The 72,089-nt window shown below is 42.1% G+C and overlaps 2 protein-coding genes across 2 annotated transcripts; one reads left to right on the forward strand and one right to left on the reverse strand.

Annotated features, from left to right (window-relative positions):
* Positions 1 to 1,215: 1,215 nt before the first annotated feature.
* On the forward strand, positions 1,216 to 26,843 carry rad23b (RAD23 homolog B, nucleotide excision repair protein). Its single transcript, XM_080742576.1, has 10 exons — positions 1,216 to 1,418; positions 5,911 to 5,992; positions 7,432 to 7,511; positions 11,857 to 12,017; positions 13,026 to 13,081; positions 16,067 to 16,194; positions 16,912 to 17,050; positions 18,443 to 18,570; positions 23,430 to 23,597; positions 24,985 to 26,843. Exons 1-10 carry the CDS (start codon positions 1,350 to 1,352, stop codon positions 25,093 to 25,095), a joined length of 1,122 nt encoding a protein of 373 aa, XP_080598702.1. The 5' UTR covers positions 1,216 to 1,349; the 3' UTR covers positions 25,096 to 26,843.
* Positions 26,844 to 39,499: 12,656 nt separating this feature from the next.
* On the reverse strand, positions 39,500 to 48,877 carry klf4 (Kruppel like factor 4; the record flags this gene model as incomplete). Its single annotated transcript, XM_080743214.1, has 4 exons — positions 39,500 to 39,675; positions 40,976 to 41,146; positions 45,125 to 46,016; positions 48,788 to 48,877. 4 exons carry the CDS (start codon positions 48,875 to 48,877, stop codon positions 39,500 to 39,502), a joined length of 1,329 nt encoding a protein of 442 aa, XP_080599340.1.
* Positions 48,878 to 72,089: the final 23,212 nt, after the last annotated feature.

Here is a 72,089-nt window from a genome sequence, read left to right on the forward strand (position 1 = left end):
ACATGTTCTGAAAATGCATGTGGCCCAGTCACCTCTGACCATTTAACACGGCAGCCGATAGGTGGTCAGAATGATGGGTACGTGGGCCACGAACCGTTACGCTTTTGAGATTTTCAAGTGGGCCCTGATCCAGAATAGGTTGAGAACCGCTGGTTTAAAAGGTTAGCTTAGTTTGATTAGAGAAGTTTTGACATGAGAACATGATTGAGCCTTTTGTTTTGTTCGTTGAGTCATTTGTTCTTGACAAGGGGTCATCAATATGTCTGTACACGGAAAAATGTGTCCGTGGCAAAGACTTGACTTTATCCATGGCACATTTTCAGTTTTTCTTTTAATCATTCCCAATTACTGAATGTCAAGTTTCCAGGTTTTCTTTAGAATATATATGAAACTGATTTACCAGGACTCTACTGCACTAGTATTAGTGGTTCTCAAATGTTTTATTTGCAAGGACCCTCATAACTCTGAGAGTGTACAAATGTAACCAAATGGACCCATAATTGTCCATTTGGTTATTTGTACACTCTCAGAGTTACAGACCTGTTATGGTCATTCAGGGCTATCTCTTTGTCAAATTGAATTTTGACGAAATTGTCCACCACAAGGCAACATGGCGATGACCCCTGTTCTTGACTCACAGGACGACTTCACTCATTTTCTTCACATATTGGTCCTCAGAAAGAACATTCTACTCATCATGTGTCTCACACATTCATTGTATTATTAGTGAGGTTGCCTATTGTGGTAACCAGACTATTTTTTATCGTCCAGCTTTATTATTTCATCTAGACTAACCCTTTTTCTGTAACCCCAAAAGTCCATTGAGTTCAATGGACTTTTTCTGTAACCTTTTCTGATTTCTGACAACATAATATCAGATTTTTGACAACATAATCAGACAGGATCGGTCAAACTTCAAGTGACAACCACACTTGCAATTTCCCAGTATTGCACCTTTCTGGTTATTATAATTTTATTATCATTATCTAATATATTTTTAGCTTCAATATACTATCATGTTAGACTGTAGCACATTATGCTGCCTTTGTACCAAATACAACAATAAAACAGTCTTGATTCTCGAGTCTTGGAAATAAACAACCAGTAGAGGTCGCCATTGTCACCCAACCATTTCCTCCTCGTAGAAAGAGAGACAGCGAGTCGAGCGAGAGAGAGACAGAGAGAGAGAGAGAGAGAGAGAGAGAGAGAGAAGAGAAGAAGAAATCAAAACAAGCACAATGGCGGTTGGTTGTCAGCAGCAGCTCACCATGAAGCAGTGAAAACAACCACACTTCAACTTGTGTTTTGAAGGGACCAGAGAGGCCGAGAGCAACTCCACACCGAGAGCAATGATGCAGATCACACTGAAAACACTGCAGCAGCAGACGTTCAAAATAGACATAGACGGAGAGGAGACGGTGAGTGTTTGAATTAATGCATGTCATTTTACAGTGTGTGTGTGTGTGTGTGTGTGTGTGTGTGTGTGTGTGAGTGGGGGTCGGTGGCGACTACTTCCTGGAACGGAATATTAACTTATTGCAAGTTGTATTGGCTTTCAAGGGGGTTCTGGTTAGTACATGATACGTATTTGTTTAAATTCATTTTTTGGTCTAGTTTTTCTGTGTGGGCGAAACTTAACATTGTTTCCCAGGTGGGTCAGACAGTCATTATTGCTGTGTTGTGTGTTAAACTTGTCAGGTAAATGAATTAGCCAGGTCCACAAGTCCAGCATGTAGACGTGTCCCATATAGAAGATGGAAACCAATGATGATGACTAAGTTGAAAAATGGGAACAGGAAAAGTGGGCACCAAAGGAAGATTCAAGAGTGGGCACCTCGATGTTAAATTGACTAGTTTTCGCCCCAAAATGTAAAAAGGGAAAGAAAAATTAACTATTTGGAAATTGGTCTCAAGTAATGTAAACTGTTTAGTACATGATTTAATCAGACTTAAATATACCCATCAACTTCTCGTTTTATGCCCAAAATGGCTGGATATAACAGGGTTTGTAGCTATTTGTTGCAATTGTAGAAATGTTAGGTCCTATCTGTCGAATGTTAAAGCATGTTCTAATCATTTGTACTTCACATTACTTAAGTATCATTTTCCAAATATTCTATATTAAAGAATATTTTAACATTGAGGTGCCCACTCTTCCTGTTACCCATGCAGATATACTTTATAGAGAATGACGTTGAGGAAGAAAATATTGAAGTAGAGCAGAGAAAAATATGTGACATTCAACAAAGTCAAATATGACTTTTTAAGGATTTAAACCATACGAGAGACAGGGAAGGGGTCTTTTAAGTCAGTCTGTCTGCCTGGCTGTCTGCCTGCATGTAAACCCCTCAAAAAGATTGGAAATATGTGTTTGATCATGACCTTGTGCGTTTAATTTACAGCTGCTATTTTTGGAAAAGAGGATAACAATTTCAAAGCAAACATTTTTAACAAAAATCTTTGCTTACAGTTTACAGTTTAGGCATTTAGCAGACGCTTTTAATCCAAAGCGACTTACAATAAGCAGATAACATCACAATAATAAACAAGATAATGTGTCAGTACATCATCAACAATATAACAATTGCAAATGGATATCTATCTAGAAAAAACACAATATAATCAAAGTTCTAAAAACCTAAAAACGCTAACTAGCTTCATGTATGGTCATTGATTTTTCTGTAGTGCTAAGGGTTTAGGTGTTTAGGTGGAGTCTGAAAAGGTGCTTCTGGGGGCCCCTCCCTGGAACAAACTGTTTTGAGATGGGGGGGGGGGGGGGGGGGGGGTCTGCACCAAATACATATCATTTTGGGGGTCGTTGTTGTCAAGTTGGAGCACCACTGATATAGCAACAGAGGTTTTCAGGGAACTGTTAGGATTTTGAAGACATTTGTAGAATCTCGTTTAATTTTTTTATTTCATATATATTTTTGGGTCTTTTTCTGCCCTTATTGATACAGTAGCTGTACAGTAGGCTGACAGGAAACGGGGAGAGGGGGGGGGGGGGGGGGGGGGACACACAGCAAAGGTCGTCAGGATCGGGACTCGAACCTGCGATGCTGCAAGGGCTGGATTACCAGCCTAGGTGCCTGGACCACTACCCTGTGGCCCAGGCCGGCCTTGGCTTTTAATGTGTTGAATAGATGTGCCCTTGTGTAATGTACTGTACATGCATTTGTGGGATGAGCAACTCGTGCTGATTATGTGGGTGGGTCCCCAGTGAAATTCGCCCACTTTGCCATTATCTGTGCACAACAGAACAGCCAACTCAGACAGGACACATTGGCAAATTGATGCTGTACTCTTTGAACAAACAACGGCAGGCTCGTCACGATTCTTACATAATCGCCTCATTGCAATTATTTGAGATAATCGCTCTGTGAGTTTGTAAATCTGCTATTTAGAAGAGCATCGCTCCAAAAAATGGCAATGGTGACTAGAGTTGGGTCGGCTTACGGTTAGAGATGTGCCGATTGATCGGTGAGTGATCGCGATCGGCCGATAATGCCTCTATCGATATGCCTTCAGTGATGTTAATAGGTTTTTAATGTAATGAGTCCCCAGGACCCACGAAGGGTCTTTCGGATGAGTCCCAGGGATATTTTATGGGTCCCACAAAAATTCAACGCGTCATGTCATTTTTGACAAAGTGCAGCATTTAACTTGAATTGGTTATTATATGGTTATGTTCATGTTACGTAGAAATGTGTCTGAAAGAAATGAACCACAATTCCAAATCTTACAATTTTAATACTTCCAAATAGTCATGTGACGGTTTGATCTTTTTTATACCGAACCGGTAATATCGGATGTTGACCACTTGGGGGCGCAGATAGAAGCTTTTACCGAGTCTTCATAATCAACAGCCACCTGTTATTTTATATACATCGATAATATATGGATCTTCTCAGTGAGATGATGTCTCCTGTTTGTACTGTTACTGCTTCTATGGAATGGCGTGCTTGTGTTTGCTCTGCTGTACAGAGAACCAGTGGACTGGGTCAAAAACAGTGGATTGGGTTGCTTGTAGATCGGCTACTTTTGTTTTGAACGGTTGATCCTAGAGGGACGTGCCACCCCTCTATGGATGCGGGAGGGCAAGGCACAGGCGGCCGCGGTGGTACGCTGCCCCGGCGGACCACCAAATGGACGGCGCTGCCACGAAAACGCTATAATCAATCAAACAGTTAGACAGCCTAGGCTACATACATAGACTGTCTCAGATAGCATACATGCTAGGCTAGCTTGCTTCCTCCGTGTTGTAGTTGAGCCAATAAAGGTTATTTGACCATGTTCACCACAACGTTAATCGTCGCTATTGTTGTAAAGACGCAATGAAGACCTGTGTGGCTTCTAACACGTTGTCCAATGTCCACCACATCTATAAACAATAGCGCGTGTACTGTATATCCAGTTGTTATTGAATGAAGGGGAAAGGAGGCGGGTCGCTGTCTGAGCAGTGAGCTGCAGTGTAGAGACGTGACGTCACGTTTCTGCGCCGTGCTACACGTTCTGTGGGGGAACCCTTTTCGGTGTATCACCTAACACGCTGTGCCACTATGGTCAGAGAGCGGCCCGGTGCTACGCTAAAACTCAGGCACCCATTGAATTCTGTGACCAAGCGCAGTCGCACAAAATGGCGTCGTGGATTCAAAACACACACAGTCTTAGTTCTATCGTCTGTTTTAAGACTTTCTACGCGGATTTCATTTGTGTTAACGTAGGGTCAAGTAGCATGCCTTCACCCATGAACAATGGTGGCGTCTGTGGACTTTTTAAAATATTATTTTTTTCGCGACGTGGTAAATTATTTTAACGTGGACACCAATGGTCCATGGAGGCGATGCGTCCGTGGGACCCCAGAACAATGACGTGAATGCGTCTCTAGGCAACGTGAATGCGTCAGAGACGCGGGACGCGCACGTATTGACGTCACTGTGCCTTGATCTACAAACTAGATTATCTATTTTCACAATATTTATCTGTGGGACTAAATGTGACCTCAGCTTCAACTCCTACAAGTTGAATTGGATACTACAGGACCTCAGCCTGCAATCTCCTAATGTTTATACTTAATATACATTACAATGTCAATGTTTTCTAAGAAGAATCATTAAATATATAAATGCTGCTGCAGTAACACAATAAATAGAAGAATTTATGGATTTGACGCTGTGATCGGGAATATCTGTATCGGCAGATACTGATTCCAGTTGATCGGTGATTGGGATCGGCCCCAAAAATCGCAATCGGAGCATCTCTACTTACGCTTCCGTTTACTGACAGACAGTATATGTAATTTATGAAATGTGCTGGCAAGTGAAAAGTAGCCTACAACAGCAACCTACACTATGCCGACGACATCACCTCTACTTACCGACCGTGCTAAATCCGTCTTGTATTGCATTAGTAATAAGCAATATGACAACCTGATTAACAACATTATTAATTCACAAATGGAGCTGTGTGTGCAGTCGGCCCGAGCATAGTTGGGAATAGATCATGTCGGTAGCGCTGCACTGTGGACAGTTCTGTAGGCGACCCGGACGTTTTGGCAGTGCAACAGTCATGTATTACAGCAGCTTGTGACTCATTCGATATACACATTGACCATAAAAACATGGAAAATGGAGCGATCAAACGGAAGGGATCAACTGCTGAGCCACCGGCAACATGGAGGGGGATCAGATTTCACTGACGCTCGTACAGCGTGCTGTTTACAATGCATGAGCTATCAAAAAGTTTGACCCCCAACCGCTGCAAGGTTGATCTGATACAGTGTCCATAAAATGAAAACCAGCCTGGTGTTCACCCCAGATACATGAAATGATAAATTAAGTGGGCACTGGGCAGAAACATGTACTGTAACATTTAAGAGGGTACTTTACATGTATTCATTTGTTTCCACAGGTCAAGACATTGAAAGAAAGGATTGAACATGAGAAGGGGAAGGACGGTTTTCCAGTCGATGGACAGAAACTGATATATGCTGGTATGTTACACTGATGCATTCCTGCTCATATCACTGCAGTAATGCATGTTCAACATAAAATGTAGTGTTTGATTGTAGTAAGTCTACAATCAAACACTCCGTTTTAGTTTGAACGTGCCTTCATTATATGTTCAAAACAAATAGATACAGGGTCACTCCCAGAGTCTCCCACTCACATAGGGTGCACTTTTTTAAGGACACCCAGTATTGTACTGTCACATGACAGACGGAGAATTGCAAATCGTTGTTGTCGGTCAGAACAATGCCAAAGTCAAAAACGGTTACTTTTTTTAACTACCTTTATTTTATTTTGAATTGAGTGCAAAATCCATCTAACATGAACGCCTGCTTGGGAGCTCTCACCATATCGTAATGCAACACATTGTGATCTAGTAGGTTCACTATCTTTTAAATGGCGAGTGCACCCTTTGATGAGAGGCATAATTCTTCCTCTATTCTAAATGTTTGTGATTTGTGCTTGAAAATGCGAGGCCTTTGCTTTAACACTTGAGATAAGATTGGAACCAGAATCGCTTGCTAGCATAATGAAATGGCCCTATACATTATTTACCCACTCAAAAAAATACATTGCTTTTTTATGGCCACTTTGAGGAAAAATCATTTTCAGGTAAAATTGATTAATGTTCAAACTATTACGACACAAATCTATAGCTATAGTTAACAACAGTACAAGTTGTTAGTACCGTACGTTATTTAACCCATTTAGAACGGGTACACATTATTGTGTATCATTATTTTATGCTTTAACTATTGAAAAATAACACATATACAAGCTCACAGCATGTAGATCTGCTATTTTTGAAAAATCGTGAAAATTAGAATTTTGACCCGATTCTATAAGTGTCTTTTGAATCCTTCTAAGACTTTTTGAAAAACCTATGTTTCTATGTCAGCAATCTGGCAATAGCCATCGTCAAAGAAAAGGTCCTTTTCACTTAACTGGAGCTCAGTTAGTCTGTTCTTGAGAGACTACTGTGTCAGTGGTTCTCAAACCTTTTCATGTGAAGGACCCCCAAAATTACATGTATTTGGCCACGGACCCCCATCTCAAAATATTTAGTTCCTGGGACCCCCCCAGAAGCAAAATTTGAGTTACAAACGTTCGCTTTGAAAATACATATAGTCAAAGATTTGCACACATTTTCACGACTTTTTCAAAAATGGCAGATGTACAAGCTCGCAGCACGGCACCTAAATGGGTTAAGCTATGCCATAAAAATCATTATATGTTCCTACTGTAATTGGTCACTTAGGAAAATGCCTGTCTAACAAATGTGTGGAGGATGGCGCCCTAGCAAAACGTCTTGAAACAACTTTAAAAACGGCTTAATCGATCTCTCTAACAGTTCTTTTGCGTTCCTTTTTCTAAAGGATTCCATGGTTATTATTGAACACTTATTTGTGTTTTCTCCTCCTAGGTAAAATCCTGAGTGATGACACGGCGCTCAAGGAGTACAAAATAGACGAGAAGAACTTTGTGGTCGTCATGGTTGCAAAGGTAGGCGAGTGTCTGAGAAATAAATTAAGTATTGTTATTTTTGTCCCTTATGAACGTTGGAACTGTTTGATGATAGCCCTCTTTCTCTGGCTGGGCTGAGAGGATCTTGCAAGTGGGCCCCCAAATAATTGGCAAAACAGTTAAGATTTTGATGATAATATAACCTTAATATATTTTTTGTAATGATGTAAAATGAAAATCATCATATTTTTTTCTTTAAAGGGGTGGTGCCATAGTTTTGTACTTTTTCTGGTTTTCATGTGTCTAGGAGGTTGACAGTACTTCATTAGACCCCCTGGTGTGGTTGTTATGAGCAATTATGCATTCTCTTTTTATTTGGGTTTTTAGCTGGAGGATGCCACCTGCTGGGTCAGACGTGCCGTTCCAAAACACCCATACTTATAAGTTATTACATCATAGAATCAACCCCTCCCCTAATTACCATTCACCCAACACACGTGGGTGTGGCTAACTTCAGCTGGGTCACGCATACCAATGAACTGGTGGGTGTGGCCACATAAAAACACAATTTTAACTCTTTCTGCTCTTTCTTTTGGAAAAATTCTTCCTCCTAGTATATAATCATATTAGTAGATAATCAATATTTTATAGGGGGGAAAATCATGGCACCCCATCTTTAAAACATTGAAAATAAATGTGTTTTCATTGTGGTACCAATACATTTAATTATACTATGTTAGTTCCACCGATTCAATCCAGAACACGATCGATTGATCAATAAAATAAACATGTCCTGAAAAAAATGCCTGCTGCCCATCTGATTAACTCATTAACTGCCAAAAACGTGAATCCCTTAAAAATCCCGTTGTCCCACCCTGCCACGCCCGTGAATCCCGTGAATAAAAAAAAAAAAAAAAAAAAAAAATTTTTTTTTTTTTTTTTTTTTTTTTTCAAAAAAATTTTTTTGGACCCCAAAAACGTTAGTAGGCATGATAGCGATCGCGAAATTGCTTGTTTAACCCCCATACAACCCCCATACAACTCAGGTAGCAGACCTCCAAGCTCACAACAGTGTAAAACATAATGGCTGCTATCTCATGAATGCCTGAACGGATTTCCATTCGGATTTTTTTGTTTGAAAGCTGTGAGCAATGTGGACACACGTGGTGCATTATCTAGGCATGGGTGTGCATGATCCGTGCACTATGAATTACATGGAAGTCTATGGAGACGAATGGCAGTTAAAGAGTACGAAGGTATTGTTAAATGGCAGCATATGAGTTAAGTGACTGCTTTTGAGATTTTAAAGTACTGTAGGCCCTGATCCAGAAAAGGAGAACCACTGGTTTATGAAACCACCTCTCCATCATTAGTTAGTGTGGTTGCCCCTAGTACTTGTCCGACTTTAATCCATCTTCCATCGTCTCCGAAGTAAACTTTATTTTTCCGCGCTACTCCTCCCACAGTTTTGGGCCATATGTCAAACCAACTGGCTTCATCGGGACACGCATGCTAAGAGATACGTTATATAGTTTAATTTACATAAATGTATTCCTGAATAAATATTCTCATTGACTTTAAATTAAACATTTTACTTTTCCCAAATATGGAGATGGCTGACATCATAGATGTCTGACATCATCGACCACATGAGACTGACACAGTATGTCCATATATGGGCTTTCCAAGATATGCGATTAATATTGATGACATTAGAGATCTCCATATATGGGCATAAAAGGGACAAGGACTGACAGAGAGATCTCCATATATGGCCATTAATTTATTAGCGAATACATTTTCCCCGTTGACTTGAATGGGGAAAATTCAAATGGTAAGACGAAAATTAATTTGCCAAATTCGCGTCACGGCAACCACACTTTCTAGTTTGTCCTGGAAAGCCCTTGGTGGAAGCAGCAGACGGTTAAAAATGTCATCATGACTGGCCATGAAACGACATTTTAAACCATGGCCTTGTATGTTCAACCATGCATGTGTGTCTGACTGTAAGAGGCCCTGTTCAGCCCACACTGGGACCACCACCGACCACGGCAGATGGTTAATTAACTTTCCATGTCATTGGTGCAAGGTGCGTCACGAGCATTGTGGAGGGAGATGGAGAATAGCGCTTGTTTATTTGGCCTTTTTGTGAGTGTATTGGGAGCGTTCTTAAACAACTAGGCAAATGTCATTTCACTTGTCAAATGTCATTTCACCTCCCTGTCTCTCACTCAACCCATTTAGGCCTAGAGTTATTGAATGCTTTAGCTATTGAAAAATAGCAGATATACAAGCTCGCACCGCGCCGCGAGCTTGAAGATCTGCTATTTTTGAAAAATCGTGAAAGTGTGTGCAAATTTTTCAATATATATTTTTCAAAGCAAACTTTTGTAACTCAAATCTCTGCCTCTGGTGGGTCCCTGGAACAATATATTTTGAGATGGGGGGTCTGCGGCCAAATAAATGTAATTTTGGGGGTCCAGCTTATTTAGAGGAAGGATTTAGAAGTCGGGTCAAAGATCGGGTCAAAGATATTCAAAGACTTGCACACATTTTCATTTGTTTCACAATTTTTCAAAAATAGCAGATCTACAAGCTCGCAGCACGGCACTCGGTGCCGCGCTGCGAGCTTGTATATCTGCTATTTTTCAATAGTTAAAAAAGTGGTTAAAAATCGAACTCTGGCGCGTTCCAGATCTTTGGGGGTTAAATGTCTTTACCTGTTTGATTGTGCTCTTCCCGTACATATCACAGCTATGACCATGGTCATAACTCTTGACCAGCAGAGCAATAGTGTTGTGCATATTTTTATATACTAGCCTCTTGCCTGTATGCTGGACAGGTCTGAGTTTGTGACACATTGGAGTGATATGAAGGGGTGGGGAAATATGTTTTTGTGTCATTGAAAAAAGTCATTTTTTCCAGATATTGAGATATTTAAACACAATATTACTTAATTATTAGTATCTCTTGTGTGCCCAATACCAGCAGTGATATTGTTGTTCTGGCCTGGGCAGTGGGCATACATTGTGAAAAGCAAATGTTTACTTGATCCTGTAGCCCAGTGGGTTGTTCTAAATGAAAAGAAAAATTGGTGTCTGCCAACAACCATGTAGAATGGGATTTGATTCCTCCACGCCACGGTGCTTTTGGTTTGGCTGTGCACCATGACGTCATGTGTATCGGAGGAGACACATGGTTGTCTACACCAGGGGTTTTCAAAGTGGGTGATGGGGCACCTTGGGGTGCCGTGACACTTGAAAACATATTTAGCATCATTTTAAACTTGAAGTACAAAGTTATTTTCAGTCAGTTCTAACCAAAATGGCTATTATCGCAACGTTTTCCTCGCAACATAATCACTAAAATATCGTCACTGTCGGGCAGAAAGCTTGTATTTCCAAGTTACAAGACCGCCGCACAAAACTAATGAAAGCAGCCGATCTGCTGTTTTCGCTAGTTTAGTTTTAGATGATAAATACAAAACGAACGGTTTCCATCCGACAACGACGATATGCTATAAATATAAGGTCCTGGGAGTGAAAATTATAATGTTGGGGTGCCTCGGATTAAAAAAAATATTTATGGGGTGCCCTGAGACAAAAAGGTTTGGGAACCCCTGGTCTACACACCCCACCTGACCAAAAAGTTGCTTGGCAGTGACGGGGAGAAAAAAAAAGAAAAGGAAAAAAGGATGATCATCAGGACAATGTCATGTATGTCATTTTACAGTAAATATAATTGTATCCGTGGAAAAAACAGACTGTGACTGAGTGCCTCAAAAAGCTGACCTTTGACTTAAAAGTAATTTAAAGACATAAAGCTTGATAGAAGGAATATAATGGAGAAATAATGAGAGAGGCCTAAAGGCATCGACTACAGGTCAGGATGTAATTTTATGCTTTTCATTGAATTCATCAGGGGTATGGTATTGCGTAATAACATGTTATACTCTTGACAACACGTGGGACTTTAACCCCAGGGTAAGGTGTTGTTTACACTTAAACTCATCTAGATTACAACCCTGACAGGCGAAGCACCGCCTCTGTTCAGTACAATGGGGATTACATTCATTGCTAACTTGTTTTCTTTTAATAACATGATAAATGGAAAATGGTGCATTTATATTGCGCCTTTATGCAAGGCGCTTAACAAGGATTGTGCATTACATTCAGCCATTCAAACACACATTCATACTCTGACGGCGGAGGAAACCATGCAAGGCACCAACCTGCTCACCGGGAGCAACTAGGGGTTCAGAGTCTTGCTCAAGGACATTTCAACACTAACTCTGGGGGAGCCCGGAATCGAACTGGGAACCTTCTGGAATCTGTTATATTTTCTCTGACGTAGTAAAAGCATATTCTCTCTTCTCTTCTTGCAGCCTAAACCAGCCCCAGCAGCTGCACCCACAGGTCCTGTCCCTACATCATCCCCAGCTCCAGCTGTCTCAGCGTCGGGCTCCGACACCCCACCAGAAGATGCACCTAAAGACGACAAGACAGAGGACGCTCCGCCCACGACTGCCGCACCTACAGTTACAGGGTATTCACCTTATTCCTGGTCCTCTCCAGCACAGAGATAAAAAGCTAGATACCTCATCCGCTGCTGAAGTTCATTGGCGCGACTGGTAAATCAGGACTGGCGGAAGTGCGTAACTGTGGAACTGTGGAAGGCACTCTGCCCCCTGCAGTGGGAAAGGGAGAGTCCCGCCTACTGACAATCCCATTCTGTGACGCACAAGGAAGCGTCCTTCAGAATTCCGGAAGCTTGCCAGTTCTCTTTTACCAATGGCCCAGAGCTGGAGGAAGCTTCTACCTTTTTATGTCAATGCTCTCCAGGGCGCCGCCATTGCCTTTTACAGGGGGTGCCATTGAGTTATTCTCTGTGTGCTGCTTCATCCAATATCTTTTCACTTCCTTCCTAGTAAGGAAGTGAATGGGTAATCAGTCTGTTGCCAGATTTTGCAAAATAAACAAGTGACCAGGTCTAGGGAAACAAGCCCAAAAGAAGTACTGTAAATATGCTTATATATATTTGAAATATTTTACTTTTTTTACATACCTAGCTTATCCCACAGGGGAACTTCAGTTTCAGCTTAACCCAGCTGAGTGCTGCCCACAGAGGAGAGTGGAGGGAGGAGCAATTAGGGGTCTTGCTCAGGGATACTTCGACAAATTGCTGGCCTTGCATCGTACCTGCGACAATCAGGGGCCGGGCAGGCACTAACCACTCAGCTATGGCCGCCCCCAAAATAGCAGATCACTTTATTTTTATTTTTATTATCTCCTATTTTCATAGTGGCATTTACAGTTACAAGATCAGTCATGCTGTCAGGACATCCACTATGCTGCTTAATGTTGAGTACTGTACATAGGATAAAGGCTAAAATTAAAACCTAACATGGTTAAATCAGTTTCTGAGTTTTCTCAGTTAATTATTGTCAAATTCTTTAACAATTGATTCACAGACACATCCTCTTCTACATGAAAAATGTTCCAAAGTTTTTATTATTATTAATTCTTACATGTTTTGTTTATTGTTCTCTTGCAGGACCACTGAAGAGGGAACAAATCCTGATTTAATCGATGAAGCACTTTCAGCTCTCGGTAAGACCTTACTAACGTCAACAATTTTGTTTTGAATTATTGATTTGAATACATGTACCATTATGAGCTTTAACCCATTTAGAACGGGTACACATTATTGTGTATCATTATTTCATGCTTTAACTATTGAAAAACAGCAGATACACAAGCTCTGCGAGCTTGTAGATCTGCTATTTTTGAAAAATCGTGAAAATTAGAATTTTGACCCGATTCTATAAGTGTCTTTTTAATCCTTCTAAGGTTTTTTGAAAAACCTGTGTTTCTATGTCAGCAATCTGGCCAGCCATCGTCAAAGAAAAGGTCCTTTTCACTTAACTGTAGCTCAGTTAGTCTGTCCTTGACTACTATGTCAGAGACTACTATGTCAGTGGTTCTCAAACTTCTTCATGTGAAGGACCCCAAACTGATATTTATTTGGCCACGGACCTGCATCTCAAAATATCTAGTTCCAGGAACCACCCAGAAGCAAAATTTGAGTTACAAACGTTCGCTTTAAAATACATATATTCAAAGATTTGCACACATTTTCACAACTTTTTCAAAAATAGCAGATCTACAAGCTCGCAGCGCGGCACTCGGTGCCACGCTGTGAGCTTGTATATCTGCTATTTTTCTATAGCTAAAGCATTCAATAATTCTAGGCCTAAATGGGTTAAGTTATAATCCAGCAATATGCTGGATTCCGTTGATAATTAACTTTTGTGTTGGGGAAAAATTAATACAGTAAATCTAAGGTCACTATCAAGGCCAAAATAAAAAATTGGAAGGAATGATCATTAGGCTGTCACGACAATATGTCAATTCTGACAGTTAAATTGTTTGCAGAGATATGCACTCTACTGAGTGCAAGCTATCTAGTTTGAACTATGTCGTATGTATGTATTACTGTTTATATTAGGGCTGCGAATCTTTGGGTATCCCACGATTCGATTCAGAATCGATTCTTGGGGTTGCGATTCACGATTTTGTTCGATTCTTTCAAATCCAAACGATTCGAATTCAGAAACGATTATTTTCCAATTTAAAAACTATTCTCGATTCAAAACGATTATCTATTCAAAACTATTCTCTATTCAATTCATATATCAGGATCTACTCTAGTCTGCTGGCATGAAAGCAGAGTACATTTACGTAGCTTTTATAATTGTAAAGGTTTTATCAACTTATTGCAATAATGTAAACACACAAGTAGGCCTGGGGCGGTATCGACATTTTGTTACCGCGATTACCGTCTTCCCATTTACCGACGGTACTGCGGTAATTACCGCACCCCCGTATCTATTAATTAAGGTTCGGCGATAAGCCAAAATATTGCAATCATCTTCCCTAAAGTCGCCTCTCCACAGTGGAGAGGCGACACAGCCTGACCGCCCGAGTTATACTTCTCCGTACAGCAGATCTACAAGCTCACAACACATTGCATCCGCGACGCGTTCTGAGCTTTTAGATCTGCACTGTCGGGTTACCATAGTAACGTAGGCTAGCTAGTAGGCTTTTCAGACACAAACAGCTGTGTGAACAAACCAGAAGAGGACGGGTAGTCAGATCGTGTACAGTGATTCTGTAAACTCACGTCACGTCTCAACTCTCAAATCCCAGTGATTGAGTGCTGCTATATACAGGTTTTAGTTACTTGACAGAAAAGGCTTGACAGAAAAGGTTATAAAATCTCCGACGCGCCGCCGAACGGGCACAACGTGCGACGCGATGGAAAAAGTAAAATAGTTTCATTTTCGGTTAGTCCACGCGGCCCGTGCTCCGCCAGTAATCCGTATGAATAAAAAAAGATATGCCACAACACAAGGTATGTATTAACATCCTTGTGTCGTGTGGATTACAAAGAAAGTTTACGCTGCTCTGTACTCCTCTACGCAGGCAGCAGCAGTGACTGTCTGTCTCTGAGAGTGAGAGTGACGTATGTGGCTTCCAAACTGTGGTACACGGCCCAGAGCAGAGCGGCATGGAGCGCATGCGGTCCTCGCTTCTCCCCTGTTTTAAAACTCGCTTGTTTTCCAATAAAAAATAGACTTTTTTTTGTCTTTTTTTACCGCGGTAAGCACACTGACACCGCGGTAGACCTCGGTTTACCGCGGTACGGCGGTACGGCGGTTACCGTGTCCAACCCTACACACAAGGTAAATCCAAGACGTGTCTGATTTACCATGCTTACACACATTCTTTTAACTTGTGCAAACACAACATAGTATCTAATACATTATCGTAAAAAAAAAAATCGTAATAAAAATCATAAAATAAAAATCATAATATCTAATCGATTTTTGGAAAATGAGATCGATTCTGAATCTTACCATGTTAGAAACACGATTCGAATTCGAATAGATTTTTTCCTGCACTAGTTTATATCAGAACAGAGGGTTTTAATGAAGCTGAAAGTGAGTAGTAGTCGCGTCACGTCATTGTTCTCTACCACCGGACACATCTCTTGTCTGGCGATGATGCAGGCCTGTGAAATTTGAACATTTGACATTGTTTGTGACGGCAATGAATACAAACTTTATTGTTCTCCAAGGGCACTGGTGTTGTTGGCAGCAGCAAAACAAAACAAGGGGAATAAAAAAATAAATCAAATTGTTGTCGACAACAGTTTTACAGTGTCTGAGGTCCCGTGATGGGCAAATGTGGGGACAATACTTCACCAATGATTTGTTGTCTTTGAACAGTTGATAAAACATTACAGTTAAAAGGTTAAATCAACCACTTCCACTGAAATGACTTATAATGCCTGATATATACTTGGATATGTGGTGGTTTCACGCACCGAAATGAGACTACAAGCTCACAGGGCAACCCGTTGTGAGCTTGTAGATCCGCTTCATGGTTAGGCTTAAAGACGGCACAGAATAAAATAAAATAAAAAGCATTCATAAAATCTTAGTCTTCAAATATTTGTCCTCACGTGTGTGTGTGTGTGTGTGTGTGTGTGTGTGTGTGTGTGCGCGTGCGCGTTCGTGTTCGTGTTCTCAGTGACGGGCCAGTCGTATGAGTCCATGGTGGTGGAGATGATGCTGATGGGGTACGAGAGGGAGCAGGTGGTGGCCGCTCTCAGAGCCAGCTTCAACAACCCAGACAGAGCTGTGGAGTATCTGCTCTCGGTAAGACGACCTGCACTGCACCTACGTATGGAGCAGTGGTTCTCTAAGTGGATTTCAGGGACTCTCTAGGTTCCTTTATGGGGGTCTAAATTGACCCTTACAAGTCTGTAACTCTGACAGTGTACAAATGGAACCAGGTTCCATTTGTACACTGTCAGAGTTAAGGGGAGACCTTGAAATGTTTGAGAAACACTGGTATAGAGTACTCACATCTACTTCATCTAATATGAACTCATACCGCACTACACCTCATTTATACTCATTCTACATTACACCTGATATGTAAAGCACAAGCATACAGTAAGCACACACACGGACGCCGTTTTTGTTACCGAACGCAGTCGTTCTCACTTGCAGTGCATGGCTTTGAAATGGCATTGTATTTACGATGATGTTGTGCGCACAATAAAGTGCATGTGCGGTGCTTTTTCGGTGGGTTCGAAGCATCATGCTGCTCTAGCAGTGTGTTGTTTTCAAGTGGCAAAAGTGTTGTATCGTCACTTTAAACCTTGTACAGCAAATGTCCCAATGTCTCTGTGAGACACGAATGACCCAATGTCCCAATGATTATACCAATCACTACCCATCTGACCCCATTCCATGTGGCTTGGGGAAAGATTATAGCTTGATCTCAACGAGGGTTCTGTCATTCACACAGTTGGGTTATTGCTCCTAAACATCTATTTATTTTGGATATTAATTGATGATGTTGTCCAGGGCATCCCAGCCAGGGAGGAGCGCAGCACAGGAGGGGGAGGAGCCGACCCTGTGGCCCTGCCTTCAGGAGGAGGAGCCATTTCCACAGCAGGTCTGAGTCTGCCCTCCTCAACCGGCTCCTCACAGGGGGACAGTGGAGGTGGGTGCAACAGTTATTCAAAATAACCAATTTAATGGAATGTTTTTTTGTTTTGTTATTTTCTGTCGCAAGTTGATGATGTCATAAATGTTATGTGTGGTCTAATTTATGGCATGCATGTGCAAAATAAACCACAAACACATTTGAAATATTGATTTGATGCTCATATTAACCATAGGAAGTATTACGTTTGTTTTTATTTGCACATGCATTCCATAAATTCCATAGGGATAGATCACAAATTACATTTATGACATCATCAACTTGCGACAGGCATTTCCCCTATTGAGTGAAAGATTAGCTATTTCTAGAAGAAATAAAATATTTAAGGTGTTTTTAATTTTACATTGTAATTATAGAGGACAATTATAATGTATTAAGGCATATTTGTCGTATTAGTCAGGGATCACTTTAATAAAATCCTTGATTAACACATATGGTGCCAACCCCGAGTTTCCCGAGTTTGTATTGGTACTAGTGCTGTGCCAACCCCGAGTTTCCCGAGTTTGGGCCGTTTTTGAAAAAAAAAAAAAAAAAAAGAAATTTTCAAATTTTTTTTTTCAAAAACGTTTTTTGGACCTCCAGAAATGTATTAGGCATGATCGCGATCGCGAAATTGCATGTTTAACCCCCATACCAACCCATTCTTTCAAACATGGCAGCCATGTTTGTTTACATCTGTAGAAAACATAATGGCTGATAAATCATGAATGCCTGAACGAATTTCCAAGCGGATTTTTTTGTTTGAAAGCTGTGAACAGCATCTACACACGTGGTGCATCATCTAGGCATGGGCGTGCACTTTTTACACACTTGCACAATTACATGGAAGTCTATGGTAACCATGGCAACGCGAGACATTGAAGAGAAAAAATCATTGCAACATAAGTGTTAATAACTGATTGCTGTTTTGGGAATGTCATTAACATAGCAGGGGTGGGAAACTTTGATGATAGAGAGGGCCACAATAGCCGATCTACAAGCTCAAAACGCATCGCAGGGCGGCGCTTGTAGATCTGCTATTTTTGCTATTTTTGAATTGGAATCCTGAAAAGTAACTTTTTCTTTTTCTTCTTTTGTTTTAAAGTTTCAAATGCATTTTTATGTTCTTATGTTAACTTTATGAACTTAAATACAAATACATTGGACATAAAAAAATACAATAACATTTTAATAATACTAGTCATTTGGCTAATAATATGGACTGAAGTAATTAAAGCCGGTCATTTTCTCCATGTTTGGAATTGTAACAGCTGAAATCAATAATATATCAGTACTCCAATATTAACCTGCGGGCCGCATTAAGTGAAGGTGGGGGCCGCATGTGGCCCCTGGGCCGCCAGTTGCCCATGTATGACATAGACCTATTTTTATCTTGCTGCTGTTCTCCAGGCAACCCCCTGAGCTACCTGGCCAGCCAGCCCCAGTTCCACACCATGAGGCAGCTGATCCAGCAGAACGCCTCCCTGCTACCAGCCCTGCTGCAGGAGATAGGCAGAGAGAACCCAGAGCTCCTGCAGGTACACCACACTACACTACACCCACCTTACTGGAACCATAGACCAGGGTTCCTCAATTAGTTTTCCCCAAGGGCCGAATCATGTCGAGGGTACCAAGCCGAGGGCCACAACATTGCAGGGGGCGACGGTGGCGTTCCCACTACACCAGCGACAGTTTTCGTCGTCGTCGGGTGAAAATCTTGTATGTCCAAAACCGTTCGTTTTGAATTTATCATTTTAAAAATGATTTAAACTAGTGAAAACAGCCGATCTACAAGCACACAACGCCTCGCGGTGCGAGGCGTTTTGTGCTTGTAGATCTGCTGTTTTCACTACTTTTGTGCGACGGCCTTGTATGATTTGCGAAGGAACGTGCACATTTGGAGATACGAGATTTCCAGCCGACAACGACGATATACTAGTGTTGTTGCTGCTCTTATACCACCATTATTACTGGGGTTGGTGTGGGCCAGACAGTAGCCCCCCGCAGGCCGCAAATGGCCCGCGGGCCGCCTATTGGGGAACCCTGCCATAGACTGTAAAAAAAAAATGGACGGTGCGAAGCCATTGGTTTCTATGCGGCGAAAATGACGCTTTTTTTGTCCCTTGTATGGGTGTCGCCATCATTGTTTGAATGGTACCCCAGGAATCATAAGGAATGCTATTGGCTGCCAACGGTCACGTGCAACCGCAGGGATATATGGGAGAATGTGGTCTGAGCCTCCCGAAATACAGCACACGAAGAAGAACACAGCCGGCTGGTATCAGTTTAGTTTAGTTGGCCATGCCCCCCGCAACTTTATCATCAATTTTAACATAAATGGGACCAAATTTGCACAAAACGCATATGGTAATTGAAAAGCAGTTTTTCACTAGTGACAGGAACCATAAAGTATTTATGACGATGTTTATTAAGGTTAGAAAATCAAAGAGGAAAATGAATGGGGTCCAGTGCAGAAAAAATCTTTTTGGTACCTCGCGGGGGGATAACAGCGCAACTAGCGTCCAATTATGGGATCTTTCTCTTCCGGGAAAGCTTCATGAATAATCCAGCCAACAACACCCCTGACTGGAACAGCTGCCATTTCATCCTCTTGGGCCCAAATTTGGCCATTTAGGATGGCTGTTGACACCCCTATACATACTGTAAATATAGGTTATCTGCAACTATTGTTGTATAATTTAAGCCAGTGGTTCTCAACCTGTGGGTCCCCAGTTGACAATAAAGATAACATTTTAGGACTTCATTTTAATACCTCACCTCAAAAAAAGAAAGAAAAGAAAAAGACCATTACTGCATCAAAAGTAATCAACAAACTATACTATAAAAACTGGGTCAAGCATTGGCCAAATGGTCTAATAATATAAGAAAGGGGCATACATTTTGAAAATAGCCGATCTGAAAGGTTGAGAACCACTGGTCTCGTGATCCTGTTATTATTTCAGATTTTGTATTCGAAAGCATGTCTCTCACAACCAAAGGGGTGATGGTTGCCAACCCAGCAAAAAGCATGTGTGTCCGGGTAGCTCAGTCGGCAGAGCTCTGCCTGTGGACTACAAGGTCATGGGTTCGATCCTGGGCACCGCCACGTCGGTGTATGAGTAGCACGGCTTGGGTGTGGCAATTCGTGCGGCAAGTTGTGGAAGCTGGTGGTAGGTGTGGCGCTCTACCTCAGCAATCCATCTCCTAGCCTAGCGCATTGTAACAGGAACAGACTGCCGTGTTATCGGCTAGCCTCTCCCGACCTAGTTATCAGGACGAGACAAGTCTGTCTACAGATAGTGTCACTACAGCAGGAATGGAGATGACGTTTAGCAGCTTTCCTATGGTTCAGTGCATATGGGTTCTTGAGCACTAACGTTTGCATTACGTTGGTTAAACCCATTCAGAACGGGTACCGGTACACATTATTGTGTATCATTATTTTATGCTTTAATTATTGAAAAATAGCAGATATACAAACTCACAGCGCGGCACCGAGTGCCGCGCTGCGAGCTTGTAGATCTGCTATTTTTGAAAAATTGTGAAAATTTGAGATTGGACCCGATTTTATAAGTGTCTTTTGAATCCTTCTAAGATTTTTCGAAAAACCTATGTTTCTATGTCAGCAATCTGGCCAAAGAAAAGATCTTTTCAGTTTCACTTAACTGGAGCTCAGTTAGTCTGTTCTTGAGAGACTACTATGTCAGTGGTTCTCAAACCTTTTCATGTGAAGGACCCCCAAAATGATATTTATTTGGCCACGGACCCCCATTCAACATATTTAGTTCCAGGGACCACCCAGAAGCAAAATTTGAGTTACAAACGTTTGCTTTGAAAATACATATATTCAAAGATTTGCACACATTTTCACAACTTTTTCAAAAATAGCAGATATACAAGCTGTGAGCTTGTATATCTGCTATTTTTCACTGGTTAAAGCATTCAATAATTCTAGGCCTAAATGGGTTAAACATTTAGCTGATGAAAAGCAAGTTCTTGCAGTGCTGTCTCTCTTTCTCCGCAGCAGCAGTTTGGGATCAATACCGGGGCTTTACTGTCTGCTGAGAGGCCAAACTATGTGCATCGTTCATTTTTATGGGTTCTCTCTTAAATTAACAGCAACAAAAAAAAAACATTGATGAAGGATTGTACACAGAGGAAGATTACTTTGAATTATACTTTGAATTGGTTGAGGAACCCATTTAGAACGGGTACACATTATAGTGTATCATTATTTTATGCTTTAACTATTGAAAAATAGCAGATATACAAGCTCACAGCGCGGCACTCTGTGCCGCGCTGCGAGCTTGTAGATCTGCTATTTTTGAAAATTAGAATTTTGACCCGATTCTTTAAGTGTCTTTGAATCTTTCTAAAACAAAACCTATGTTTCTATGTCAGCAATCTGGCTAGCCATCGTCAAAGAAAAGGTCCTTTTCACTTAACTGGTGCTCAGTTAGTCTGTTCTCGAGAGACTGCTATGTCAGTGGTTCTCAAACCTTTTCATGTGAAGGACCCCCAAACTGATATTTATTTGGCCACGGACCCGCATCTCAAAATATCTAGTTCCAGGGACCACCCAGAAGCAAAATTTGAGTCACAAACGTTCGCTTTGAAAATACATACCTGTATATTCAAAGATTTGCACAAATTTTTACGACTTTTTCAAAAATAGCAGAGCTGTGAGCTTGTATATCTGCTATTTTTTACTGGTTAAAGCATTCAATAATTCTAGGCTTAATAGTACTTTTACATTTACATTTCAACAGTCACCAGCTGGTCATTCCAACCAGTCACAATATTATTACGTGACATTTTTCTACCGAAAAAGGGAACCCATCGTCAACAATTATCCTCGGGGGGGCACCGTCCGCTTCCATTTGTAGAGACCTGATGTCAACCGTTCCTTTAGCTCTCCTTTAGCGCTCCACTTCTGGTCGCACGTGTCTTTGTTTACATCCCTAACATTCACAACTCTACTCAACTCAAGTTGTAACCAGAGTTGCAAACAGATTCTGCTGCGGAGCTCTGAATCTGTCTTGAGAGATTAATAATAGGCAGACATGGTGATGGAAACACTGGTGACACTTGTAGCTTTTTGCAGAGGGATGTGTGTGTGTGTGTGTGTGTGTGTGTGTGTTAGAGCTGGGATCGGGCCCATTTTTTCTGTCCGTTCCGAAACGTGTCCGACAGTTTTTTGTCCGCCCCGAATCGACGTCCGAGCATTAATCATTAAAATGTGTCCGACCCGTGCTGAGGCCCGACCCTTAGATTTCACTGCTTTTTCCCCTCATTTATTTTCCTTGAGGAAGCCACTGATTTACACTCATTAGTAAACTTGTTCTAATGTGCAGTGCATGCAGCGTGCCTGCTTGTTACCCTTAATAATATTAAGCCACATTGTGGCTTGTGAAACTGTTTTAGATAGTTTGTTGATTTATTAAATAATATAACGTGCACTGCGCATCTGGTCTGACTGAAGTGACGTCCGAATTATGAAAATGCGTCTGCCCCGAGCTCGACGGGCCCCACGGGTTTTCGGTTTGGGTATCCCAGCTCTAGTGTGTGTGTGTGTGTGTGTGTGTGAGTGAGACACTCGGGATTTGAACCCAGATTTCCTGTGTGGGAGTCTAATTAACTCATTGAGTGCCTATCCCGAACTAGTTCGGGATTATTATCGCATCCCAGAGTGCCTATCCCGAACTAGTTCGGGATATAAAAAAAAAAAAAAAAAAAAATTGGAATTTTTTTTTTTTTGAATTTTTTTTTTTGGACCCCATCAAATCTAGTGAACATGATTTCAATCGCGATTTTGCATGTTCCACCCCCATACAACCCCATCTAACATACAGGGCAGCCATTTTTGTTTACATAACATGTAAAACATAATGGCTATTATCTCAAGAATGCCTGAACGGATTTCCAATCGGATTTCTTTGTTTGAAAGCTGTGAACAAACTGCACAAATCCACTCCAATGCAATCCAGGATTGCATTGGATTTTTTAGAGCTCATTCTTCTCTGTTTTTTTCCCATGCATGAGGTGTGCAAGGTTTAATCGTGGCTAAATTGCCGAAAATAGATCTTCTAAAATGCTTGGTAGCCAATAGCTAACTTCAAGCTAACTTCATTCTCTTCCTGTACATGCACAAAGGAAAGTGTTCTGGCAAGTCATGGCTCCAGGGCTTGGGCATGCATTACCAGCATATCTCTATTATTCTATGGCCACTGGGCGCCCTCTAGTGGTGATAGGGTGGCACTAAATGAGTTAATATCTTAACCACTATACCAAAGGGATATCCCTATGGAGATGTAAGGCCATCGGGCTGAGGCTGTGAGCCACTCTGCTACTGTACAATAGATGTATATGTAAACACAGTTCCTTCTGTCTCCCGTAGGAGATCAGCAGCCATCAGGAACAGTTCATCCAGATGTTGAACGAGCCCAACCCAGAGGGGGTGCAGGACAGCAGCAGCAGCAGGGCAGGTGGAGCAGGGGACGCCGCCGGTGGAAACCCCATGAACTACATCCAAGTCACACCGCAGGAGAAAGAGGCCATTGAAAGGGTGAGGCGTATCAGATACACCAGTGGTTCTCAAACCTTTACATTTCAAGGTCTTCCCTTAACTCTGACAGTATACAAATGGAACCAAATGGACCCATCAGGGTCCATTTGGTTCCATGTGTATACTGTCAGAGTTACATGCTTGTAACGGTCAATTTAGACTCCCCTAAAGGAACCCAGAGAGTCCCTGGAATCCACTTTGAGAACCACTGAGACAGACCACCTGTGAATTATGTTTAAGTTCTACTCCGTCGCACTATGGTTGCACGCCGAAAGTAGCCTGATATACAAGCCCCCAACGTGCCATGATGCGATACGTTGTGAGTTTGTAGTTCGGTTTGTTTGCTGTCAAAATTAACACTGGTATTTAAGCTGCTATGCAGTGTTCATTTTGATGACTAAGACAAAAGATACTTTGATATTAAGTCGACTAAGACTAATCAATTTCAGATGGCTAAAACTAAATGGTGTGTTATTCACCAGTAAGGCTCCCTAATCGGGAGATAAGCGACCGTAGGTCACTTATCTCCACAAATAGGGCAAAAATGTGTTTTGCCAAAATCTTCCTGATCCATGTTGATGACATGAGTGTAGACATACTGTGTAGTGATTTTCGTGATTTTAGGGCAAAATCTGTAGGAGCAGTGTCCAAAAATGTGTTTTTAAAAATCGGCCTGGAGGTGGCGCTATATGGGACAGATTCATGTTGATGGGATGAGTGTAGACATACTGTGTACCGATTTGCGTGATTTTAGGGCGAAAATTGTAGGAGCAGTGTCCAAAAAATGTGTTTTGCAAGAATCGGCCTCATGGTGGCGCTAGAAGAGGGCCATGTGAGAAATGAGGGGTGGGGTCTCCGCGCCGGCAAGGCGGACGAATAGGTACCGGCCCCGGCTGTCCCGGTCGCTCCTAGCCGGAGTTACGGCATTTTATGTGAGCTGCAGTGTAGGGGGTCCTCCACTGGGGGCGCCACCACTTTTGCATCCGTTCTGGAGCACCAGGAGTCGGTGGTCCCCGGGAATTCCCCGTGAGCAGCCCCGTTGGGGTGGTCATTTGGTCATGTTTGCGCATTTGGTCATTTTTTACATCTGGGGTTCCCCCAGGGACCTGGGGGTCCCTGGAGCTCCGGGGGTCCTTGGAGGTTGTAGTTTGGCAGCCAAGGAACGTGTGTGCAAAATTTGGCATGGATCGGGGCAACGGTTGCGGAGATATAAGCAGGGAAAAAGTGTGAGGTGTGACAGACAGACTGACGGACTGACTGACTGACGGACTCACTCACACTTTGTGCAGGTTTTGATAGTAAATGCGACCTACGGTCGCAAAAAGAAGACAAAATCTGAATTTGCTGTAATAATTAACCCGTCTACCCTCTGTCTTTGTCGTTCCAGCTAAAAGCTCTAGGATTTCCAGAGGGACTTGTTATACAAGCCTACTTTGCCTGTGAGAAGAACGAGAACTTGGCAGCAAACTTCCTCTTACAACAGAACTTTGATGATTGATTAATAAAGCCCATGTGCATTTAGACTTTCTCTGCTTTTGGATTTGATCACATTGGATGCATAAACAATTATAGGCCTTCTACATTTTTGTTAATTTGTTTTGTAGAGACATATTTACAATGAATTGCTCTTTTTATGGTTATGGATAGTGGTACAAATTCAGTTGGTGTGTCAAAGCTGTTGGTTCTGACCAGTTCAAAAAGGAGGAAATTTAAGTAAATCTCACAATGTTCTGTATTGATGGCTATTATGAAACCAAAATGATCCTAGGAAAAGATCAACAAAACAGCATCTACCAAATAGGATGATGAAAGGTTGACTCCAGGATTAGGGAGGTTTTCATCACCTTCCTAAAATAATGGCCTGTTGGATATTATCTTGATTGAGAAGGCCATGCAGGTCCCACCCCAATAGCATAACGTCGTTGTCGGGTGGAAACCTTGTATGTCCAAGACCGTTCGTTTTGTATTTATCATTTTAAAAATGAACTAAAGTAGTGAAAACAGCAGATCTGCAAGCACAACGCCTCGCACCGCTTTTGTGCGACAGCCTTGTGTGATGAAGCAGGGCTTTGCTTGGAGAAAAAAACGTACAAACTTGAAACTTGGAGATACAAGGTTTCTGCCCGACAGTGACGATAATGGCCTAGGTCAAGAGTGTAACCTGTAATTTCCCCCTAAGTCACAGGACTGAGACCCTAACCCTAATTTTACAAGGTTACACAAGTCACTCAATCTAGACGTAATTTGTCCGTAGTTAACAATTGTCCAAGTCACAATGCAAATTTGCTTAAAGAGGTGGTGCCATAGTTTTGTACTTTTTCTGTTTTTCATGTGTCTAGGAGGTTGAAAGTACATCATTGGACCCCCTGGTGTGGTTTTTATGAGCAATTATGTATTCTCTTGGTATTTGTTTGTTTTCTCTTGGAGGCTGCCACCTTGTGGTCAAAAGTGTCAGTTAAAAAACACAGATACTTTTACATCACAGAATCAACTCCTCCCCTAATTACCATTCACCCAACACTGTGGGGTGTGGCTAACTTCAGCTGGGTCACCACCCACCATGACATCCATGCATACTTAATGAACTGGGGGTGTGGCCACATAAAAACCCAATTTTAACTCTTTCTGTATACTTTTTTGGAAAAAATCTTCCTCCTAGTATAATCATAATACCTGATAATCATGTTTTAGAGGGGGGGAAATCATGGCACCACCTCTTTAAGTCATCTAATGATCTTATCTTACGAGTTGTTAACAGACAACATTGTTTGTATGTCAATAGTCATATTGTCATTAACGTTTTGTGTGAAATGAAGAAATATATTTGGTTCTGTTTATTATGTTTTCTGGAAAAAAAGAAGAAAAAAAAACATTATTTTAGGAAGGTGATGTTTTGTTTTCTTACTCATGCACCAGTTATGTGCATGGTTATTTTCTCTCTTCATTTGCCACTTACTGCGATTCCTAGATGTTATAGCTGCAGTTTTTGATTACCAAGATTTCTAAATGATGAAGAACATGTTATGGTAAATGTTTTGTTTTATATATTTTCTAGTAAAATTACAATATCTGGCTGCATGCAAATAATCAAAGTTTGTCTTGTGGACAACAGCTTTGTAAGAAGACAGGCATCATTGTGGCTTATGATGTATTAAAGTCTATAATCCTGAAACATCTATTTATACACGTAGGTCCCGTGGCATACCATCACCTGTCATTTTTACAGAATTAAAATATACAAAACCTCTTGATTGTTTGCTTGTATGCAATATGCTGTGCATAAAGTTATACTCTATGCCATGACTACCATGACTCTTCACTTCATTTAAGGAGTTATTTGTCATGTATGTGTGAGAATTTGTTGAGTTGAGTTGCATTCGTCCAAAAGATCACGGTCATAATATAGTCTAGACTAGTGTTTCTCAACCACTGTGCCTGGGGACCTTTAGTATGTCCCTGAGAAGGGTCAAGTGTGCCCCTTGAAACTGCTTGAAAGCCAGTATTGTATTTATCATTTTAAAAATGATTTAAACTAGTGAAAACAGCCGATCTACAAGCACACAACGCCTCGCACCGTGAGGCGTTGTGTGCTTGTAGATCAGCTGTTTTCACTACTGTTGTGCGACAGCCTTGTATGATGAAGCAGGGCTTTACTTTGCGAAGAAACGTACAAATTTTAAACTTGGAGATACAAGGTTTCTTCCCGACAGTGACGATATTTACACCCCCGTATTATTATGTTGTGCCCATGGATTCTTGGGACATGAAAAGTGTGCCCATGCAGAAAATAGGTTGAGAAACACTGGTCTAGACTAGAGGCTAGAAGGGGATACTGGTCAGGTAGGCACTAGGGACATCTGGGCACCTTGACATAAACTTGTCTATTTTGTCCAAAATGTTAAAAAATGCAATATTTGAAAAATGGTCTTAAGTAAAAGAAAGTAAACATACTTGAAAATGCACAGTACATCATTATCAGACATAATTGTATCTTGTAATTACAGATATAAAGGTTTTGTAGCAATCAGGGCAGGAATTTCATGGAGGCCATGGCCGCCGTTGCCCCTCAGTTGGCCTTGTGCCCCGGCTCAGACTAATGGCATGACCTGAGGCCACAGTGGCCTTAATGCCCCACCTGACTACCACTTTCTCCTGTCTCCTCGTCAATATGTAGACAGTAAACACCAGTGTCTTTTTCTTGTAGGCACCAGTGTCTTTTGTTGAGATTCGGAAATCTTAACTCCCCCGAGTCCCCATCTTTAAACCAATCCAGTGACTTTGATAGGTGCAGGACTGAGCATGGATCAGATTGTAAATACCATCATTTATCTATTTCACTGCAGATCAAGTTATCATCAATAACCCTTAAATTCAACAAATTCTTTCAATGAACTAACATCTTGTTTTATTTGATGGCCTTCCTGCCCTGGATTTGGCCTTTGTGCCCTCCAAAAAGGAACAACACCAAAGGCCAAGTGGCCTTGCCCCTAAAATGACAAAATTCCGGGCCTGGTAGCAATTGTAGAAATCTTAGACCTTTATTGTTGAATGTTTAAGCATGTACTGATTGCGCATCCCTTGAACTGCTGACCCATGGATCATTGTATGACTTGCTCTACTTCCTGAGTCACAGCCACCCCACAGAGGTTGGCCAGTCTAGGGCAGTGTTTCTCAACCTTTTTTCTGCCAGGGCGCGCTTTTCAAGAATCCCAAGAATCCCAGGGCACAAACCTTGAACATTACAAATGTCTTTGGCCTATAAACTTGGGTCAGTGCCGTGCAATGAATGGAGGAGCCTGATTTCTCATTTTTTTATTTCCTGACCAGTGATCTACCAATGCAAATACAAACCGCAAGAGGGCAGTATAGGCCACCATATGAGTAACACTGGAAGTGGAAAATATTACATTATCAGCAGATGATAAAGAATGATGCATTTTTATTACGATTTTTCGATGTTAAAATATACAACAAACTGTTTCCATTGTCAAGTCACAGACTATAGACGCGTAGTTAATTGAACCTTAACAAATGCAAACCAAAAGTAGATTTTAAAGTGGCAGTTAAACTAATGATCAGACTCTCAGCAGAGATGTTCAAATCCCTGCTATAGTTCAATGTTGGAGTTTTTAGGAATTTGTTTTCAACTGACTTTATTTAGTTATGTGGGTCCAAAGGTCAAAATACAAAAGAATTATTCAAAAGCACCAGATAAATCTGCTGTGGGAGATGGTGTAGTGGTTTAAACATCAGACTCTGAGTGCAGGGGTTGCATGTTCAAATCCAATTCTGTACTGCTTTGACCTTTTCAAGGCTAAACTAGAAGAGAACAACTCAAAAGGACAAGAAGATACCTGTTGAGGGCCCAAAGGTGCCTTGGCTCAATGGTATGGTCGCTTGATTGGTTGTCCCTGCTTCAGGCAGGTTTCAGACAGGTTCAAGTCCCATGCCCAAGGTACACGGAGGACCATCGTGGAGGGGTGTCCCTCCCCCTGTTTCCTGAGAGCTAAAGGTGGGGGGTTATATCTGAAAGAACTCTGTCCAACAATAATTTTACTGAAAAAAATCTTACCTACATGCCTTGAGACCATGTGAGAAAATGTGAAAATGTTAGCCTTAAAAAGGTCAATGTACTCCAGAAATGGCCTGTAGGTTGAGTGGGATTTGAACATGTAACCCCTTGACAGTGAGTCTGAGCCTTAGACCATTAGGCCGTCTCCCACTGATGTGTTCAGGTGCTTTTGAGTAGCTAAGTTGTATGTTAACCTTGAAAAGATCCAAGTAATAGAGCAGCAATTAGTAGAGTGACTGGGTTTTGAACACAGAACCTCTGCACCTAAAGTCTGATCTTTAGACCATTACACCATCTCCAACTGAAAAATGTCAGGTGCTTTTGAGTAATTATTTTGTACTTTACCCATGAAAATGTCAAAGTAAAACAGCAATGAAGGAGGATTGAGATTTGTACATGGAACATCAGCAATGAGAGTCTGATCTTTAGACCACTACTCCATCTCTCACTAACTTTTGAATGCTCTTGAGTAGCCTAATTCTTTTGTATTTGAACCTTGAAAAGGTCCAAGTAAAAGAATAGTGACCTATGGGAGAACTGGGATTTGAACATGGCTGCTCTGAACTGAGAGACCAATCATCAGTCCACTAGACCATATGCAGGGTTGGCAACATCGGAATATCAGAGCCAATAATATTTCTATTTCTATTTTCTTTTAAGGGGGTAGGGGGGAGATTCCCTAAACGGGGTCTGAAGGTCCTCCCCCAAGAACTTAATCTTAACATATATATATATTTTCCTGTGTTTTATTGAAAATTACACTAATAATTCGCCATGCAACTCCTTGCAACAAAACTGTTCGAAGGTCAACCGCACCATCGCAACTCTTTGCAACTGCCATAATGGTTGCATGATGTTGCAAATCATTGGTGTCAGGGCATAACATGAAAAGATAGCCTGCTGTCCGGGACAACAAATAGATATTTAAACGTAGCCTACTGGCTTGTGGTTTCACCTCTCCTGTGACGCTCCTAGCAGCTTTGTGCTGTAAGCATACTATGGACTGTGGAGTGGAGGGGGCCAATCATGTGTCTTTCTGCTGGTAGAGGCTCCAATAACATTTCCGATTTTAGGATTAATATGTTTTGGATGAAATCAAGGCATGGATGTCTATTTCTCACTGCCTGCATGTGTTTTGCCACAATCATTTTACAACACCAACGGCGCAACAGCCGTGGATGCTGCGAGATGGAAAAAGTAGGCTACTCAGTAAAACTACTATGTTACAAGTAAAAAGGTCTGTGTTCGAATGTGTTAACCTACTGTGTTACTGTAAAAGTAGCAAGTATTGCCATCTAAATATAGTATATTTATACATGATCTAAATATACTTAGTTTGGGGATTTTGGGGGATTTTGGGACTCACTTTTCTCTGGGTGTTTCACCTTGATGGGACTCACTTTTCTCCAGGTGTTTCGGGATTTTGGGACTCACTTTTCTCTGGGTGTTTCGCCTTGATGGGACTCACTTTTCTCCAGGTGTTTCGGGATTTTGGGACTCACTTTTCTCCAGGTGTTTCGCCTTGATGGGACTCACTTTTTTCCAGGTGTTTTGCCTTGATTTTGGGACTCACTTTTTGGGGGATTTTGGGACTCACTTTTCTCCAGGTGTTTCGCCTTGATGGGACTCACTTTTTTCCAGGTGTTTCGGGATTTTGGGACTCACCTTTCTCCGGGTGTTTCGCCTTGATGGGACTCACTTTTTGTCCAGGTGTTTCACCTTGATTTTGGGACTAACTTTTTGGGGTTTTTGGGACTCACTTTTCTCCGGGTGTTTCGCCTTGATGGGACTCACCTTTCTCCAGGTGTTTCACCTTGATTTTGGGACTCACTTTTTGGGGTTTTTGGGACTCACTTTTCTCCGGGTGTTTCGCCTTGATGGGACTCACTTTTCTCTGGGTGTTTCGCCTTGATGGGACTCACTTTTCTCCGGGTGTTTCGCCTTGATGGGACTCACTTTTTTCCAGGTGTTTCGCCTTGATTTTGGGACTCACTTTTTTGGGGATTTTTGGGGACACAATAACTCATTTTTTTTTTCTCTTACTCTTCAAGAGTTGCTTTTGTCTGATTGCCTTCAGTTACTAAAGTTACATTGAAAATCCAATATTGAATAATAAGAGGAGTGGGATTTGAACTAGGAACTACTGCACTGAAATCAGATGCCACTAATCTGTGGAATTGTTTTAGTCCTCTTGAAGTCTTCATATAATGTTAGTCTTCAATTGTTAAAATTAAATTAAACTGCTCATTTGAAAATGGGATCTATGTGATGTGAGTCTGATCATTAGACACATCATACTACTCCATTCAGTCACACATCTCTTAGTAAAGTGTTCTTTTAGTAGGTGAAGTTAAACATCCCAATATTGAACCACAGGACAGGGACCAATAATAATGCCACTATGCTGTCTCCGTCACTGTTTATTTTTAGTACTATCGAAGCATTCTTATGTTTGCTTGTTTTAGCCTTGAAAAGTACTCCAACAATGAACTGTAGGAGAACCGGGATTGGAACATGGAATCTCTGTGCTGAGAGTCTGATAATTGATCAAGTGCTGTTGAAGAGTTATTTTGTATGTTACCCTTCAATTATCAAACTTTAGTTATATCCCTCCAACACTGAGCTGAAGATTGGGGTTTGAACATGGAATCTCTGTGTATATAGAGTCTGATGATCAGACCACCACACCATCACACGGGATTCGAACTCAGGTCTCCTGATACTGGACTTTTTATTTTCTCTCTTGGTGCTTTTGAGTTGTTCTTCTGTAGTTTAGCAGCCTTAGAAATGTCAGACTACTCCAGAAATTGACCACAGCAGGACTGGGACTTGAACATGGACTGTCTGTGCTGAAAGTCAGACCAGTTAAACTACTACACAATCACTCTGTCATTTATAATACATGTCCCTTCCTTCATAACATTTTTGAAGTGTTCCTTTTTTCAGTCACTTTCTAGTTCGACCCCAGATTTGTTCTTTTGTGCTTTTACATTTTTTGGCATGGGACTTGATTTTTTTCATGACATTAAATGAAAACATTGTTAAATTTGTTTTTAATTCATTAATTGCGGAATGTTTTTTTTAAAAGGCTTTGAAATAATAATAATTAAAAACTAAATGTCCGTATAAAGGCACCCGTCAAAATGTGTCCACGACCCACAAATGGGTCTCGACCCAGTGTTTGGGAACCAGTGCATCTCTGAAGTGAAACCCTACTCTGCGTAGATAGCGACTAAATGGCTGAAAATAGCATACTATCTAGTACGTAGCACATTAGTCTGGGGTTTAGGACTCAAGTTGCAACAACCACACAATTTAAGACAATGGTTCTCAACATTGGGTCAGGGGAAGGAATGACCAGGAGGCCCAAATCAGTGTACCAACGTGTTTCCATTTGTATACACTCTCTGAGAATTTACTGTGTAGATTGGGGTCCCAAAGCAAAAGAAAAAGTCCAAAGGTTCCGTTTCAGTTATAGACCATAACTGTCCATTTAGATCATGGACTCCTGGTGGGCCACGCACACACACACACACACACACACACACACACACACACACACACACACACACACACACACACACACACACGCACGCACACACACACACACACACACACACACACACACACACACACACACACACACACTGTGACCTTGCACTGTGAACTTTGTCCAATCTAATTTGATTGATTTGTAGAGTTTATTAATCCCATGGGGCGAAGTTGAGTTGATTTGTAGACTTTATTAATCCCAGTTCAGTTGCACAGCGGTCCTTGACTCATCTGCCAAGTTTCGAAATGGGATTCAAACTGTCATAGTTATTGCTGTGACATATAGGGGAGATTATAATACACCCTCTCCATTGGGTACGGGTGTAACTATGAGGTTTCATATAGTTTAACAAACCGTTGTTCGGATTCCAGTGTATTTTCAGATACTTGATAACTTAAAAGAAAATAAGAAAATAATGTTAATCTTATGATCATGATACTGACATGAATACTGACATGATGATACTGACATGATACTGTCATGATAGTCTCGTGTAGACAAACAACTATTCCACAATCTCCGAATGCTTATAGAGTCTGGAACTACACCTTCCGGAATCCGAGTAACGGAAGCTGGCATTTCTGTTCACGAAAATATATTTAAAAATATCTTTACATTTTATTTTCTAATTTACATTTCTGCTAATCAGCAAGCTATATATATATATATATATACTTTTGATTTGTAATAGGATAAACTTGCGCGACTGCAAAGACAAAACAGTAGTCTGCTTTATATTTTACTCATACTCAGAGCTTCCATGCTCCAGTCTATATGAAAATTGTGGTAGGCAACAGTCTGACCACATGAGACTACTGTCATGATTCTGACCATGATCAACTCTGATCTGGAAGCAACGAGTTACCATGCCAACAATCTGGGAACCCATTAGGTTAAGGAGAAAGGAGAAAAAACATCTTTGTTTTTGCCTCTGGTACCTCCTTTGTGTAGAAAGAGGAACTTGGTTTGGCTCCATACTGTAGGCCTATATAGGCCGTAAGGCCTATAGTGGTGCAACCAGTGGAACCCCAAATTAATATATTATTAGTATATCAACTCATTTTGCTGGGGTCCCCCCATTGAACCCAACCCCCACGGATCCCCATGGACCCCCACTTTGAGAGCCACTGACCCAGATTACCCCGCCGAAGCTTTTCATCCATACAACCACTGGAACATTGTTACGTTCCGTGGTTAATTGTCACTCTAGTCTGCACGGTTGTGTAACGGATAAGCACGTTTAAATGGCAACAATAGCTCACAGCAGGCTCGCCTATATAATATCATCCTGCTGATAATAGTGACACCGCCGCGGGCGAGCGGAGACAATGTCAGCGCTAAAAAAGATGTTAAAGGAAAATGCACTTCTACAATGTCCTCCTTCCATGGGGGTTGTGTTTCCACCTGTCACGGGGAAGAATGGCCAGGAAAGCCAAGCTATTGGCTGACATTCAGTGCTGCTGACACCAAATCTGATTGCAACTCTGTACTATTAGTTGGAGCTATCAGGTGCACACTTTGAATACAAGGCCTACACGACAGTGGTTCTTCAAGATTTTCTTCATGTCAAGGACCCCCCCAAGTTGATGTGTCAGGGACCTCAGAAGAGAATATTTGTGTAAGAAAAGAAAAAAGAAAAGTATAATAATAAAATAAATTATTAACTATTAATTACATTTTTTTCCAAGATTCTTCCATTTCTTTTCATACATAGCTGATTTAGAGTAGATTGTTTATTTTTTAATTGCCGAAGCATATCGTCACTGTCGGGCAGAAACCTCGTATCTCCAAGTTTAAAATGTGGACGTTCTTTCCCAAAGTAAAGCCCTGCTTCATCATACAAGGCCGTCGCACAAAAGTAGTGAAAACAGCAGATCTACAAGCACACAACGCCTCGCGGTGCGAGGCGTTGTGTGCTTGTAGATCGTCTGTTTTCACTAGTCTAAATCATTTTCAAAATGGTAAATACAAAACGAACGGTATTTGGACATACAAGGTTTCCACCCGACAACGACGATATATTATATAAAAAATTGTTTACATGGTTAAACTGCAGTTTGATGCTATATTAACTGTACACGTCTGACTTCCAACGTTTTATTCCTAAACATTCTGATGATACAGCTATTGTGGTGTGTGTCAGGGATGGGCAGGAGAAGGAGTATCAGGACCTGACAAAGGCTGCTTCTGTGACTGGAGTGGCTACTAAACACCTCCAGGACTGAGGAGATGGTGGTGGACTTTCTTTTTTTTTTCTTTTTTAAAGATTTGTTTTGGGGCTTTTTATGCCTTTATTGATAGGACAATAGACTGACCGGAAATGGGGAGAGAGATGGGGAATGACATGTGGCAAAGGTTGTCCGGATCGGGAATCGAAACAGCGACGCCAACAGGCATCATAGCCTAGTATGTGGTATGCGCCTTGACCACCAGGCCAGCGGGCGCCCCAGTGGTGAACCTTCTTAGGTGTAAGCTTGCTTTTCAGCCAGTCAACATCCAAGGGACAGCCATTGAGAGGGAACTGACCCTCAAGTACATGGGAGTGCATCTATCTGGATGCTAACCTGGACTGGTCCCTGAACACTGATGCTCGGTCTACAAAAAAGGAGCTTCTTCCTGAGGAGGCTTAGGTCAGTGTTTCTCAACCTTTTTTCTGCATGGGCACACTTTCCATGTCCCAAGAATCCATGGGCACACCAACATAATACGGGGGTGTAAATATTGTCCGGAAGAAACCTTGTATCTCCAAGTTTCAAATGTGTACGTTTCTTCGCAAAGTAAAGCCCTGCTTCATCATACAAGGCTGCACAACAGTAGTAACAGCAGATCTACAAGCACACAACGCCTCGCGGTGCGAGGCGTTGTGTGCTTGTAGATCGGCTGTTTTCACTGGTTTAAATCATTTTTAAAATGATAAATACAATACTGGCTTTCGAGCAGTTTCAAGGGGCACACTTGACCCTTCTTAGGGGCACACCAAAGGTCCCCAGGCACAGTGGTTGAGAAACACTGGCTTAGGTCTTTTAACGTGGCACTACATATTATGTAACGTTTTTAAATGCAAAAAAAAGAAAAGAAAAGAAACAAAAAGAACATTTTTGCCCGATCTGTATAGTAGAGTATAACAATATAACGTACAGTATGCAATTGTTGTGGTTGTCTTTTCTCTCCCTGCTCTCCTATTGTGACATTTAGATCGCGTCAAAGGTCATGTCTCAACTATAGACACAGGATCTGACACAAATCTTGGTCAAGATTCAATTTGTGCTCTTGCGCAGAAACTTAGGTTCAAATCTGGGGTAGAAGAGGAAAGTTACATAGTGCAGCTTTAACTATATTCTTCTTGAGGACATAGTCTGGTTTTATTCAATATTTATAGAATATTTGGAAGAATGATGGCAAAAATGAAATGCTTAGATTATCAATAAAACACCCTATCAACTAGGCATGATCTTACAAATAAGGCTCTGAATGTAATGTAATAATGAATTTGGCAGAATAAATTCAGTCAGTCAACTTGACTGAAAACTTGACTGAATTGCCAACGTGGTGTAACAACTCAAGAAGTCATTTAGTATATTGAGCAAGAAGACATCAGAAACCACATACTAACGTACTACATAATTTGGGTCGATATGTCTCGAAAGAAAAAAAGAATACAACATAGCAATCATTGCATTTAATTTCCTTTCAAATGTTTTATTTCATTGTATTGTAAAGTATGTAAAATACAAAACATTAGAGTGTTTTTTTTATTTACAAATGTACAAAACTTGAGATTATATTACAATATTTGGCTATAAACAAAAGAAAAACTTTGTTCAGAGTTATACTCATTTATTAAAAAATATGAATATCTCATAAATTATTGCACTTTGCGATTTGCAGTGCTTTGAAGATTGCCTTCACAACTGAGGAGCGAAATGTTCACCTGATTTCATGTCAGATTGTATAAGACTGAGAGGTCACCAAGAAACGCACAGACAACCAAAACTATGGCACTTTTCATATTTCGTATCGTTGTTGTCGGGTGGAAGCCTCGCATATGTTACAAAACCCTTACTTTTGTATTATTTTAAAACATATTAAAATAGATCTGAGCTTGTAGATAGGCTATTTTCACTACTTTTGTGCAGGGGTCATCAATATATCTGTACACGGACAAATGTCTGTGATTCTACACACCATTATAAGGTTCTTATTTTTATCATAATACCCAATCACTGAATGTCAAGTTTTTTTGTTTTTATTTAATTTGTCTGATTTACTACAATACTATGGCACATTATGAGTAGCCTAGCTCAGCTAGACCATCCACCCAAGGAGGGGATATATACTGCAGTTAGTTAGCTGCATTATAGGCTGGCTATGCCAGGCTACATTATGAGTCCACTAGTACTAGTGGTGCTCAAAATGTTTATTTGCAAGGACCACCATAGCTTACAAATGGAACCAAATGGACCCTTTTTTCTGGTAATATTATTTCTGGTAAAAATTTAATTTTGACAAACGTCCACCATAAGCCAACATGGTGACCCCTGCTTTTGTGAGACACTTGTATGATGGTGTAGGGCTGCAGCAGGGCTCAATGCATTGGTGTCAGGGGCTGCAGCCCTGGGCATCAACCTCTGGGGGGCACCAAATGCATGGCCAAAAATGTAAGAAGGCTGTACCCAAGCACCCAAAATGTTGTCCTGGGGCTGCTGAAGTAGCTGCAAAACGGCCAAAACAGGCAGGGCGTTCATTCACGAAAATATGGAAATACGTTTCTGCCCGACAGCAACGATATCTTAATCCATTGTGTGTGTTGTTGTTGTTGTTGTTTTCTTTTTCCTATTGATCTTTGGTACCTTAATTTTCCTTACAATACTTCTTTAGTCACTGAGCACCGTCATCCTGTAACATATAAATTACATTTGTACCTGAAATTAAACGGGTTTACAGGTGAAGTGTGTATACTAGGGCATTCACCAAATATTTGAATATTCAAATATTCGAATATCAATGTCACTATTCGACGTTGTTCACCGAAGTTGAATATTCGCTTATTTTAAAAAGAAATTATCGTTTTCTCTTCAAAAAATCTATAGTTTATAAAGCTTGGCTAGATAGGAAGTCATAAGAATGAGTTGTCAATGCCCCTCTCTCAAACCTTTTTAGGCCGTGACCCACTAAATATTTTTTGAACTGGGGACCCCCACCCTGACAAGCACTTGGAATTGTAGGTATTACATTTAATGTGACTCGGTTCCGCAGATAAATATTGTGAAAATAGCAGATCTACATGCTCACAACGCCTCACAACGCGAGGCGTTGTGAGCATGTAGATCGGCTATTTTCACAATGTTCGCCTCTTAATATTTGACAGTTTGGCCAGTCCTGTCGAATATTCGACTATTCGAATACTTTGAGGTTGAATAATTCGAATACTAAAAATCACTATTCGTGAATGCCCTAGTGTATACGTGTAGATATTTATGATGATGTTTTTAATACAGTATGTTTAAACAGTGTGTAGTTGCTGACAAACAAACACTAATGGAATGTTGTTTACAAAAGGCAGTGGGTGGACAGTTAACGAAGGACGTTTACTTGAGCACTTCACAGGACTTTACAGTATCTGTACTTTACTCAGGTATTTCTATTTTTGGATACTATTTTACTCCACTTACTTTTCAAAGAGAAATCTTGACATTTCGACTCCCCTGAATTTCTAGGAAGGGAAAAAGTACATTATGAATTAACCACTTCTTAGGCGTATTTCAAGTATAGTGAAAATAGACGATCTGCAAGCTATCCGTAGAACGTGTTGCATCTCGTTGTAAGCTTGTAGATCTGCAATTTTCTGACCATTTCTGTAAAATCTTAGAATTCTTTTGGGGATGGCTTTATATAGCAATGCACTGATATTAAAAATAAATGTATATTTTGGAATTTAGTACTTTAACTTAAGTACAAATCTGAGTAATATTTGACTATACTTTGACTCTGGGGTTTAGTACTTGATAAAAGGCCTCTGGGAGTCTGTTTGTTCCCGGTTTCCCTGACAATAATACATTTTCCAGTCATAACGTGGTCCGTTGGCACCTGGTCCTCCAAGTTTTGTCACTTTTAAATAAAGACAAATTTCCAGTTTTGGTCCCTCAAGAAAGGCGTCCCACACACGACTGAGAGGGTCTCGTCGAATCACCTGCCCAAATACTGAAGAGCAGGATCAGTCCATAAGACAAAGATTCTTTTGTGTAGAAAAAAAAGGGTCCTTATTGCTGCGAACAACACAGCTTGTCTTGACGAAACAGCTTGAAGGCAAAAGATGGTTTTAAAAGTATGTAAGTCACAAGTTTGTTCAGGGTTTGGATACTTCGTTATTTTCGTTTCTCTCCTTCTGTTTTTTCTTCTTTTTTGGCTTGAGCATCCATGGCAGTCCAGTTTGGTCCAGTCCAGTTAAATAGATCACTGGTTCTCAAAGTAGGGGTCCAGGGACCGCCAGGGGGTCCTTGAGAGGGTTCCAGGGGGTCCCCCGGCAAAAAGAGGAACCGTTGAAATACTTAAATCTTTTGGCTATTCGAAAATAAATGTAGAAAACGTGTATCTACCACGTGTATCGACAAGCTCACAATGCGTGTGCTTTGTAGATCAGCCATTTTCTAAATTTGTCGACAAATGTTGACAAATGTCCCTGACACAAAGTGTTCTCCGACAGGGGTCCGCGGCCAAATTCACATAAACACGGGGGGGTCCTTGACAGTGACACGTGAAAACGCTTGAGAACCAGTGTCATAGGTGCCTCTTCATGTGAAGAGCGAGATGATCTGACCTGGAAAAGGCTCGGTCGCATTTCGCACACTGGAAGGGCCGATGGCCCGTGTGCTTCCTGTAGTGGCGCGTCAGCTCGTCTGAGCGGGCGAATTTCCAGCCGCAGCCCTCCCAGTCGCAGCAATAAGGCTTCTCTCCTGTGATTGAGAACATAAAACACACGTTGAGTTTAGTGTTTGGCCCTCAGGGTTAACCTGGACGAACTGTCGCCACATCAGTACAACTGCGAGGTTTCTCTGTGTCCGGCTGGCAGCCAGTTCATAGAAGGTAACTTAATCAGGTTGTGGTTTGTATTAGGCGAGGAGGAATCAGTAACAGTGTGTTCATCCCACCTGGCCCCCTCATCCCGCTACACGCATGTGCGCGCGCACGCAAGCAGGCACGCACGCGCACACACACACACACACACACACACACACACTAGGGATGGGACGATAAGCGATATTATCGTTTATCGTGATAAAAAAAAACACTCACGATAGTATCACAATCGTATTGTGGAGATTTAATTTATTGTGATATCGTCCTCCATCATGCACTGGGATCAATTCACCTTTTATTTGCCGAGCTGCATATCCGGTACCACTTAAACCCTCTACTATAGTTGGTAAAAGGTACTTATAATATACGTACTTTCTGTCCTTTTTACACTCTCTACAAGCTCACAAGGCGTCACATTGCGACGCGTTGTGAGCTTGTAGATCTGCTATTTTTTGGTCAAATTTTCCACCCCGGGATAAAGGATTTTGATTATCGCAATAATATCGTAAATCTTTTGTCACAATAATCGTGATATGAAATTTTCAAATTGTCCCATCCCTAACACACACACACACACACACACACACACACACACACACACACACACACACACACACACACACAGCAAAACAACACAACACGGCCGCTTTTCATGTTCAGTTCATAAGCCCAATGTTCAAAATGCTGTTCTAAACATCGACCACAATTGGTCATTAATTCAAACCTTTATTTATTCTCGAAAAGCTTGAAGATTTTACTAGGCTATATGCTTGTTATATATCATCATATAATATCAAACATTAGACACTATTAACTGCTTTCACTCTGACATTATCATGAATGTATTTTTCTGTAGTGAAAATAGCCAACCTACAAACTCACAATGCATGCGTGCTTGTAGATCTGCTATTTTCATTACTTGTGCTGCATGATGAAGTAGGGCATTCATTTACAAACAAACAAAAGCAACAACATCTACATGGAAAACACTGAGATACAAGGTTTCCTAGGGCAGTGGTTCTCAACCTTTTCAGGTTAGAAAAACTGTTAGTTAGAAAACTGTTGAGCGAGAAAACAATGTTTAACATTAAGCTAATCATCTGGGGACCCCTCAAAATCATTTGGGGTCCTGACCCACAGGTTGAGAACCACCTAGGGCAGCGGTATTGTACCAACCTGTGTGCGTGCGGTGATGTGCTTTGAGGTGGGAGCTCTTGGTGTAGGTCTTCCCGCAGCCTACGTAGTCGCACGTGTGCGTGGCGATCCTCTTCCGGGGCCACGAGCGCCGGCCGCGCTTTGGCTTGGGCTCCTCTGGCAGGCTGCAGTCTCCACTGGAGATCATGAGCTCTGAGGAGACACAAGGTAGAAACAGCAAGGTCAGGGGTGGACGGTAACCAGTGGTGTAAACTGTAAAGCAGTGGTTCTCAACCTTTTCAGGCCACGACCCCCAAAATAATCATATTATTTTAACTGGGGACCCCCCCCCCACCCTGACGAACACTAAGAGTTGAGGCATTACATTTTGTATGACACGGTTTTATTGTGAAAATAGCAGATCTACATGCTCACAACGCCTTGCAACATGTAATCGTATATATTCACAATATAACAATTTGGCCAATGTGTAATTTGTCATTTTAGGGGTATTAAAACGTTCTTAAATTGTCACTTTAGAAATGTGCAGATACCCTCTATACACTTAAACTGTATGTTGGTTTGTTTACTGTTGAGTGAGAAAACAAGTTAATCATCTGGGGACCCCCCAAAATAATTGGGGGACCGCCCTGGGGGTCCCGACCCACAGGTTGAGAACCACTGGTGTAAAGTAACTAAGTACGTTTACTCAAATATTGTACTTAATTACTATATTATTTACAGGAGTATTTCCAATTTCCAATACTTTTACTTCTACTCCACTACATCTCGGATCCTAATTTTTTACTCCGCTACATTTATTTGAAAACTTTAGTTACTAGTTACTTTGTAGATTTTGATTATTATTACAAAACATACATTAAACACTTCAGCCCCATACATTTCGGTCATTTGAAAATAGCTGATCTACAAGCTCACAATGCATTGCGATGCAACGCATTTTGAGCTTGTAGATCGTCTATTTTCAAAATATTTGTATACATTTGAAAACTTGAAAAGGGACATTGTGCGAGTGAATAATTTTACTTTTGGTAGTTTAAGTATATTTTGATGCCAATACTTTTGTACTTTTATTCAAGTACATTTTGACTTTTACTTGTAACATTATTTCTACATAGCAGTATTGGTACTTTACTTCAGTAAAACATTTGAGTACTTTTTCCACCACTGACTGTGACTAAAGGGCAGACATTTAGCTGTGAACAGATGAGGGAGCTCTCATGGGGGAATGATCATTAGGCTGTACTAAGGCATTCACGAATAGTGATTTTTTAGTATTCGAATTATTCAACCTCAAAGTATTCGAATAGTCGAATATTCGACAGGACTGGCCAAACTGTCAAATAGCCGATCTACATGCAGCATGTAGATCTGCTATTTTCACAATATTTATTTGCGGAACCGAGTCACATTAAATGTAATACCTACAATTCCAGTGCTTGTCAGGGTGGGGGTCCCCAGTTCAAATATGTTTATTTTGGGGGTCACAGCCTAAAAAGGTTTGAGAACCCCTGGTATAGACCATTAACAAATTCATCCACCAGGGGTATTGACAACTCATTGTTATGCCTTCCTATCTAGCCAAGCTTTATAAACTATATATTTTTAAAGAGAAAAGAAGAAAAAAGAAAAAAAAGCGAATATTCGACTTCGGTGAACAACGTCGAATAGTGACTTTGATATTCGAATATTCAAATATTCGAATATTTGGTGAATGCCCTAGGCTGTACCGACGAGAACAAAATGTCATGTACAGTAGGTAGAAACCTCCATCGTTGGAATGGAAGAGATATGCGTTCTACTGAGTGCAAGCTTTCTTGTTGAATTGTGTTTGTATTGTTGTTTAGAACCTTACAGAGTTGGACAGCAACTACTACAGAAAGTACATTTAATTGGGTAATGTACTTAAAGCCATACTGTGTAAGTTGCTCACCTAGTGGTCATTAGCCCTATAGCGAACCGCGGTCGCGTCCGCGTCTTTCGGCCGTTTTTCGTACCTTCAGACCCCCGCGTCTGCCTCCACCTCGCTGAGATCTATCTTTGGAGGGGTCCCTTGTTCCTGTGCGTTCAGTAATTCCAGAGATACACTCCTTCACCCTGCCTGGTAGGCGAAATTACCTAGAGACTGGATGGTACAAACCGGCGACAACAAAATGGCGACCCCACTTCAAGATGCGATGTGATTGGCCGGCAGTTGTATAACCCTCGCTGTGATTGGCCGGTAGTGTGATGACGCAATTTTGGCGCGAGATCCGGTCCACGGCAAGGATCTCAGTTTACATATAGAGAAGGCTTTACAGGCTGAAATTCACGGCGCGGATCTTCTAAAACTTTTGTGTTTTAATAGTTAGGAGAATTTTAAGATTTGTTTTATAAAAAAAGTTACATAGTACAACTTTAAGTAATTGCACTTTCCCTCATTTCCACATTTCAAATATTGAACAAATATTGTATTTTTGATGGCACTAGTAGGAAGGGACTCTTGGGAGCCAAACCAACAAAACAGTATTATGAATTATCCACCCTGTTACAAAAATAGGAGGGAGGGCGAGCTTTTACACCTTTTCTTGCTGAAAAATAGTCAAGTAGAGCGGCTATTTTTTAAAGTGTTCTAATCACTTTGTTTTGTATTGTCCTTTTTATAGGAGGTTTGTTTAACGATATTAATTATGCTGATACGTTTGATATTAATGACTCACAACTTATCTGTTTGAAAAAGAGTCATTTAAAGTCATTCCTCGGCTGAGGAAAAAAGCCTTGTACAGCCAGTAGGAGATATATGTTTTGTTTTGTTCTGTTATTAATGCCATCTATGTTGTATATGACCAGAAATGTCTGTAACGATTTAGTTATCAAGTACAATCACACATGAGGGATCGGCCAATAGGTGGCATGACACTAAAATAATAATAAATCATCATCATCATCATCATCATCATCATCATCATCATCAATCTACCACAATGCATTGATATTAAAAAAGTAAAAATGTAAACAGTCATTTGTGCTTTTGAAAGCTTGAGTAACATTTCCTTTGTCCACAAACCGTTCATGGTCGGCATCACTGTGATACACTTGATAATATAATACCACCAAGTCAAAAATGTACATCCTGGCCTTCCCTGTTGTTGAGTTTCATTATAGGCAGAAATTGTTGCCCGTTTTCAGAAACAGCGAAAATGTCAAATCTACAACTGTCTAACTGCAACAACAATGTTGTGAGCTTACATATAATAATATAATAATTTCACTATTATTGGTATGACGAAAAATATATTATCCTTAACATGCTTCCTGGTGTTTGTATGTATGTACAGTACAGTATGGTGACAGTACCGTGTTCTTCTCCTTAAGCTGCCTTTCTTTTTTTTTTTTTTACTGTGAACTAGAACTTGACAGCACCAAGGAGCTTCCTGCTTAGATTTCTTTCCCCCTACTCTTGTGCCAGTTAGGAAGCCTCACAGCACCCCACCCCCCACTGTTCACTAGTAAATTCATATACGGTAACGGTTCCCTCTGTCATTTTGTTAACATCTTCGTTTCCTTATTGGCTAAGAGAGTGGCTTCATCCCTTCCACTGTTTCATTTTAAATTCAGGTCTATTTTAATATGAAAATGGTTTACGGTTACGGTTTCATTTTGAATTCAGCTCTGTAAAATGGTTTATGAGAACTGAAGATTGTTTTTCATTAGACGGTTAACAACTCAAGTAAAAGTGGCAAAGATACATGTAGCATATTTATGTGACAAAATTGTTTTAGTTTTGAGTTATTAGTTTTAGTTATTAGTTGGGTTAAGGGGGTTATAACAAGTGAATATCAACAACAAACCATGTTATTTATTCTTTAAATGTTAGTACAGAAAGATAAGGGTGATTTAGTCTGGAGACAGATTGATGTACACACATGAAATATGTAAACATGTCCTTATTCTGAGAACTTTAGCCAAAAATAGCAGATCTACAAGTTCACAACTCCTCGCGCTGCGAGGCGTTGTGTGCTTGTAGATCGACTATTCTTTGGGCAAAGAGGTTTGGTGTAGAGGGGAACAAGAGAAGCCTAAGTACATAGTGAAAGATCAACTTTATTAAGTATTGATGGTTCAAGTGGTTAAATATGAATTACAATGATTATTATTTAATAGCCTATGACAACAGGTCAGTACACTGACCTTGGTACTGCATGGAAGGTGCCTGTGTGAAGGGGGAGTAGCCCTGAGGGGAGCTGTGATGGAAGCCCTGGGGAGGCAGCGAGAGCTGCTGGTGCGAGTGTCCTCCCAGCACCTGGTGCTCTCTGCCCACCGAGTGGTCCGGGGACAGCGAGGAGGAGGACGACAGCCTCCCGCCGGCCATGGGACGCCCCCCTCCCCCGCCGGGGAAGCCGTGGGGGGGCTCCAGGTGGCCCGGCGGCCTCTGCTGGCCCCCCCGGCCTTGGGGGCCGAGGTGGAGGTCCATGGGCCGCGAGACGCTGCAGTCGCTGGGGCTCTCCTGCTTTATCCTGTGGCACGGGAACGGGAGCGACGCCGCCGACGAGCCGGGCTCCGACGCCGCGGCGCTCACGCAGGCCTTGCTCACGATGCTCACGCCCTGGCCGTAGTCGCCGCACGCGTCCAGCGTGGTTTTGACCACGAACTTGCCCTGGAGGCTGGTGGCGTGGAGGTACGCGGGGTCCAGCTCGGGCCTCATGAGCTCCGCCACGAAGCCGCCGGACGGGGAGACGTCGTTGATGTCCGGGATGGTGTAGAGCAGCTCGCTGCCCTGCGGGGACGGGAGGGCGTAGGACGAGGGGTAGCCGGGGGACGGGGACAGAGCCTGGGACGAGCTGCAGGCCATGGCAGCCTCTTGTTGCTGTTGTTGCTGTTGTTGTTGTTGCTGCTGCTGCTGCTGCTGCTGCAGCATGGAGTTGGACAGGATGAAGTCGTAGTCTAGCAGGTCCAGGTCTTGCTCCGAGTCCTTCTTGGCCTGCATGCCAGGGCTGCTGCTGGAGGCCAGGTCTGGGTCCGAGCAGCTGCTCCCCGTTGACATGCTGGGCCTCTTATGATGGCACAGCTCCTCCTTCCATCTCTACAGGAAACACACACACATGGATAGGACTGTCACGATTGTCATTTTACATGATGATTAATTGTCACTCAAATAATTGCGATTAACGATTTGATTGTGTTTTTGTTGTTGACAATTACATTTCTGTTGGGCTTGTCGGCTTTGAAGTTGCACATGGAAATTATGACACATAACCTAAATATACAAAGAAATTACTGACATATTTGACAACTTTATACTTAAAAAAAGAACATTGATAGTGGAAATAGCCGTTCTACAAGCTCACAACGCGCCGCATTGTAGATGTGCTATTTCCACTACTTTTTGAAAGTGTTTGAAACTATATGAACATTTCTCAACATGGAAACGATTATGACGATTATGCAAAATAATTGCGATTACCTCAAATAATTGCGATTAGACGATTATGTAATAATTGTGATAGCCCTACACATGGACTTTAATGATGCGTCAGTAATAAGGGAAAAGACCTCCATAACTCTGACAGTGTACAAACTGCTACCCTCTGTACACTCTTCAGAGTCATAGACCTTTAAGGGTCTATTTGGAACCCCCTCAATGATCCCTGGAGGGTCATGGATGGACCCCACTTTGAGGACCACAGCCGGCATACACTATTGCCAACAGAAGGAACATAGAATCTAGACACAACCCCAAAACATTTGCCCACACTAAATGAATTCATATTGCAGTTAAACATAATCTTCTAGCTGTCATAGTATAAATACCGGTATATCTTCCTTGTTGGGTGGAAACCTTGTATGTCCAAAAACGTTGTTTTGTATTTATCATTTTTAAAATGATTTAAACTAGTGAAAACAGCCGATCTACAAGCACTCAACGCCTCGCACCGCGAGGCGTTGTGTGCTTGTAGATCTGCTGTTTTCACTACTTGTGTGCGACGGTCTTGTACGATGAAGCAGGGCTTTACTTTGCGAAAGAACAAGCACATTTGAAACTTGGAGATACGAGGTTTCCACCCGACAACGACTATAAATATATACAATATACAATCAGTTAACAATTCCCTTTTTCAAAGAGAAGCACAGTCAGTGCCAGTAAATAAAAGGCATTCAGTGTGAATCTGATACGACGGTGACAGTTATAAGTCATAGTTTGAGACAGCTAGGCGGTGTGTCCTTGGGACAGAGACTACAGCACACTGATCATTCTCATTCCCACTTTGCAAGGATGAACACCCTCTGCAGTGGCGTGCATGGAGGAGCAATGACTCTCAAACAGTTTCATGTCAGGGACCCCCACATCGACACACTTGCATATTTGGCCACGGACCACCATCTGAAAAGGTGTTGTGCCAGCCAGGGACCCCCACAAGAGAAGATGTGTTGTGTTATAAACGCTAAAAAAAAGTATTTGTTAATTTGTAAAGACTTTTCAGGAGATTTATTAAAGTAGATGTGGTGCATGTGAGCTTGTAAGATCGGCTATTTTTCAATTGGAGTTAGTGTTAAACCTGTTTTGATGCTATATAACAGTGTTTCTCAAAGTGGATTCCAGGGACTCTGTGGGTTCCTTTATGGGGGTCTAAATTGACCCATACAAGTCAGTAACTCTGACAGTGTACAAATGGACCCTGACGGGTTCATTTGGTTCCATTTGTACACTGTCAGAGTTAAGCGGAGACCTTGAAATGTGAATGTTAGAGAAACACTTTGCTATATAATATGAACTCATTTAGCATGGGACCACCTGAATCCCCTTCAAGGACCCCTACGGGTCCCCGGACCCCACTTTGAGAACCACTCCATGCCACAGAGAACTGTCACCGAATGGGCAGTTGTAGGACACGTATGAGAGAATAACAAACAAGAGTCTCTAGTCTACTCATGCTCTCTCGTTCAATTCCCGAAAGCATGTGAAACATTTTTCGGGGGGGGGGTCACGCAAGACTCATTTAAAAACAAAACAAAAATAGATTCAGAATTATAGACTAGACTATTGGAACGAGTTCCTCCTGCATAACACTAACAGTGTTTATTATTCATTCAGTCACGCTCAAAATAAACCTAGCGTAGCCTACACAGTAGTGGTTCTCAAAGTGGGGTCCGGGGACCCCCAGGGGTCCTTGAGGTAGTTCCATTGGGTCCTCAGCTAAATGATAGTTAGGAACCAAATGGACCCTTATGGGTATGTAACTTAGATGGACCCAAATGTACCCCAATCTCAGAGTTATATTATTGATTTTACAATATAAATTGGGGAGATAGAAATGCCATTAAATGGGGGTCCGTAGCCCTAATGAAAGCATGTCAAACTGGGGTCTTTGAAATTAAAATGTTGGTGAATCACGGTTATAGACCTGTACAAATCTTCTCTTATGGGGGTCCCTGGCATATATTTTCAAATGGTGGGTCTGCGGGCTGATTCGTGTCAATGTGGGGGTCCTTGACATGGAAGGGTTTGAGAACCAGAACCACTGTTATAGACTGCGTAACACTAATGTGTTTATTCTTCATTCAGTCACGCTCAAAATAATGTAGTGTAGACTCCTCCAGTAGCCTATGGTCCCTATTCAACTAGAGTGCTGCTTGGTGCACACGCCCCAATACAGCGACGCAGACTGTGCCAATATAACGTAAGAGCAATATAGGCCTTATTAAATTAATAACCAAAGGGAATTTAAAGTATAGTGGGCTGCGCTAAAGGGATCGGCATGATAAACATGAGATTATGCTGCTTATTGGACAGCTAGATTAAATGTTTGATAATGAAAACAGACCATAATAATGATATAGGCTATGTATACTCACTAAATTGGCAGGTCCCATAGATTTACTCTTGATAGTCGGACCGCTGGCAAATGTAGATATGGACGGGAGAAGTGTTCCACTTAATGCCATCTCCAAGTCATTTGGTGGTGGTTGCCTGCTGCATGGAATAACAAAATGTAAAAAAAATAAAAATCGTGTAAATCCTTATTGTAGGGCAGTATCCCAAGGAAGCAAGCAGGTGAAGCAGGCAGCACAATAAAAAATAAAAAACAATCCTAGAAAAAATATTTGAAAAAGAATAACTTGTTTAGTCCCAAGTTTTAAAAGATCCACACCTCATCAGAATGACAATCTGCTGCTGGTTTGTTTGTAGTCCTTTGGAATGAAGTTGTTCCCGAGAAATCTAGGCAGACAGGCTGCTATAATATGTGCATTGGTATGGTTATGTCCTCCCCGTGCATGTGTGGAGGAGCTGTGCGTTCATAATCATATTTCGGTCCATTATTATTAAGTCATGGTCGCGCTGGATGGTGATGATGGGCGCGCCGGGTTGGCCGCGCCGGCCGGGTTAACGTTGATGCAAATCGCTCAGGAGTGGAGGAGCGAGAGAGAGAGAGAGGGAGAGGGGAGAGAGAGAGAGAGAGAGAGAGAGAGAGAGAGAGAGAGAGAGAGAGAGAGAGAGAGAGAGAGAGAGGGGCGACACGCGGGGATTCCCTGGTCACGAAGGGAACGAGACTGACTGAGCCTGACAAACCCGCGTGAGACGGCTATCCCTTAAATCATTGTCGTTTTGGACACGCCCTCGTTGCCCGGCAACGTCGAGCACTACAGGAACAACATGCACACGAGGGGAGGGAGGGGACAGGGGAGGGAGGGAGACCCGGGGAGGCGGGGCGGGGCGGGGGGGAGAGAGAGAGAGAAAGAGAGAAAGAGAGAGAGTGTGTGTGAGAGAGAGACGTTTGTTTGTGTTCATCATAGCAACAGTGCCTGTTACTGCTGCTTTATTTATGTCATTTCACACTATATAGATTGTGTGGAATTTAAATAAAACCATCTATTTTACTACTTTATGTATGAAAGGTCAATGGCTCTTAAGAGCAGTTTCGTCTATAAAGCCTTCATGCTCTGAAGTTGCTTAATTCAGTGGTTCTCGAACATTTTCATGTCGAGGGCCCCTGAAATTGACTGAAGTGTTAAGGGGGACTGCCCATAAGTCTGACATCTTATTAAGCGGACCTCCTCCCCGTTTGAAAAGATGCAGGGGTCCCTCATAAGAGAAGCTCTTTATATAGTCGTTAATTAGACTAATTAGAGGTGGAGTGAAACCTATGTTCTGAATAGCCATTCCTTTCTCTCACTGAACGGTGAAATTATAGTGACATTCTTTAAGCCGGGCAAAAAGAAAAAGTGGAAAAACTAAAAAAGCTCACAAAATAGTTGAGCTTGCATTGCCTTTTTATCAGTTTCTGAAATGGTGCTCAAGTGTTGCTGGGGACCCCCTGGACCCTCCTCCTGTGTGTATTACCCCTGGGGGTTCCCACAGACTTATCATGAGAACTGTATGCAGTTTTCTTTTTACCTTGTATGTGTGATTTAAAACATTTTAACTACTCAAACCCTATATTCTTAATAAAACAGACCTGAGTTGCAACTGTACTTGGACCATCATTTTCCATCTACTGTACACACCAAATCTCTTTGTCAAAAATAGCTGATCTATAAGTTGTGAGCTCCAGGATATGGATGCTGGGGTTCAAGTGGTTCATAGAATAGTGTTATGGGTGCTTTTTGTAGCCTGTATATTAAGCCACGTTTTCACAGAGCCAAACTTATTGTCATCGTCGCGACAATGGAATGGAAAGTTTATAGTTTTGTTACACAGTTAGCACTGTTATCAAACAATGCAAAATATAATCTAAATGCAAACCGTAGTAGGGCCTGGCTTCTGCAGGCCTAGAGTAGGCTACCCTTACACCACGTAGGGCCAAATCTGTATCCCCATATACACAATAAGCTTCTGAAAAGACTTCCCAGCCATAGGGAAAGTCTACTTTTTTATGAAAAGAAATAATAATAAATAAATCATAGTGTAGGCCTCGCTTGATCCTGCATACATGGGAACAAAAAAACGAGCGCTGCATTTTTACAAATCCTCCAAAGTTCAGAATTGTTTGATCAGCTCTCGTTGTAATACGTTGTATGCTTATGATGTGGGCTCAGGGACGTGCTGGCCATTAGGAAAAGCGGGACAACTCCCGAACGGCCGGTTCATTCCCGGCCGGTCCAGGCCGGCCATTAGAAAAAAAAGAAAAAAAGAATGTCGGCCTTCGTTCCATTTTGGGGGCTGAGCGGCCAACAAAGTAAATCGTCACTGTCGGGCAGAAACCTCGTATCTCCAAGTTTCAAATGTATAAATTTTTTCGCAAAGCAAAGCCATGCTTCATCATAGAAGGCCGTTGCACAAAAGTAGTGAAAACAGCAGATCTACAAGCACACAACGCCTCGCGGTGCGAGGCGTTGACAACGACGAAATATAACTAAAAAAAACAAGAATTAGGGCCTCTCCAACTCTTTTTCCCGGGCTGAATCAGGGGCCCAGCACGCCCCTGTGTGGGCTTTAGTGCAGTGTTTGCTCAGAGCTCTGCGGGCTAGCATAAAAACTATCTGGCATAATTAGAGGTTGAGTTCTTCTTGTATGAGAGCAAACAAAGCAGCTCGCTGCTGTTCCTGCTGCATCAGGATCTTGTCTGTTGGGCTTGTCAACAAACGGCTCTCTCTCTTTGGCTCCAACACACATTCAAATAGCTGCACCTGTCATCTCCACAATCGCACTTTCGTTATCAAGCAGGCTATTTATTCTAGTGCGTGATTGCGTGGTCCTCTCTTTAGAAAGGCAAACAAAACTGTTAAGAAATATACACGCCGTGTAAGGAAACACAGATAGGACAGTCTCAGGTGTCATCGCCATATAAGATGACATTTTTGCCACAGGCATACAAAATTAGTGGGCAAAAATATTACCAGAAATCAGGGGCGTCACAAGGGGGGGAAAAGTGAGTTACTAGGGCCCAATTAGGTGGAGGGGTCTGGAATTATTTTATATTTAGCTATTGAAAAATAACAGATATACAAGCTCACAGTGCGACACCGAGTGCCGTGCTGCGAGCTTGTAGATCTGCTATTTTTTTAAATGTCGTGAAAATGTGTGTAAATCTTTGAATATATGTATTTTTTAAGCGAACATTTAGCTTCTGGGGGGTCCCCGGAACTAAATATTTTGAGTTGGGGGTCCGTGGCCAAATACATATCATTTTGGGGGTCCTTCACATGAAAAAGTTTGAGCACCACTCACATAGAAACATAGGTTTTTCAAAAAACCTCAGAAGTATTTGAAATATTCAAAGACTTGCACACACATTTTCACGATTTTTCAAAAATAGCAGATCTACAAGCTAGCATCGCGGCACATGGTGCCGCGCTGTGAGCTTGTATATCTGCTATTTTTCAATAGTTAAAGTACCCAGGGCCCAGAATTTGGTGCGACACCCCTGCCAGAAATACAAAGAGCCCTGAACGACCCTTACAGTTGTGTAACTCTCAGAGTTATGGGGGTCCTTGCAAATAAAACATTTGAGAACCAGTGTCATATTCTGAAGAAAACCTGGAGACTTGACATTAAGCAATTGGGTATTAATTATGATCAAAATAAGAACATTTAAATAAATGGTGTGTAAAATAGAAACTCGCAAATCTGCCAAGTACAAGGCCAGGTCTTTGCCACGGACACATTTGTCCGTGTACGGACAAACTGATGACCCCTGGACAGTCTCTCAAAAAGGACCAAATAAAATTAGCTCCAAAACTGCCACCACAAATATCAACACTAAACAGAACGTGCAAATGTGCCGATGTTGATTTAAACCAATCTTGGTTACATGTGGGCACTCTCAAGAGTCACAAATGACATTGTGTTAACAATAAACTCTCTATGGAGAACATTATGAGCATTTTGAACCGCTGTGAGGACTGCATGGGCAGGAGTGACGGTCTCAGTGTCACAGCGTTTTCACTCTACCTGTTGTCTTTAAACAGGCTGCTTCCTGCAACAGGCATGGAGCACAAAGATAATAGCCATATTCTTTATGGTGCGAGGATAATGGCTTTGTAAATGGAGTCTGAAAAGAAAGGATTCACTTTCACGGGCCGAGGTGGCTCTGGCGTTGTGAGAGGAGACAGAGCGGAGCGGAGCGGAGAGGAGAGATGGTGAGGAGATAAAGAGAAGAGGAAAGACGATGACACCATTGTGTGCCCTCCTGTCACAATGTCCCACAATGAAGTCATGGTGGGTATAGTAACTCGCAACCGGGACGGGAACTTGATTCTAACGCTTCACTTATCTGAACCTGGAACTTAAAGGGCTGCAGAATGTGAGAGAGTTTCGATATCCCCGCCACACAATGAATCATTTCAAGTTATAACACAATTCCTATTATCAGATGGAAATATTGTCCGCGTCCGCGTGCTAAAGACACTAGTGGTGACATAAGTGAGAGAATCGGAAGTGGGAAAAGACTGAGGTAATGTTTATTGTATCAACGGGGACGGTCGTGTGAATACTGTCGAGTCGATACTTAAGAAGAAGTGTCATGTTCTCCCTCCCCCCAATTAACTCCCCAATTTGGTCGCACATGTTGTCATGTTTATTCTCGTCCTATCGCTGCACGGTCTGACATAACGAGGCTGAAGCCACGCCCCCACTTTGTCTCGTTATACAGGTGAGCTCAGGTGTTGTTTCTGGCAGCCTCCTCCGTGAAGATTCCTCCATGATGAAACCGCTTGTGTTTTCACAACAGTTGCTGTGAGAGTATTTCCTATTATTAGAAAGAAGGGTGAAAAAAGTGATCCAGCACTTTCTACCTGGCGTCACTCTTTTGGACGTGTCATCAGAGGTGTCACATTGTTCATTGGTTTTCAAAAACTCATTTTTTTTATAGAATTAGAAAATCTTCAAAACCTTTTTTCAGATTGTCAAAAATCCTAAAAAAATGAAAGATTTTCAAACGTTGCGTTGATTGCGTGACGCTAGAGTGCGCTTGTAGATCGCCTGTTTCCGCTTCTTTTATTTTGAACCCAAATGCATTTGTGTCTCCATCCAGAATCAATGGTGGTAATTCTATTATAATCAAAGGAATCAATAGTCTTACAAATACAAAGAAATATTATTGGACTCGAGTCTCCATGGTGTGTCATTTTGGGGGGCGAACTACTCCTTTAAGTGGTAGACGTTAATAAAACCGATGCAGACCAATACTCTCATAGTATCGGTTCGAGAAGACAAACAGACAAATAACTCAGAGTCAATCAAGTGTGAGTGTTTTTCTCATACTTGTGACTGACTGGCAGTCTGGTCCCGCTGGAAGCAGGGGTGTCACACCAAATTCTGGGCCCTGAGTACAAGGATTCACTGTGGGCCCCCCATGAATGGGAACGCATTATTATGCATTATTTTGTGCTTTAACCATTGAAAAATAGCAGATATACAAGCTCACAGCGCGGCACCGAGTGCCGCGCTGCGAGCTTGTAGATCTGCTATTTTTGAAAAATCGAATTTGTGCAGGTCTTTGAATATCTTTGACACGATTCTATAAATGTCTTCTAAATCCTTCTAAAGTTTTTTTTTGTTGAAAAACCTGTGTTTCTAATATGTCAGTGGTGCTCAAACCTTTTCATGTGAAGGACCCCCAAAATGATATGTATTTGGCCATGGACCCCCCATCTCAAAATATTTAGTTCCAGGGCAGGGACCACCCAGAAGCAAAATTTTAGTATAGTTTTTTAGTATAGTTTTCGCAGCGCGGCACTCGCTGTGAGCTTGTATATCTGCTATTTTTCAAAAGTACAAAATAATTAAGGCCCCTCCACCTTGGGCCCTAGTAACTCAGTCCCACTTTCCCCCCCCAGTTTGACGCCCCTGGCTGGAAGGCCTCCAACTGAACATGAGCACCAGTGGATCATAACTCCAGATATTGAGGTTTTCTGTGCTCTCTTCCAGATGCTGTTCGGTAATTAAAAAATAGCTTTCATTCTTTCCTTAACTCTTGAAAGTTGAGTGGAGTTTTTTTATTTATTTATTTATTCTTAATGCGGTATACTTCGTTCCCCTCGACTACAACCCCCCCTCGCCCCCAGATTAGTTCTAATGCAATTATATTTGTCACGACCGTTTTTCAACCAAGTTAAGATTGAACTCGAACCCTCAACTCCAATAATTGTTTGCAAATAATAACACGGATGCTTCGATCGTAAACATTTCCTCAAGTTCACAGCAGTAGTTTAACCCCTGAATGGGATTTTAGTTGATTTAGTTTAATGTAACCTTTTATTTTATTTATTTCATACCTAAAACAACATTTCAGATTAAGTGAGATAATTACATAGAAGTGTTTGTTCAAGTTTATGATTACGTTATTAGACATGATCATGTTGCACATGTTGAAGCTCAGGGACGTGCAGAGAATGTTAAAGAGGCAGGGGCTGACATTTCTAAAAGGGCCTTTTGGTGGCAAGATCGAAAATAGCAGACCTCCAAGGTCACAACGCGCCGCGCTGCGACGTGTTGTGAGCTTGGAGGTCGGCTATTTTCAGTGCTTGCTACCACACTGAACTAAGCATAATCAAGTCAAGTGGCATAACGGCATGGATTTCTACACAGAGGGGGCAATTCTTTCAACATAAGATGCTGCATTCAAGTTCACAAGATTTTTTGACAAGGCAATTCTCTTGAATGCTGCCTTCATGTACTGCATGGAAAGAGGGCATTTGCATATATTTTACCATAGTAAAAACTACATTCATGGTCTGGAGAGGGCACGTTTTTACAAACAGATAAAAGGGCAGGGGTTCAAGCCCCCTTTGATGTCAATGTGTGCACGGGCCTGTTGAAGCTCTTATAATGAGCATCAATGTGGACCAATTATGACATTATATTGTAACATCTACAGACCTTTTCTTAGCAGCCAATGTACAGTAAGTGGGACTACCTGAGCTCATATTTACAAGTCCTCTCAGAACCATAGTGATGACCTACAGTAAGATGACAGACCCATTTGATTAATCTCCATTTATTATAATTAAAAAGCCAAACCTGATCCTGAATCAGCACTTTACTCTGAAATGCGCAACGAACGACGAACCCCAGGGCCAGTGTTTCAGCTCAGCTCAGCATAATGTGTTACCACACAGAAGAAACCACAGCTCATTACATCTGTCACCTTAGTGCAGCATCCACCCAGAACAGAACACAGGGGCGGAGGGGGGCGCATGTTCCCAACCAGGGGCGTCACACCAAATTCTGTGCTCTGGGTACAAGGATTCACTGCGGGCCCCCCATGAATGTTAACTATTGAAAAATAGCAGATATGGTGCCGCGCTGCGAGCTTGTAGATCTGCTATTTTTGAAAAATCGTGAAAATGTGTGCCAAAAGAAACCTATATGTTTCCATGCCAGTGATGCTCAAACTTTTTCATGTGAAGGACCCCCAAAATTATATGTATTTATAGCCACGGACCCCCATCTCAAAAAATTGAGTTCCAGGGACACCCCAGAAGCAAAATCTGAGTTACAAATGTTCGCTTAGAAAATACATATATTCAAAGATTTGCACACATTTTCACGACTTTTCAAAAATAGCAGATCTACAAGCTCGCAGCGCGGCACTCGGTGCCGCGCTGTGAGCTTGTATATCTGCTATTTTTCAATAGCTAAAGTTACTAGGGCCCCTCCAACTTGGGCCCTAGTAACTCAGTCCCACTTTCCTACCCCTTGTGACGCCCCTGTCCACCCAGAACACAGGGGCGGAGGGGGGCGCATGTTCCCAACTATTTCTATATCGCTGCAGTCGGGGAGAAACCTCTTATCTCCATATTTGAACTTTTTGTGTTTTTTTAGTACATGAATGTCCTGCTAGGGATGGGATGATATGAAAATGTCATATCAAGATTATTGTGACAAAAGATCGCGATAATCAAAATCAATTATCCTGGCCGGAACATTTGCTAAAAAATATGTGAGCTGGTAGATTGGCTATTTTTTGGCAAAGACATTTCACAGCGAGTGAAAAAAGACTGTATCAAGTACGTATATTATAAGTAACTTTTACCAATTATAGAGGGTTTAAGTGGTACCAGATATGCAGCTCGTCAAATAAAAGGTGAATTAATCCCAGTGCATGACAGAGGACGATATCACGATAAATTAAATCTCCACGATACGATTATCGTGAGTGTTTTTTGTCACGATAAACGATAATATCGCCTATCGTCCCACCCATCATATACAGTCACACAAAAGTAGCATATTGTAATTTTTTAATTTGAACATTTTTTTTTGGGGCGCCCGCTGGCCCGCTGGCCCGCTGGTCCAGGAGCATACCACTTAGGCATTGCCACATAGTGCCGGTTCTCCCCCATTTCCCGTCAGTCTACTGTCCTATCAATAAAGGCATCAAATCTTAAAAGAAAAGTAACAGTTTTGGACATACTGTATGAGGTTTATAGACTTTGTCGACTAGTAACAAAAACAGCTGATCTACAAACTCACAACGTGCCGCAATGTGACACATTGTGAGCTTATAGATCCGCCATAAAAATGAATAACCAGAGGGGGGGGGGGTGCCCAAAGCAGAGGCATAGGTTTTCCCCCCTTTCACCCCCCACACCACCCCCAGCAAATCAAAGCCCTGTTTAGACCACATAGAAGAAACCACAGCTCATTCCGTGTGTCACCTTAGAGAGCAGACACATCCACCCAACAAAACACTGCCTTGTGAAAGCACCGCACGCCTAAGGCCCCGCGGTGGCAGAGACTGGTTATTGCTCCCTTCACTTCACAACACAACAATTCTGAGCTTGTTTTCCTGACATGCTACTGTTGTTGGTAAACCATTACAACAACCAGCCACGTGCACACACATAGACATCGAAGGGGGCTTGAGCCCCTGCCCTTTTATCCGTCTGTAAAAAGTGCCCTCTCCAGACCATGCATGCAGTTTTTACTGTGGTGAAAGAAATGCAAATGCCCTCTTTCCATGCCATACCTGAAGGCAGCATTCAAGAAAATGTCTGTGTCCAAACTCTCCTGAACTTGAATGCAGCTTCTCGTGTTGAAATAATTATTGCAAATAGCTAATATTGCTATTTGCACCCAAAGGCCCTTTTAGAAATGTCAGCCCCTGCCTCTCTAACATTCTCTGCACGTCCCTGACAACAACAACAACAACAACAACAACAACAACAACAACAACAACAACAGCAGGAGCAGAAGCCATGGTCTGAAAGCTCCGCTGAGTGGTGGTGGTGGTGCTGCTGGGTGTGCAATATGTGATGTGTCCCCCCTCCCCTCCCCTCCCCTCCCCGAGTCTGTGGGGGCCGTTTGTTTACAGGACCCCAGCCAAGCACCTAACAGCCGGGGCAGGGATGCGGCTGACCACTACAGCTGCTGCAGGCTGCGCTAGCTTGCATAAGTATGGTGTATAGTACGGTTTGGAGCTGACGGGCTCCCGGGGCTCGGTTCAATAAAGGCAGGGTGGGGAGCTGCTGGACGCAAAAGGAGATTATGGAAGGTGAAAGTGAGGGAGAGGAGGAGTAAGTGTAAGAGAGAAAGTGAGAGAGAGAGAGAGAGAGAGAGAGAGAGAGCGCAGAGGAAAGCAAATTGTGTGGGAGGGGAGAGAGAGACATAGAGAGAGAGACACAGAGAGAGAGAGAGAGCTCCTGCCGGTTTGCAGGCTGTCCAGCCTCTGCCTGTGCTGGGATTCCTCCGCAGCCTTAAATATGCCAGTTATTTTTAAACCGGCAACGTAACAGGGCCCAGCGCCGGCCCACTCCGCTACAATGTTTCCCCTCTGTCAGGAGGGGAAATGGATGGGAGCCACACTTCCTGGTCACATGACCAAGGGCCGGCCGGGCCGGCTAGGGAGCCGAGTCAGAGGGATACAACAGGGGAAGTGGTGGGGGGGGGGGACGAAGGGGGGGAGGAAACAGGGCACGCACGCACGCACGCACGCACGCACGCAGACACACACACACACGCGCACACGCACGCACGCACACACACACACACACACACAAAAGCATTACTATACTTGTGTGGACCTGAACATTTCAGCATAGGGCAAGTTTATGTCATTACTAGAGCAATTTTTAACACTAACCCTAAAGCCGAAAGAAGACGATCTACATGTTCACAAAACGTCACGCTGTGACCTTGTAGACTGTCGCGCAAATGTTGCATTTGCTCTATTCCAAAGCACTTGATTGTGCACTACATTCACACGCACATCCATTCGATGGCAGAGGAAACCATGCACATCGGGAGCAATTAGGGGTTCAGCGTCTTGCTCAAGGACACTTCGACACTACTAATTCTGGGGGAACCCGGGATCGAACATCCGACCGCTCTACCTCCTGCCGCCCTCATGCGTAACTCCACCAACCCCGAACCCTAAACCTAACCTCTAAAAATGTATAACCCAGGGGTTCTCAAACTTTTTTAGGCCGTGACCCCCAAAATAAACATATTTGAACTGGGGACCCCCACCCTGACAAGCACTTGGAATTGTAAGTATAACATTTAATGTGACTCGGTTCCACAGATAAATATTGTGAAAATAGCCGATCTATGTTTGCCTCTATCCCAGAAAATAGTTTGAGAACCACTGCCCTAACCACATCCAGAATCCTTTCCTAATTTTTAGGCTTTAGCCTAAACTCTAAAAATCAACCAGGGAAAACTGTCCACACAATGATGGTTTCTCAAATTTTATTATGGGGACAAGTATAGCAACACAGGTTCATATACACACACACACACACATGTGCGCGCACACGACGCGGCTATCCCTCTCATAACTTTTAACCCTCTCCGCTCTGATAGGGCATGCCGGCCGGCCGGCCGGCCCAGTCACCGAGAGCCCTCAGACGACAGGCAGGCTGTTTCAATCAGCTGCTCGGATGTCGGGAGCCAAACAAACAGGGTAGATGGCGGAGATTGGTGTTTCGTGAGTCGTGGAGGAAATGAGAGCGTGGGTACGGCACATCAGCAGACGAGGGGGCGGAGGGAGGGGAGGGGAAGGGAGGGGAGGGCCCCGTGACGTCAGCGCCAGGGCCCCGCCAGGATTAGAAGCCTCTAAAAAGAAAAAGGTCCAGGTCTGGACGGCTAAACGCTGTTTCTCTGCCGCGGCAGGAGGAAGAAAACTCTGTCTCTCTCTGTGTGTCTGACAGGAGAGAATCAGGGGCTTCCCATGAGCTCAGTTTGTTAGCATACGAGGAACTCGGGATGGCAGCTATAAACAAAACCGGTAACACTTGCTCATAAGGGGTGAATTCATACACGTAATGAATGACCATACTGCAGTTCTGTATCTTTGAGAGCCGAAACCTCGTACAATATCTCCATATTTCAACTGTGATGCCGATTAATTCCCAACTTCGTTATACTACGGCGTCACACAAAAGAAGTCAACATAGCCGATCTACAAGCTCACAAAGTGTCGCATTTGAAAAAGACTTTCAAGTGAAAGTGAAAGTTGTGTGTCTTAGTGTGGGTTTTATGAATATTGAACCAAAGGAAAGTTACAGGCCCACTCTGACCACCTATAGTGTCCTTAGAGGCACAGGCCCATCGCCTAACAATCATCCTTCAATCTTGACCTGACGGTCAAGATTTAATCTATCCCCTGAGCAGGCCGGCTCTATTCGCTCAGTGGTAAAACGTTCAGTATTTACTGTATATTTCCAAATAATAGGGTACACCGTTTTGCGCATTGACCATCATTCAAATGGATGTAAATAAGTATCGCAAATAGCCGCTGGGCACCAATTAAACACTGGGGGTTCAAATCGATTTAGCAAATTAAACGCCTGGGCTAATACTATTTGGAAAAATACAATCAAGTTCAAATCCGGGGTTAAGTCAAAATATACATAGTGCTGCTAAGCAAAAAGCTAAAATATCCCACATGAAAATAGAGCACAGAATAGCTCACAACAAAATACATAGTGTCAAGACGCTTTCACCAAATGATTTCCCATTTTTTTTTATTCTGAATGTTCACCTATCATGACATACCCAGTAGAATAGGGACTGAGTGTGTGTGTGTGTGTGTGTGCGTGCGTGCGTGCGTGCGTGCGTGCGTGCGTGCGTGCGTGCGTGTGTGCGTGCGTGCGTGTGTGTGTGTGTGCGCGTGAGTGGACTTGCAGATACACGTGTGAGTTGGTGTTGGGGTAAATGAGATGGTGTTGTTGCACCATGGACTACAAGCACAGGTTCTGTGTGAATAAGTGAGCCTTTCAGCGCAGAACATTCTTGAGGTTTTTGGGGGTAGAAGGGCCTCTTTCAGCCCTGTGTAGCCTATCTGAGAACATTTATGTTCCTATGCAATGTGGTGGACAATATTAACCATCAACCCACAGTCCATTATTACTAGGATTCTTTTTTTTCTTTGTTTCTTTTTTAATTAAATAAATAACTGGAATTTATATAGCGCTTTTAAGAAATCAAAGTCGCTTTTACATTATGTGTGTGAGAAAAAAAGGAAATAAGAATATTAAAAGCAGTACAACAGAGGCGTCAATTGGGTATGGCAAGGTATGGAGGGGGAAAAAAATAATTATTAAAATAAATTCATCATGCCTGTTGCTAAGGTATGGCAACATGACTGGTTTCTTGAAGGCACGCGTGTAAGACATCAGTCATGTTGCCATACTTCAGCTTTTGCTGAACTGACGCCACTGCAATACAACTGTAAAAACAAGAGTTGAGATCAATAATAATTACTTGCGTGGGTTTAATTGCGATGAGTGATTCTCATCATTACATGATTGCATTCTTTAATGGAACACATATTGACTTTTGAGTGTTTGACTAATATGTGCTATGTCTTAAACCATTAACATGTGTGGGCAGTGCTGTAACAGAAAATGGTGTAATGTTAAAGATAACATTACAATAAGCCATTTCTCAAGGAGGATATCAAGGATTACACACACACACGCACACACGCGCGTAAAACCTCAAGTTCTTCATTAAAAGTGTCAAATACAGCTCTATATGACTCCCAGGCTACACCTACAGTACAGTGTCAGAAAAGGTTCCCGGAGAAACAAATGAACATTAAAGTTTTTAACAGTCCCAGAAATCAGATCCCAAACTGCACGGGCAATTATTGCGATCACCAACTACGTGAGGCCTTCCAGAGCATGCTGGCATATATTCACAGGCAGCCAGTAGTTCACCTATCCCCTCCCCATGCTCAACACATTGCCTTCAGACCACAGCCATTACATTTTCATTTTTTATCCCACCGTGCTTTCCAAGCACACTGAAACACGAGACGCTGTATGAGAGTTTCAGTGGTTCGCTTGCTATAGAAATGTAGCCTAAATGTAACTTTAACCACTTGAACTTATAGATAGTACTTGACCAGAGTCCCCCCAGGGATCTAAACTAGTGGGCCCGCTCCGGTTTTGACTCCACACTAAATATCTTCAGTGAAAATAGCCGTTGCAGTGCATTGTGATCTTGTAGATCTATGTTATCTGCAGTGGGGTCAGTTCAGCAAAAGCTATGGTATGGCAAAGATGGGAGTACGCGAGAAATCGGGTTTTGTCAGTTTTTTACCGGGTTTCTACAGTTTCTTGGGCTGGATATGGCACTTGTGTAGCTGCACAAGTGCAGCTACACTTGGCATATTAGTAAACGTGCCACAATTAACAATAATGCATTGTGCTGACCTGCGGAACCTGGGAATATACCATTTTGTAAGATGGGGAGAATACAAGTGTGGAGATTATAATTATAATACTTAAAGTGACCATTTTGTTAAATTTTGCATTTGTAGTTTTACTGTAATTTAACAACATAATAACAGCACAGATAGACAATAGACATTTATATTTAAAAGTAACTTTTATTTCCCCCCCTGGACCCAGGGTATGGCAGCAGCATACCCCTGCCATACCCAATTGACGCCCCTGGTTGTCTGTGATGTTGATTGAAAAAAGTCGTCAGGAGTTTTTTGTGTTATCCTTTTCGCTTTAATGTCTACGTACCACGTGCTGTTGACTTCTCTGACGAGAAGTATTCAATCAATCAGTCAATCAATTGGGTGATTTGCAGAGGCGTCAATTGGGTATGGCAAGGTATTGAAGCTGCCATACCTTGGCTACAGGGGAAAAATTAAAATGTACCTCTTAAAATAAATTCATCATGCCTGTTGCAAAGGTATGGCAGCATGACTGGTGTCTTGAAGGCACGCGAAGGCGCGCTTGCAAAACACCAGTCATGCTGCCATACCTTAGCTTTTCGCCACTGGTGATTTGGTTGCCTCAAAAGTGACTATAGAGCATTCGCTACAGTTTGTTCCAGTGGTTCTGGAACAGTGAATAACCAATAATACGTCGTTCTTCGCCCTGTCTGTCATGATGAACTCCAGACAGAAGAACAGTGAGCTGACTGAGGTCCACACATATAGAGTTTGGCGTCATAATTTGCTGAAATGCATGTGGTAATTGTTGTCAGATTTCTGGGTACCAGGCGTGCGTTCCTGCCTGGGAGAAGGTGTGGAGCTCTCCTAGTTTTCCCACTGGGAGAGGTGCACAATGTGTGACCTTTTACTGCATGGGGATCCACCGTTTTTCAGGCCCGCACTCAAATATATGGAAACCAGTGGTGTTAAGTAACTACACGTACTCAAGTACTGTACTTTAGTAAAACTTTGAGGTATTCTTTACTTTACTTCATCAATTTTACTTCAACTCCAGTCTCCACTACACCTCAGAGGCAAATATTATACTTTAACTCCACTACAATTATTTGACAAATGTATGGGTGTCGCTCTCCATTCCGACATGTTGCCACTTTAGTTACTAGTTACTTTGTAAATTTTGATTATTATTACAAAACATACAATAACCACAGCCCTACAGTATATACATTTCGGACATTTGAAAATAGATTATCTACAAGCTCACGGGACGGGACATTATGCATAATGAGTACTTTCACTTTTGTTACTTTAAAAGTATATTTTGATGCCAATACTTTTGTACATTTTGTATTCATGACCTTTACTTATAATGGAGTATTTCCACTGTACATTGTGGTATTGGTACTTTAAGTAAAGAATGTGTGTACTTTTTCCACCACTGCTGGAAACATGCCTGGATTCGGTGCAACCATCCAGAGATGTAAGATGACAATAATAATCCCCAAACATCAACACGTCGAGCTTTTTCTGGATGATCCATGGTTTTCTACCCTGTTGAGAAACTCCCTCAAACTCAGACAAGGGAACTCCTAATAAATCAGTGGTTTAATGAGCGAGGAGCAATAGAAATGTCACCACAGTTTGTATAAGCTCTGCTCCGGTATGAGGGTGAACCTTGGACCATTTCATGCATGTCTTGGTGGAAAGAGAAAAAACGACAAAAGGTGAAGCGTGGGGGGAAAAAAAAGGAACGTTATGAAAAGTGAAGGGCCACAAGAAAAGGCATGGAAAATGTTGTTCAGTTGAGAAATTGTTATATACAGTGTGTATATCGTAGTCGGGGAGAAAAACCTATTCTTTCCATATTTCAACATGTTTTTTTTTTCTTCGTACATTAATTGCCTAATTCGTCATACCAAGAGTGTCACAAAAAAAGTAGTGAATATAGTAGATCTACAAGCTCACAATGCATCAAGATTCAATGCGTTGTGAGCTATTTACACAATTATTATCATTATTAATAAAAAATGATGTTTTTTTTTACAATAAACAGTGTAACCTATATACAGCCTATATATGCATAGTACGTATTGTACTTATGGTACTGTACTTACATTACATACATATCTTCACTCTCGGACAGAAACCTTGTATCTCATGGTTTCAAATTTGTATGGTGAAGCCCTGGCCCCTGTTTCACCATACAAGACTGTCGCACAAAACTATAGTGGAAAATAGCAGATCGACAAGCACACAACACTTTGCGGTGCGAGGCGTCGTGTGCTTGTAGATTGTCTATTTTCACTATTTTAAATCATTTTTAAAATGATAAATACAAAACAAACGGTTTTGGACATACAAGGTTTCCACCCGACAACAATGATATATTGTCTGTCTCTATCTGTCAATGCATTTGTCCTTCATTTAGACGCGGTATCATCATCAAGTTCACAACTTGGGGGGGGGGGGGACGTTTACAAGGCCCAAGTGACCAAATGAAATCACAAATGGCATATTGTGGTAACCTTAATCAAACTACAAATCATTGCAAAATTGATTAGCCCAGCTGGAATGTTAAGGAAGAGAACAATACACGACAGGCCTAATATAAGTGATGGCTTCTCCAGTCTGACATTTTATTGACATCATGCTGAGTTTAATTGAGGAGAGGGGGGTTGGGGTGGGGTGGGGGGGGGGGGACTACATAACCAAAACCAGATGGGCCACCAGCCCAGGAACTAGCAACAACCCCCCCTCCTTTCTGCTCGCTCTCTCTCTCTCTCTCTCTCTCTCACACACACACACACACACACACACACACACACAGACACACACACACACACACACACACACACACACACACACACACACACACACACACACACACACACACACACACACACACACACACACACACACACACGCTCGCTCTGTCTTTCCATCACACACCATTCTAACAATTCCATACATACAGTATATCGTATAGCTGTCAGAGACCTCGTACAGCATATCCATATTTCAACTCATGTTTTTTGGTAAATGAATGCCCTACTCCATCATACAAGAGTGTCGCACAAAAGTAGTGAAAATAAAGAAGATCTACAAGCTCACTTGTGAGCTTTAAAAAAGGTTTTATTTTTTTTATTTTTTTGACATTCAAGGTTTCCACCCACAGTGACAATATGAGAGCGGTCTCCATGAAATATTGTAACAATGTAAAAAAAAAAAAAAAAAAGCTCATGAAACCTGAGCATTTCTTCAAATTCTCGTTAACGGATCCACTTTAAGTATTTAAGTATCAATTTATTTTCATTTTCAAACCATCAATTCATATCAAATGTTGTAAAAAAAAGTGTCACAAAGGTTATAGTTCCTTATAAAGATTTGTGTTCATACCACGCACACGCATGCACGCTCACATGCACGCACGCACGCACGCACGCACACAGTCACACACACACACACACACACACACACACACACACACACACACACACACACACACACACACACACACACACACACACACACACACAGTTCATTAGACACATGGGTTTAATGTGTGTGAAAGGAGTGCAGGCTGTTAGAAACGTTAAATTAGTAGGTTCACATGGACGTCTTTATAACCCTGATGGGAGTTTTGCCACATCGAGCGGGGAAAAAAGGAAAAACCCTCTTCATTTGTGGAGGTTTCTTGAACAGACATCAGAGACTTTTGATTTCATACCAACTGTGATCAATAGGGGGCTTTGAAGGAACTAAGCTCATTTCACCAGCAATTAATGACTATTCATGCTATTGCTTGTAAACTACAGTACTGTAATCAAACACAGAAAAACCTTGATAGTACTGTTATATTATTATTTAACTGCCAAAACTTTCCACATAAATACATGCATACGCGGGACGAAAAACATGGCTATGATTACGTTTTGGCCATCGGCTGGAGTAAATCACTTTTCACTCTTCTTAATAGTTTGTTTTTAATTTAGTTCTTTTTTTTACAGGACTTTGTGACATATTTGTAAAAAACAAACAAAAACAAAACAAGATATATAGAGCAGGGGTCTTCAACAGGGGGTCCGGGACCCCTAAAGGGTCCCCAGAGTTACTACAGGGGGTCCTCCAAATCTTTGAGTGATAGAAACTTTTTTTCTCCTTTTTTATATTAACCACTTGAATCCTATAGCGTCCATATTCTGAGAACTTTAGCCAAAAATAGCAGATCTACAAGCTCACAACGCGTGAGCTTGTATATCGGCTATTTTTGTCAAAGAGCTTTGGTGTAGAGGGGGAAAAGAGCAGACTACAGAGTGAAAGGTCAAGTGTATTAAGTAATGACAGTTCAGTAAATATCTGAAAACACAAATTGAACATTCATTTCTCTCTCAACTAAGGCGTCCTTGGCCTGAGAACGTTGAAGACCCCTGATGTAGAGTCTAATAAAGTCATGGCTTCCCTGTCCAATATTGAACGATGACAAACGAATCACAGTGCAGTAGAACAGGGTTTCTCAAAAGTAGGTGCCGTGTCCAGAGTTGTAGATTACCCATTTTCATAGATTTCAGATAGCTTTATAGACTTGTTTGACATACATCATCTTTTCTATTAATATGTTGGATTTGTGTTAATGTGTATTTTCAGACAGTTAACCTTTTTTAAACGCTCAACATTTTGTCAACTTGACCGTTCTCTCTGTACTTGGTCTGCTCTTTTCCACCAATTCCCCTCTGTACCGACTCTCTGAAAGTAGCCGATCTACAAGCTCGCAGCGCAAGGCATTGTGGATCTGCTATTTTCCAGGTAAAGTTCCCCATCACACAAAGATTTGATGGACGCCCTGAAATTACTCTGAGGACCCCCTGTTGAAGACCCCTGCTCTAGATCTTCCTCATACAAGACTTATGCCATTTCCAGTCATTTTTCTTTAAATACATTTTCTTTCAGCTTTTAATGCCTTTATCGATAGGGATAGACCGGAGATTGACAGGAAATGGGAGAGAGAGAGATGGGGAGTGAGTGACATGCAGCAAAGGCCGTTGGGATCGGGACTCGAACCAGCGACACACTGTCAGGCCACACTGAGCCTATAGGTGCCTGGACCGCTGCTCCAGTGGCCCAGGCATTTTGTTGATCCTCCTCCATACATCTGGCTGATGGACCGCCACTACTTTCCGTCCACATATGACGCCCCCTCATGTTCGATGCCAGCATGTTGGCTCCCGCAGCACCCAGTTTGCTGTGTGGGAACTCCCGGTGTCTGTGGCAGTGACCAGGCCATACTTATTTTTCCTGGCGGCCATCTTCTCACTCACTCTCGGTAACTCCCTCCCCATTGAGATGCATGCTTGCTGGTAACGTGGTGGCCGTTGCGGTTGATGTTTAGTAGGCTACTGCCACGTTACATTCTGGTGTAGCACCCATCCCAGGGACTTCTGCCGGACAGGCTTCAGGTAATCTTTATACTGAATGTACTGAATATCCAATAAAAACAAGTGTTGGTGTAATAAGAGCTTTGCTCCTTGGGTGCATGGAACTTAGGTGCAGATATACAGTGACAAATACCCCCAAACAACTAAAGGGGATTAAATGATACAAAAAAGAAAACTATTTTCCAACTTTTATTTTCTTCCTGGCTACTGTTTTGTTACATCATGCATGTACAGCAGGCATGAGCGGGATTCGTCTATACATCCATGCATCAATACACACACAAAATAAATGTTGGCTAAGAAACCGACAAGGTGTTTATGAAGAATGCACTTTGGATTGCAGGAAATGGTAGAAAACAATAGAAATGGAAGGCACGTGTTGGGACTGTCGCTTCTGTCCACCCGATAGATTTGTCAAGACACTGGAGCCACAATCTGAATGCAACTAGGAGCCATGCAGAAAACCATGAGAGAAGACTGGCATCAAGGGGAAACACGTCAGGCTTCCTCAAGATATGAAGCATACCGAACAGTAAATAGAGGATCAGATTAATTACTGGTGTTGAACAAACAACCTTCTGATGTCTCAGTGAGGACCACATTATGTTGTGTAGGCCTACACTCGTACATACTGTGCAGTATTGGGGGAATTTACGGTGAACACAGAACGCAATGGCTTCAAACATGAAGCTGAAGGAGTTCAAAATAATGAAGTTGTAGAGAATGTAAATTGTGGCAAGGTTTAGGAACTGGGAGAGCAGATGTACTGTAGGCCAACAACAGTTTTTACTGTCCCCTCATACAGTTTAGTCAATAGTCACCTAGTCTTGCATAGCCAAACAACTATTCCATAATCTCCGAATGCTATAAACTGTAGTCTGGAACTACAACTCCCGAAAAGTCGAGAAAGGAAGCTGTCATTAGTTTGTCATTTCCGTTCACGAAAATATATTTTGAAATATCTTTAATATTGTAATTTCTGATAACCAGCAAGCTACACTGTATATGCTTCGATTATTTTGCTTTACATTAGGATAAATTGCAAACTGTAAAGACAAAACAGAAGAAGACCTATAATCTAATTTGGACCAAAACAAAACAACAACAACATGGTACAGTATCTCTTGTATTTGACATGTGTCACATTATTTATGAGTTATCCTGCCTTGTAAAACATGTGCATTCATCCGTGAGAAACCTATAAGCTAGGTAATACCTGGGCATTTCTGCTGCCAGAATGGATTTTCAATGTGAAATTTATGCTGAGTGCTCATCCAAAACCTGTCTCACGACACCCCTATTTGTGTGTACTGTACATCAGGCTTCCTCAGGCCTATGTATGAATTTGCCTAATCCTCTGGGAGCCATGCAGGTGTCAAGGACTTACACAGACACATAGGAGTTAAGGTGTTGGTCTGAAGCAGCGTTCATTTTGAATAAATTTTCATTTAGCATTTAGATTTTTTTTAGTTTTTGTCTAGTTTTTAGTCGACTAAATATGGTGTATTTAAAAATCTTAAAGGAGTAGTTCACCCTCAAAATGACTTTTTTTCCCTATCAACTACTCGCCCCATATAGACTTAAATTCATGGATATTTTTTTGTTTTTGTCACATTCCTAAGCCAATAATTTGATTATAATAAATGTACCCTCATTTATTCCGATATGGGACCTAAAGTGTCTTTGGGTCTCCTATCCCTATCGGAATCAATGGGGGCTTTATTGGCTTAGTAATCAATCATTTTGGGGGTGAACTACTCCTTTAAACACTTTTGTTACTTTTGTAACTCAAACCTTTGCTTCAGGGTGTCCCTGGAACAACATATTTTCAGTTGGGGTCCGTGGCCAAATACAAATAATTTCTGGGACAATTCATGAGACAGTTTGAGAACCACTGATGATAGAAGACCTTTGTAGAATGGTCCTCAGGTCTTAATGGGTTAAGTGGTTAACGTCGTTAGAGAGTGGTCTGACTCATAGAACAGGTGTGTTTACTACAGTATGTGACCTAGTTGCCCTGCCTTAGTTTATAGACCTACAGTCTGAATGGACTCTACCCAGCCAGTGTGTGACTTGTTCCAATATCCTACTTATGCCAGGTATTATAGCAGGCCTATATGGTCACTGTCTGGCAGAAACGCTTTTTTATGGTTTTGAGCAATCCGCTCCTACATCTGGCTTTGTCTGTTTGTCTGTGTCTGTTTGGACTGTCTGTTCGCGGGACGCTTAATGAAATGGACTCATAAATAGCACTGCTCACTTCAAAATGTTCTTAAATAAATGCCCTATGTTATACTTCATCGAATGACAGCAGTGTCATGTAAAAGTAGTGAAAATAGCCAATCCACAAGCTCACAATGCGTCTCATTCGTGAGCTCGTATAGCTTGTGCCAAATATCGCTATTTTTGAAGAAACAAAAAAGAAAAGAAAAACCTTCACGTTTTGCGACATTTTTGCCTATAACGACATGCCTCAAAATAGTGTGTCTGTGTGGGTTTTTATAAATATTTAACCAATGAAAAGTATTAACAAGAGCCTGTGACTAGTACATAATAAAGGATCCTTTGGAAGAGTGGTTCTCAAAGTGGATTCCAGGAACTCTGTGGGTTCCTTTATGGGGGTCTAAATTGACCCATACAAGTCTGTAACTCTGACAGTGTACAAATGGAACCAAATGGACCCGTCAATGAACCCTGACGGGTCCATTTGGTTCCATTTGCACACTGTCAGGGTTAAGGGGAGACCTTCAAATTTCAAAGTTTGAGAACCACTGCTTTGGAACAACGGTTCTTTTACCCATTTCCTGAAAAAGTAACAGTTTTGGACATACGGCGACTACATGTAGAGTACAGAATGTATGTATAAAGTACAGTATGTATGGTCACTCACGTACATGGCTAGACGTGAGGTAGCAACACGTTTGACCAGGAAAATATGATTCAGGACGTTGAGCTGTGGTGACATGTCAGACATTTCATGTCTGAACGTTATGGAACTTTGCAGAGATCCACGGAGACATGGTCATGCACACGTGCACACACACGTGTGCACACACGCGCGCACACGCACGCACACAAGCGCACGCACACGTCTATGTGGCTGCATAGGGGGAAAAATACAACTTTTTGTTTGTCTTGGAGACTCGGGCACCAGTGTCACCACATTCAAATGCGGCCGAAAAGAAGTCATCTTGCTATTTAAAGCTCACCAGTTGCTAACAATGAGGGACTTTATTCAGCTGGACCTTTTATTTGTGTTTTCTAGTTAAATAAGTCAGGGGCTCCTTCCTGTGCAAAGCAAACAAATGCAGGAACCGGCTCCACGGAGCGCAAAATGACGTGGAGTCGCGGAGTAAGAACAGTGCCACAGTGTTTGTACCTGTTGTGACCACAAGACAGATTGGAACTGAACAACCTGTTGCAGTGGCTTACTGTGCACAAGACACACCACAGTGTAAATATTGGAGTTTTATTGTGCATTTCCCTCAGGGTATTGAGTTGACTGACAAGTCAGTCCATTTGGTCTCCAAATAACCGTGCTGTGTGTGTGTGTGTGTGTGTGTGTGTGTGTGTGTGTGTGTGTGTGTGTGTGTGTGTGTGTGTGTGAGAGAGAGAGAGAGAGAGAGAGAGAGAGAGAGAGAGAGAGAGAGAGAGATTTAACAGACGTGTGGTGTGGACCTCGAAGAACATGGTTTTGTGTGTCACTTTCTCACCTTTGTCATGCACGTATCTGGGAACCACTGCAGGGTATACACGCACGCACGCACGCACGCACGCACGCACGCACGCACGCACGCACGCACGCACGCACGCACGCACGCACGCACGCACGCACGCACGCACGCACGCACGCACGCACGCACGCACGCACGCACGCACGCACGCACGCACGCACGCACGCACGCACGCACGCACGCACGCACGCACGCACGCACGCACGCACGCACGCACGCACGCACGCACGCACGCACGCACGCACGCACGCACGCACGCACGCACGCACGCACGCACGCACGCACGCACGCACGCACGCACACACACACACACACACACACACACACACACACACACACACACACACACACACACACACACACACACACACACACACACACCTGGCTGGCTGTCACACACATGACTATTTTT

The sequence above is a fragment of the Nannobrachium achirus genome (genome assembly GCF_963921795.1).
Source record: "Nannobrachium achirus genome assembly, chromosome: 15".
NCBI lineage: Eukaryota > Metazoa > Chordata > Actinopteri > Myctophiformes > Myctophidae > Nannobrachium > Nannobrachium achirus.

Bases quoted from the DNA above. Each gene is read 5' to 3' on its own strand.
- rad23b (XM_080742576.1), top strand. From the start codon at position 1,350: ATGATGCAGATCACACTGAAAACACTGCAGCAGCAGACGTTCAAAATA. The intron at 16,195-16,911 runs GTAAGACGACCT...GATGTTGTCCAG, and splicing joins CTGTGGAGTATCTGCTCTCG to GGCATCCCAGCCAGGGAGGA. The intron at 18,571-23,429 runs GTACACCACACT...TGTCTCCCGTAG, and splicing joins AGAACCCAGAGCTCCTGCAG to GAGATCAGCAGCCATCAGGA.